Source organism: Oncorhynchus masou, chromosome 3 (genome assembly GCF_036934945.1).
Source record: "Oncorhynchus masou masou isolate Uvic2021 chromosome 3, UVic_Omas_1.1, whole genome shotgun sequence".
NCBI classification, from domain to species: domain Eukaryota; kingdom Metazoa; phylum Chordata; class Actinopteri; order Salmoniformes; family Salmonidae; genus Oncorhynchus; species Oncorhynchus masou.
This window is the reverse complement of record NC_088214.1, coordinates 25,455,523-25,526,032: the sequence shown is the minus strand read 5'-3', so window position 1 is coordinate 25,526,032 and position 70,510 is coordinate 25,455,523. Positions and strand designations below refer to the sequence as shown.

The 70,510-nt window shown below is 42.9% G+C and overlaps 5 protein-coding genes and 2 pseudogenes across 11 annotated transcripts; 4 read left to right on the top strand and 3 right to left on the bottom strand.

The window, feature by feature from the left end:
* LOC135506988 (myosin-7-like) overlaps positions 1–1,113 on the bottom strand; it is a 10,203-nt pseudogene extending 9,090 nt beyond the window's left edge.
* An 8,942-nt stretch (positions 1,114–10,055) lies between these two features.
* On the top strand, positions 10,056–10,801 carry LOC135506981 (fat storage-inducing transmembrane protein 1-like; annotated as a pseudogene).
* Positions 10,802–11,868: 1,067 nt separating this feature from the next.
* Positions 11,869–17,566, bottom strand: LOC135513349 (tRNA selenocysteine 1-associated protein 1-like). Of its 2 annotated transcripts, XM_064936280.1 has the most exons (9): positions 17,387–17,566; positions 16,266–16,363; positions 15,295–15,394; positions 14,785–14,837; positions 14,441–14,572; positions 13,859–13,978; positions 13,480–13,726; positions 13,282–13,327; positions 11,869–12,328 (listed from the first exon to the last, which is right to left on the bottom strand). In XM_064936280.1, the coding sequence occupies exons 1-9, from the start codon at positions 17,420–17,422 to the stop codon at positions 12,186–12,188; spliced, it is 975 nt and encodes a 324-aa protein (XP_064792352.1). In that variant the 5' UTR covers positions 17,423–17,566; the 3' UTR covers positions 11,869–12,185. The 2 variants fall into 2 exon arrangements, with proteins under 2 accessions (XP_064792352.1, XP_064792360.1); XM_064936288.1 differs by lacking the exons at positions 16,266–16,363; positions 17,387–17,566 and adding an exon at positions 16,029–16,166.
* Positions 17,567–27,348: 9,782 nt separating this feature from the next.
* On the top strand, positions 27,349–52,754 carry LOC135513331 (cell division cycle protein 20 homolog). 4 transcript variants are annotated; one of them, XM_064936276.1, is made up of 10 exons: positions 27,349–27,423; positions 27,756–27,924; positions 28,056–28,198; positions 28,277–28,371; positions 28,457–29,046; positions 29,174–29,268; positions 29,491–29,716; positions 29,848–29,973; positions 30,146–30,263; positions 52,477–52,754. In XM_064936276.1, exons 6-9 carry the CDS (start codon positions 29,210–29,212, stop codon positions 30,227–30,229), a joined length of 495 nt encoding a protein of 164 aa, XP_064792348.1. In that variant the 5' UTR covers positions 27,349–27,423; positions 27,756–27,924; positions 28,056–28,198; positions 28,277–28,371; positions 28,457–29,046; positions 29,174–29,209; the 3' UTR covers positions 30,230–30,263; positions 52,477–52,754. The 4 variants fall into 4 exon arrangements, with proteins under 4 accessions (XP_064792348.1, XP_064792335.1, XP_064792343.1 ...); XM_064936263.1 differs by lacking the exon at positions 52,477–52,754 and having other exon boundaries at positions 28,457–28,636; positions 28,931–29,046; positions 30,146–32,192; XM_064936271.1 differs by lacking the exon at positions 52,477–52,754 and having other exon boundaries at positions 28,457–28,659; positions 28,931–29,046; positions 30,146–32,192.
* On the bottom strand, positions 29,751–39,574 carry LOC135513313 (very long chain fatty acid elongase 1-like). Of its 3 annotated transcripts, none has more exons than XM_064936235.1 (9): positions 39,294–39,574; positions 36,566–36,673; positions 33,342–33,446; positions 33,028–33,218; positions 32,808–32,888; positions 32,616–32,672; positions 32,338–32,443; positions 31,962–32,101; positions 29,751–31,838 (listed from the first exon to the last, which is right to left on the bottom strand). In XM_064936235.1, the coding sequence occupies exons 3-9, from the start codon at positions 33,400–33,402 to the stop codon at positions 31,524–31,526; spliced, it is 951 nt and encodes a 316-aa protein (XP_064792307.1). In that variant the 5' UTR covers positions 33,403–33,446; positions 36,566–36,673; positions 39,294–39,574; the 3' UTR covers positions 29,751–31,523. The 3 variants fall into 3 exon arrangements, with proteins under 3 accessions (XP_064792307.1, XP_064792314.1, XP_064792297.1); XM_064936242.1 differs by having other exon boundaries at positions 36,566–36,665; XM_064936225.1 differs by lacking the exon at positions 36,566–36,673.
* Positions 52,755–53,889: 1,135 nt separating the features above from the next.
* kncn (kinocilin) lies at positions 53,890–58,452 on the top strand. Its single transcript, XM_064927762.1, has 5 exons — positions 53,890–54,238; positions 56,168–56,236; positions 56,330–56,401; positions 57,066–57,159; positions 58,163–58,452. Exons 1-5 carry the CDS (start codon positions 54,091–54,093, stop codon positions 58,236–58,238), a joined length of 459 nt encoding a protein of 152 aa, XP_064783834.1. The 5' UTR covers positions 53,890–54,090; the 3' UTR covers positions 58,239–58,452.
* Positions 58,453–66,689: 8,237 nt separating this feature from the next.
* Positions 66,690–69,078, top strand: LOC135507937 (transmembrane protein 275-like). The gene is made up of 2 exons (XM_064927746.1): positions 66,690–66,875; positions 68,008–69,078. Exon 2 carries the CDS (start codon positions 68,154–68,156, stop codon positions 68,763–68,765), a length of 612 nt encoding a protein of 203 aa, XP_064783818.1. The 5' UTR covers positions 66,690–66,875; positions 68,008–68,153; the 3' UTR covers positions 68,766–69,078.
* Positions 69,079–70,510: the final 1,432 nt, after the last annotated feature.

Here is a 70,510-nt window from a genome sequence, read left to right as displayed (position 1 = left end):
GGGACATGCCACTCTTGCCTAGAGATGAGCATTGTTGTCTGGCTCCATTCCCTTGACCGGGCTTCCACAGCTCCATTGTGATTTTATGGGATAATGTCCAGGAATTTCAAATGTCTTTCCTGTGAGTCATACTCATACAAGCACTCATTACTAAAAACCCAAAACTTAATCTACCACTGTCAAGTTCTGTCTGTTTCATCTTCTTTGTTATCGCTGTTCAACTGGATGTAGGGTTTGTTATAATGCATCTCATTTTGGCCATCCATTTTCCTAGATCTCCATCTGTCTCATCCACAGCACCACTCCCAATTCCCAAGGGGAACGGCAGAGATTGCCATGTTCACAGGTGAATGTGCTGGTGTAAATCAACATTATCACACTCATCCAACCATTTTTTTGATAAGGTCACATTGACTGATTGAAACACCTAGCTGATCCAACACAAACATTTGCGTTGAATAGTGTTGCTACGATCTTGTTATAACTCCATATTATTTATAGTCATAGGATTTGGCAGATTCCTGTTCGGTTAAAGTTTGCTTGGGTCCGATCCACCAGGGTCCGCCAGAGTCAATGCTTCAGAGACACTTTTCATTGTCCTGCCAACTGCCTGTCACTGCCCCGTGGGTTCAATGTCAGTGACAGTTTCACCATTTACCAGCAGATTAAAACACTATCTGCAGTCTGAAAGAGAGACTTAAGAGACTTTGAGAATAGCCAGAGGATGGTTCATGTACCCCTGTAGGTTCAATGTAGGTACATGATTTTGTATTTACAATATATGTTGTTGTTTTAAAAAACTTTTGTCTCAGTCATTATTGATATGTAAATGGCCGTCAAAGGTCTTTTCAGTGCACTTTGGCATGTGCTCTTAAAAATAGCATATGAGCTCAACTACCATGGTCTGCATGCGCCCTGACTCGTGTGGGAATGACATGCCACATATCTGCCTCATCCTCCCCTCCTGCCGCCTCCTATGTCCTCATTTGAGAGGGCTTAGGGGACTTGAACAGGAGGACTGATCGCGTCCAGCAGTGCATCTGTTTGCATTGTCAATCAGAGCCTTACCGGGGGATTCGAGGTCAGTTCCAGTTCCACAGCTGAACGTTCCATTCTCAAAGGCACACAGAGACTCAGAAATAAATGCATTTGATTGGGCCATCGCCAAGGACAGGATAGTAGTTGGATGAGCAGTTATTATTTATTTGCAAGATAATACTGATTAGATTCATGCTTATACTTTAATAGTGATGGTGTGTTCCTCAAGGCATGTTTGTGGTACAATTTATATATACAAAATTGAAATAAACATCACAAATACACCATACCTTTGATGAGATGTTTGTGTATCTGTGTTGTCTCAATTTCCTTAAAGACCTTTTAGGCATCCATTCTTCCTGTGAACATAAATAGAACAATTGAGTGAATTTCAGATGAAGACAAAGAGACAGGAATAATCAGAGGCATCATCCAGAAACAAAAGCTTGGGATGAACGGTGCGAGACACCCAGTAATGCCAAGGGAGCCATAAGGGTAATATTTAGGGATGCAGGAGCCGTTGTGAAACAAGTGACATTCCACACATTCTAGATTGCTGACACAATGACAAATATACTAGGCTACATCCAGCACCTCTCTAGCTCTGCTTTCAAAACATACATACAGTACGTACACACTATGTTGTTGGGGATTCTCAATTTCTGAACAACGTTCATGTGTAGTGCAGCTTTGAGCCACATGGTGGCAGTAACACCACATTAATATAGGCCCATTAACTGACACAGTTATTCGAGGATTGGGCATTGGTAGGAGATGGAATGCATACATGTGGAGTGACATAGAACTAGAGCGATGGACTGACTACAATACAGTTCAGCCCAGAGGGTATCATCTGCTATTACCATTCTTCACTCCCCCAGCTAAACATTTTAAATGGCATGTATATTGTTGTTTCTTGAATAAACTATTTAGTCATCAAATATTAAGATCAGCAAAGTGGGTTTCAAAAGAGGGCTTGCTGTCTGCACACTGCAAAAATTGATCTTCAGACTCAAAACTTCATCTAAATAGTATATTTATTCTTCCAAAAGTGAGACAGTTCCAAGGTGCATAGCGCCCAAAATGCAATGGAGCAAGTTAGAATAAACCTTTCAGCTACATGTTATCTTCAGTACATGTACATAAAACATGTTCTTTACTTGTTGGGAAACTACCAGCAGGTACACTCATTCATAGAATATTACAGGAGTTGCCAATAAGACTATGTGGGGAACATTCCCCTGGTAAAATGGGTATTTTGCTGTAGGCCTACTGTAGGGTTAAGGGTAATGTTACCACCCAGTGGAGGCTGGTGAGAAGGGCCACAGGAGGATTGGCTCATTGTAATGGCTGAAATGGAATAAATGGACCGGAGTAAAATGTGTGGTTTATATATGTTTGATGTGCTTGATACAGTACATTCCATTGATACCATTCCAGCCTTTACAATGAGCCCATCCTTCAATAGCTCCGCCCACCAGCCTTCTCTGTTACCACGCCAACCTTTGAAGAGACTGCTCTTTTGCCTGTGGGTGGAAGAAAACTTCACTGGTGTTGATGTTGATTTGAATAGCCAGTGGACTAAAAAAATGTTTCTACCATATATTTTATTGGCCATTTACCATGATTAGGGTCATGCTAGTGATACTAATGATTCTTCACTATAACTATATACTCTGTTATTTCGATGCAGGTTTAAATGTCAGGTTTTGTATCAATATTGGCAAGTGTTAGTTTGTTTATGATAGTTCCCTTTAAGTTTAACATTTCTTTTTGATACTGTCTCAAAGCTAACTAAAAAAGCAGCATTCCCCAGGAGAGGATTAACTTCACATCAGCTCTGATGAATTCATGAACTTCTGAGACAAAATAATTCATTATCATTAGAAAGCAAATTACAAACTCCTCTTTGAATCTGAGTATTTCACCAAAACTCAGTTGTCCTGAGTCAATACAGAACTGCCAGGACCTAGGATCAAGGGAGACACTCAAGTTTTTTAATCCTGTACCTCTCGACACATTCACTAAAATAGTCATGGCCTTCCAGCTACCTACTGGACCCTATTCCAACTAAACTACTGAAAGAGCTTGCTTGGCCCTCCTATGTTGAACACAATAAAAGGCTCCCTATCTTCTGGATGTGTATCAAACTCACTAAAAGTTGAAGTAATAAAGCCTCTCCTGAAAAAGCCAAACCTTGGACTGAAAATTAAAAAACTATAGGCTTATATGGAATCCCCCTTCCCCTCTCAAACATTTTGGAAAAAGCTGTTGTGCATTAACTTACTGCCTTCCTGAGTATAATGTATACAAAACACTCCAGTCTGGTATTTTACCCCATCATAGTGCTGAGACTGCACTCGTGAAGGTGGTAAATTGCCTTTTAATGGCGTCAGACCAAGGCTCTCCATCTGTCCTTGAACTCCTAGACCTTAGTGGCGCTTTTGACACCATCGATTACCACATTCTATTGGAGAGATTGGAAACCCTAATTGGTCTACATGGACAAGTTCTTGCCTGGATTAGATCTTATCTGTCATAAAGATATCAGTTCATCTCGGTGGATGTTTTGTCCTCTGACAAACCAATTGTATCTTTCGGTGTTCCTCAAGGTTCCGTTTTAGGATCACTATATATTCTACCTCTTGGTGATGTCATTCAGAAACACAATGTCAACTTTCACTGCTATAATGACAACACACAGCTGTACATTTCGATGAAACATGTTGAAACCCCAGAATTACCTACCCTGGAAGCCTGAGTTTCAGACATAAGGAGGTAGATGGCGGCATTTATTTTTACTTTCAAACTCAGATAAATAAGAGATGCTAGTTCTAGGTCCCAAGAAACAAAGATATCTGCTTATTGATCTGACAATTAACTTTACTTGGGTCATTGCGCTCTCCTTGTGGCGGGCTTGGTGCCTGAAGCCTGGTTGATTTATTTAGATCCCAATTAGCCAATGCCAATGGCAACAGACAGTCTTCCTGGGATCTGACACATAATGAAAAAGAGATTACAGACAAAAGACTTTACAGTACATACATTTAAAAATATGAACATGTAGTGTGTAGTGTGCATCTATCAGTTACACATACATGTCAGTACACACACACAACAAGTACGTCACATGAAGGGGTATTGCTTTATTTGTTTTTTGAAACAAAGTTTGCTGTTCACTTGTACTATATAAGATCAAGATAAGAATAAACTAGAGCCTGCAGGACTTGCTTTGTGGAGTGTTGTGTCAAAAAAACAGAGGATCTCTTTATTAGGGACAGACCTTTCCCCATCTTTACAACCATTAAATCTACAGTACCAGTCAAAAGTTTGGACACGTACTCATTCAAGGGTTTTTCTTTATTTTGTACTATTTTCTACATTGTAGAATAATAGTGAAGACATCAAAACTATGAAGTAACACATATGGAATCATGTAGTACCAAAAAAGTATTAATTCAAGGCACACTTATCCAGCATGGCTACCACAGCATTCTGCAGCGATATGCCATCCCATCTGGTTTGTGCATAGTAGAATTATCATTAATTTTTCAACAGGACAATGACCCAACACACCTCTAGGTAGGGCTAATTGACCAAGAAGCAGAAGCAGAGTGATGGTGCCGCATCAGATGAGCTAGCCACAATCACCCATCCTCAACCCGTTTGAGATGGTTTGGGATGAGTTGGACAGCAGAGTGAAGGAAAATCAGCCAACAAGTGCTCAGGATGTGTGGGAACTCCTACAAGATTGTTGGAAAAGCATTCCAGGTGAAACTGGTTGAGAGAATGCCAAGAGTGTACAAAGCTATCATCAAGGCAAAGGGTGGCTACTTTGAAGAATCTAAAATATATTTAGATTTGTTTAACACTTTTTTGTTTACTACATGATTCCATATGTGTTAATTCATCATTTTGATGTCTTCACTATTATTATACAATGTAGAAAATAGTAAAAATAAATATACCCTTGAATGAGTAGGTGTGTCCAAACTTTTGACTGGTACTTTATAAGTTTTGACCATGACAGTGTATAATCTAAGTTAACACACCAAGTAATTTAGTCTCCTCAACTTGTTCAACAGCCACACCATTCATGACCACATTCAGCTGAGGTCTAGAATTTAGGAATGATTTGTACCAAATACAATGCTCTTAGTTTTAGAGATGTTCATGACCAGTTAATTACTGGCCACCCCATTCCAAAACAGACTGCAATTCTTTAAGTGTTTCAGTGACTTCATTAGCTGTGGTAACTGATACATATATGGTTGAATCATCAGCATACAAGGACACAGATGCTTTGTCTATCGCCAGTGGCAGGTCATTGGTAAAACTAGAAAAAAGTAGAGGGCCTAGAGATATGCCCTGCAGTACACCACACTTTACTGGTTTGAGATTATAGAAGCTTCCATTAAAGAAAACATTCTGATTTGTGTTAGATAGATAGCTCTTAATCCATGATATCTCAGAGGTTCAAAAGCTATAACACATATGTTTTCTCAACAACAGGTTATGGTCAATAATATCAAAGGTTTCACTGAAATCTAACAGCACAGTTCCCACAATCGTAAATACTCTGCTTCTGGGTCTGTAGTATTGAGATTGGAATGTGTGATTGTGGGACACAGAGAGAGACTTGGCCAAACTCCTAATCCCGAAAATGTGAGAATTAAACAATATTTCTAGTTTTGAGAATGTGGGAATGGTCAATGGACACTTAAGGGACAGTCATGACAAGTGTGTTTAATTTCGTGATCTCATGAAGGACAGGAAACACACATAACTGTATCTCTTAGTGTACATTTCCCAGCTGTCAGGTTTACATCTAAATATTGTGAAACCTATGTGATTAAACAAGAAACTATTTGTGAAAAGATGCAATGTGATGTTAACCTTCTAAATGAGAGTATAGATTAGTCAGTGGCCACACCCCCGTGAGCCCAGACATCACATTGGGCATCATAGAACCGCCCCTTTTTCCACAGAGTATAAAGCCCACTTCCTACAAAATATACATTGAATCAGAGAATGCCGGGACAGAGTCCCCACGTTGGAATGAACATACAGCTGTAGTTTTGGCTACACTGCTGGAAATGGTTAAACTCTTGAGACTATCGACCACTACAGAATAAGAGCAAATCTTAGACGTATAATTACTAATCTGCAGCTAGAAATGACATAAATCTAAAACGAGAATACCGACAACCGCCGAATGGTACTCTGAAGTATCCATTCCAACCAACTACAACCACAAAAGACATTGTGACTTCTGGGAAAGTTAACCAGAGACTCTGATGAACTCTACTGGATGATCGAGTGCTTTCAACGGAGAGACAACAAAGACATACAAGCGTAAATATGTACATTGCAATTTCTTTCAGAATGAGCGGCTGTTCATGTGCAAAGTATTAGCATGTCCATGAGTACAATTATCCACTGTGTGTCGTGATCCATTTTGTCTTTCCCGCTCTTTCTCAGTCCCCACCACTTTCCTTTGTCTATCAAGCCATCATATTGGCAATGTCTGCTAACGACTTTTTATTTGTATCATGTAGTAACCTATAACTCTATAGTAACTCTATAGCCACTCCTATCTGTCATTTTTTCATCTGAGCCTAGAGGAACGTCTTTGTCCTCAGACCTGGAGGGAAGCCAAAGTTATTCCGCTACCCAAGATTGGTAAAGCGGCCTTTACTGGTTCTAACAGCAGATCTGTCAGCTTGCTGCCAGCTCTTAGCAAATTGTTGGAAAAAATAGTGTTTGACCAAATACAATGCTATTTATCTGTAAACAAATTAACAACTGAATTTCAGCATGCTTATAGAGAAGGACACTCAACATGTACTGCACTGACACAAATTACTGATGATTGGTTGAAATAAATTGACAATAAGAGTGGTAGTGTCTGGACTATCATTAAATGTGAAGACTGTATATTATTAAATCAATTCTCTAGGTTTAGTTATTACGTGATTAAACTGATCATGTAAACATGAATTAACTAGGAAGTCGGGGCACCACAGGAAAATGTTTAGAGTTACAGAGTTATAATTTCCCGAATATAACTATAACTCTATAATTGGTCTTCCATTAATGATAATTAATTGTTACCTGTCTCATTCCAAACATTGTAAAATACTTGGTTAACTGCACAAACCATAGTTTAAATCATGAATCAGCAATATACAAATTGGCTTAATTATTTACTAACTAACAAGAATTTTTCCACCTCTCCCACACTAACTTTACAAAATTCAAACTTGCAATGCTTTTCTTTCATTGTTAGTTTTTTATGCATGAGTACGATGGCTTACTGTTCTTTGTTGGAATTTCCTGCCTAAGTCTGCCCACTTTGCAAATGAAGTCTTCAAAATAAATAATAATAATAATAAAATAATTACCAACATCAAATGGCGTAATGATGAATAAGCCATCTGATTTGATGAAAGATGAAGTTGAATTTGACTTTCTGTCCATAATTTCATTTAATGTACTCAAGGTTTTTTCCATAATTATTTATATCGTTGATCTTGGCTTCAGTTTCTTCTTTTTGTTGAGTTCAGTCACATAATTTCTCAATTTGCAGTAAATCAGCCTGTCAGATTATTAGCCACTCCTTTTGCCCCATCTCTTTCAACCATAGAGTTGTTCAATTCCTCATCGATCCATGGAGCCTTAACAGTTCTAACAGTCAGTTTCTTAACAGGTGCATGTTTATCAGTAATTGGAAGAAGCAATTTCATAAATTCATCAAGTGCAGCCCCTGGATGCTCCTCATTAATCACTTCAGACCAACAAATATTTTTAACATCATCCACATAAGAGTCATAGCAAAATCTTTTGTATAATCTCTTACACTGTATACACTATTAAGGCCCAGCTTTTGGAACTTTGGCTTTCCTGGATATAGCCACTATATTGTTAAATAAAAAAAATATTTAAAATTGTGATCCCTGCATCCAGTGGTTATGGATACAGTTTTAGAACAAAGTTCTACAGTATTAGTAAAAATGTGATCAATACATGTGGATGATCTTCTTCATGTAGTGTTTGTAAACACCCTGCTAGGTTGATTAATAACCTGAACCAGATTACAGGCACTGGTTACATTGAGAAGCGTCCTCTTGAGAGGACAGCTTGATGAAAACCAGTCAAGATTCAGGTACACTATCAAGCATTTATTTAGATACTGACTGTTAGCACTTGGTGGCCTGTAGCAACACCCCAAAATAACAGGCTTTATATGTGCCAGGTGAACCTGCAACCACAACACTTCAATAACACTTGACATAAGATCTTCTCTAAGCATTACAGGGATATGGCTCTGAATATATACAGCAACACCTCCCCATAAGCATTTATGTCTCTTCTATAAATGTTATATCCTTGTATTGCTACTAATGTATCATCAAATGAATTATCCAAGTCAGTCTCAGAAATTTCTAAGACTACATATATTAATAAGGGCTATTTTCATACCTTTCCTGGGTGGCTTATCAGAGATAGACATAATATGGAAAAGAAAAAACAAAGCTAGTGAATTTTCTTTATTTTCAGCAGTCCATTAATCAGTTGGTGTGTTTGTGTGTGTTTGTGGGGGGGGGGGTAGATCAAGTTCTGTGGCAAATCATTGATGCTGAGAGAAGGATGTGCAATGATATAATGGGCAAGACAAGTCGACTACATTCATTGGCATAAATAAAATAAATCATGAGCCAGGGGGAATTTTCCCCCACAAGTTACATGTTAGATTTAGACTCTCTGTATATAGGCATAAAGAGAAAATATACAGTAAGGGAAGTCAGTCAGGAATACTTGAGCTAGAAATTTCAGAGTTGGTGAGTGAATGATTGAGAGATCCAGCTCACTGATTGACAAAGACAGGCTTCTAGGCCTACACCAACAGCTGAGTCTAAGAATGGAGAGAACATCCGTGGATGGGATGGATACAGCACAGAGATTATATATATAAATATATATAAATAGAAGACAAATGGAGACCTAGTTATTTAGAATTCTGACATTTACAGAAGAGGGTTAAAGAAAACAAAATGCACTGTCACAGAACAGTGGGCCAACCATTTCAACTAGGACAATCTTGAGCAGCTCTTGCGCTTACATGAATCAAATATTGTTGCACAACTTCACACTACTTGCTGACTCACTCAATGCATTCTGTAACCCCTGAACTTTGTAAAGGTAATGTGACACCTGCAACGTGGGGGGAACAGACCAAAGGTGTGAACATATGTCCCACTCTGTTGGTGTTGATGAAAGGGTGGTGAGATGGGAGCTGAAGGCATGGGGGGGGGGGGGGGGGGCAGGTGAACTAACTTCAGCTCTAACAGTTTGACTTCACGGTCTACTGTATTGTGGATGAGCAAGTGTTTTAATGCTGCATGAGTAAGAGGTGACCTCAACAATAACAGAACGAACCATGGCAAAATTAAGGAAGTAAATACAGAGTGGTAACTTAGTCAAAGTCAGGATTAAAAGATTTTTAAACTGCAGAAAAGAGCAATATTTGTGGATACTGAAACTGTGTTGGTTACAGGAGGTTAACAACTGGATTTTACAGTATACATTCAAATAAGTTAGTTTCTGAAATGTAGGACACCTGCCACTATATTCAAGACATCTCCACAAGAAGAGTTGAATGTCACAAACCTGCAGAGGATTGCATCTTGACTGAATTACCAAGCCTTTGGACTGATTCTATGGAAATTGATTTACATCAACTGCAGGTCTTGGTTTATAACATGCAGGAATGGTCACTCCCACTAGCATAGTAAACAATACCGAAATTACCTACAGGATCATTGGATACACAAATCAACTATAGGGGGTTATTTTGTACCCAGTGGAAGAGATAGAGGCTTATTTCCGGTCTCAGTTGAGGCCAGATTGTAAGTTGAGATGTTTCTCAATAACTTCCTGGTGGCCGTCGGACTCATGGGAAGTTAGAATTTCACCTGTTGTCGTCATGTCTGATTGTGTTTGGACCCGCCCTGAGCATGAGGGTTTCCAAACACAGCATCTTCGCCAAAGGGACTAATTTTCTTCACAGGTGAGAATTAAGATGGGCTCAAATAATACATAATTGCCTTATTGGTTTCAAGGCCTTTTCCTCAGGTACTTCCAGGCTGTTTGCATCCACATATTCTATGCCAATCAGCATCTAGAGCTGAATTAAAACCACATTCAAATAATTTTGCTATTTGTTCATAATTCAGAGCATTCTTGCGCTCAGGCTGGGGACGGACCTGCATCTTTGTTGGCCTCCTCTCCTCAGTGTACAGATCCCTCTTTCTGCGACACCTCTCTCGGCTGTGGGCGGGGTTCCGGAAGCTCCTTAATGTCCTTGAGAACTCTACAGGGAGCTGCTACGAGTCCTTCCGTGCTGTAGATGTCCAGCCCTACTACAAGAGGAAGCAAGCAGTTGTATACGGGAAAAGGCTATGAGGTCTCCGATGACATCTTCTTGCGGTGTCTCTGCTGCCTACTGTTGGCCAAGGAGGCTGTTCTCAGGCCCTACCCGATTCTGTGTGGGCCTTCGGGACCCCATTGCGGCGGCTCTTCTTGTTCTTTGTCATCCTGCTGGGCCTCTGGGTGTTCTTGCTTCTCACCGTTCCACACACAAATCCTAAGAGGGGCCCTGAGGAGTCTCAGCTAGAGGGCCCTATATCAGGACTGGTACCACCGTAGACCCAGGTGGTATTGACCTGGACTCTTAACCAAGAAAGGAGAGGGTTTGGCCTGAGTGAAAGAGGGGGAGAAATGGTTGGAGCAATACACACCTCGTAAAAAATGTGTAGGCATAATGATTTGTTTGTCCTTTTCATGAAATAGAGCTAATTAAACCATATTAACAGAATTTCAAGACCTTTTTAAACTGTCAGTTATCCACTTATTGTACTTGAAGACATTTATGAACTTGTCTACAAGCAGTTTTATTAAGGAAAGGCTTCATAAAATTGGTTGGCTGTCTTTCAGACCTGAACATAGAGCACTGATTACATAAGGCTGTCTATTTTTGAACATATGCATCTGACAGTGCAAGTAATGTAAGAAGTTCAATTGTGGTTCTGAAAACCAGACTAAATGAACGTGCGCTAAACTTTGCATAAGCACAAATGGTCGGTGTCACGTAATTGGATAATACATACCAAACAACTTCAAAGTCCTGTCCCACCCCCCAGTCAGCTTTAATAGAATTATTCCAAAAGCTCCAGGCACAAAAAAAGCTAAAATGAATTACAAGTCTAAAACAAAATGTATATCATGAGAATGAATAAGGTATCTACTGCACTGTTGGAGCTAGGAACACAAGCATTTCGCTATACCCACAATACCATCTGCTAAATGTGTATGACCAATAGCAAGTGAGTTACTTTTTTGCGTGTCACGACCAAATTCACATAGAAATGTGAGTTAGAGCCTTCACTCATTTAAAGCAAGCCTAATGTGTAGATGCTTCACATTTAGGTCTACAACTTTTACTTTAGGTACATTAGCTTCAAACACAATATTTTTGGTTATTGAAAATATATTTCACAGCAGTTGGGGGGGGGTTCAATGATTCTCTACACTATACATAGTTTGCTTAATTTCAGTTTGACAAAACAAGCAATTAGAATTTTAGCAACCAGGAAATGGCAGACCACTTGCTGTATAATACAATCTTTTTTTAAAAGTTGCATCACACCTTTTACATGTGCTTAAACTGTTGAAATACAAGCTTAAATTGAAGTTAATCTGCAAAAAATAAAAACTAGTCACAACTAAAATGTTCTTTCTTCCTGAAAATGAATACAAACAAATCATGTCTGGGAGATGACGACCATTGATTACTTCATTTAATCAAATAAAAAAAATGCAGTTTCTGAACCAAACAAACGCACTGCCAGAAAGACTTAGCTATAATTTAGAAGGAAAGTTTAGTGCACACCGAAAAACAACATTACTTCCATAAAATAAAAAATGGGAAGGATGTGAACAATATATACAAATGGAAAAGGCAGTAGTGAAGAAACATGCTGTGTGTCTACTGGTGATTTAAAAAAAAAAAAAACATTTTCTGCACGACTTCACCCTTTTATAGAAGATTAATTTCATACTAAACTCAGAGGACAAGTTGAAACAGATCAGGAAGTGGAAAAAGGCGGGATTTCTGACGTGATGGTATCCAGTGGCTGCCAGTGACAGTTCATGAGAGAATCGTAGAGCTCCTCGCTCCTCTCCATGTATTCTGTGTTCAGTGCATCCACATCCAGCTGAGGGTTGGGGTCTGGCAGAAAAAAAAAAAAAAAAGTAAATAAGCCAACAGTCACAGCAGTGCTCTTCAAGGCATTCCTTGTCAATCACCAAAAATGACTGTAAAAAAGAAAGATGATCCATACACTACCATTCAAAAGTTTGGGGTCACTTAGAAATGTCCTTGTTTTGAAAGAAAAGCAGATTTTTAGTCCATCCCCGGTGCACAACTGAGCAAGAAGACAAGTACATTAGAGGGTCTAGTTTTTGAAAGACACCTCACAAGTCCTCAACTGGCAGCTTCATTAAATAGTACCCGCAAAACACCAGTCTCAACGTCACGGAAGAGGCGACTCCGGGACAGGTCAACCTGTTATGGCTGCAATCCCGATACCGGGATCGATAGGACAACTACCAGTGAAAATAGAGGGCGCCAAATTCAAACCACAGAAATCTCATAATTACAATTCCTAAAACATACGTGTCTATCATTTTAAAACTATTCTCGTTGTTAATCCCACCAAAGTGTCCGATTTCAAATAGGCTTTTCAGGAAAAGCACTACAAACGATTATGTGCTTTTCTTTCAAAAACAAGGACATTTCTAAGTGACCCAAACTTTCGAACGGTAGTGTGTGAGATATATGGTGGTAAGTGCACTTGATTCTTCAGCCCTAGCGCCAGGAAAGCAAAGTGATCCCATTTTTAATAATTTCATGTGACTGAAAGTAGAACGCAGCCTATCCGGCAGACCAGGAAGACAAATCAAGTACACCTATAGGCCTACCACAGGCCAATCAGATCACCGTGTCTGCAGTTTCCATGAGCCATAGACTAAAAATAAACCTTGAACGCACAGAAAAGTTGATACCGTGAGATAAAATTTGTAAGTCGCTCTGGATAAGAGCGTCTGCTAAATGACTTAAATGTAAATGTAATAAAACTTAAAACCATCTTTTGTACATATAATAGGATAGTGAGGACTTACCTTCTGCTGCCTCTTCTTCAGGCTCATCTGTGGACTCCTGTGTTTGCTAATGGGAAGAACAAGGCAACTGAAATTAATCATTGTGAACCGTTGAAGATGACTGTTAGCAATCATTTTTTGACATATCATTACATTAAGGGATAAGGTACGGGGGAAATTATGAGGGGAAGATCCCAGGAGCTTGTCAGGAAGCCTTACCTCAGAGGAGGTCTGCATGTCTGTGGGCATGGGGGGCATGCCAATGGGAGGTGGGGGTCCCATCATCCCATGGGGGCCTGGAGCAGGGTACCCTCCATAGGGACCATAGCCACCATAGTTATAGCTGTTGTACTGGTCATAGCCCCAATGAGGGTAGTAGTTCTGGTTGGGTTGTTGATAGTACGGCTGTTGGTAATTGTTGTGGTAGGAGTTGTGGTTCTGGTTGTTATAGCTGTTCATTTTATGGCTAAAAAGCAAGGAAACATGGGGGGAAAATTATGTTAGGTTCAGCGGATGTCAAGTTAGGAGGACAACAAAGAGTGACCGGCATGACACTAATCAAACTAATCAAATGATTTCCACAGTAATAGAACCATACCTCTTGTTCACAGCTATGCTGATCCTGATTGGTTTCGTCCCCAGGCCTGTGGCGTTCTGACACTCATCGATGGCTTTCTTCTGTTCGTTCTCATCCCCAAACTTGATGAAACCATAACCTCTGCGAGACAAAGCACAACACTAAAACCCTGAGCACACATTCTCTCCGGGCTCACCTTATCATGCTTATCAAACAGGTAATTAATTACAAAACAAAAATGGTATGGTAGAACTGAAACTTGTTGTTTTACTTTTAATATGAAGTAGCATCACTTCAATTGTGAGTTGCTCTTGCTTACCCTATATGGGGAAAACAATAGTTTTAGCATAAATGTCAGAAACAAACCTTTTCCAGTATTTTGGGGAAAATATACCAGCGGTGAAGATACGCAAGACACAGATGTCTCCACACAATCCAATTAAACAAATATTGTTAAAAATGTCATGCGATTTTACAAGGATTTTAAATGTAATGAAATGTCAGATAAATCCATCTGAAGCAGAAATAATCAAATTGTGTTCAAATCAGGTGGTGCATTACCAGCATCACCAAATAACATGACTGTCTGTTCAGCGCTCATACCTGGAGTTACCATACTGATCAGAGACGACTTTCCCTCCTTTGCAGGAAGGGTACTTCTTCAGGAAGAACTGATGGAGCTGGTAGTCATCCACCTCTGAAGACAGATCTCCAACAAAGACTGAAAATTCCAGGCTGAGCAGAGCCATGAGAGGGACAGAGAGCAAGAGAGATAACCAAGGTGTACTAAGTTACCAACATCAATGCATCTTGCGGTTTCTTTTGTTACAATCACTTTTTCTGTAGGTGGAAAATTTCACAGAGCAGTGTACATAATAAACACACTACAGCAGGTTCCAACAACAGAAGAATGCCTCAAAATGAGGAAGAAAGTTCAACAGGCTTACCCAGCTTCTGGCCGTTTCCCATAAGTTGCATAGTTTAACTTAAACTTTCTGGGCTAAACAGGAAGAAAGAACAAGCAATCAAGAACCTTCAAAGACAAATGCGTGTAGTAAGGACATATTGCTAGAAAATAAAGAGTATATTAGAAAAGGACATTTTATTTGGTTTACATACCTCCACCACCCAGTACAGGCTTTATCCCATTCGTCAGTTAGTTCCTAACAGAGTTTATTCACCAGCTTCAAACAAAGTAAATTTACAAACAGCCTCAACCACCACCATCAGGAAGAAAACGGAGCTCAGTAACTTGGCTGTCATGTAAATTTGAGATATTATATTCCATCAACCTCAAATTAAGGTGGGGGCCAATGATAGTGAAGCTCCGCTATCCACAACACATTGTGCAAAAAGCATCAAACTAAAACGAGAGGGTGGTTGTCCACTAATACATCAGTAAGTTGTTTAAATGAACTACGAATATTAGAAATGTCAATCATATAATGAGTGCTCACCGGGTTTGATCCAGGAACAAGCTTCCCATTCAGTCTGTGAACGCATCGGTCAACGCTGGCTTCGTCTGCCATTTCCACAAAGCAATAGCCTGCCGATCCTCTGTAGAGAGATTGTATTAGTGACAACATGATACACCCACATATTAGAAACAGGACAGAAAAAACCCAATGTAGGGTAATAATATCCCACAAATACTGTATTTTGGAATTTCAGTATCAATTCACAGCGTTGTGGTAACTAAGTACTTCACTGGAATTACACCAGGTGGTTCTAGAACAAGTAATGTTTTAGGTTTGACTTTGTAGCTGATAGGGTCCAATTAGATTGTATTTTGATCAGTGACAGATGCACATTTGGGCATGTATTGGCATTGTACATAGATCAAGCCACAGTGTGTATTACAAACTGGTCAGTGGCCTACTTTCAAAGACGGAAACAAATGCTACACACTAGCCCATTCATATATGCTAACTACCATTAGCGCCTACTGATTAAGGCATCTTCCCGGGGGACTTTCATTACACTTGCTCCAAATGTTAAAGAGTAGGAAACATGATTTTTTAATAACCAAAGTAACAGTGTGGTCTGGTTATATTCATTAACCTATTTGAGGATATCTTCAGAACTACCCACATCAAACTTTTTTGACATCATATGGAGGATCTACTCTGTGCTAGTAGATGTGCTACTGAGTTCATATGCTAGCTAGTTCAAGCTGGCAAATGTTACTCACAACTCATGCTCTTCACAGGCTTGTTATCTTGTGGGAACCTGATAGCATTGCAGGCTCTGGTGCCTTCTTGTTGTGAAAAGCATGCCTGTTTGCTGTAACTGCGTAACAGTGGTACCTCGTCTATTCTCCTTTTTGTTTTGTCAACTTCCAGGCTGAAAACCCCATGGAGAGAAGGGTTTGAGAGCTAGCTAAACATGATATCACTCACTACATTAAACACGTCTGTGATTAACATACCCCGTTACTCTGTGGGTAATGATCTTAACACCATACGCCGTCTCGCCCATAGTGCTGAAGGCCTGTTTGATGAAATTCTCATCCATGTATGGGTCCAGCTATAAAGAAAATAAAAAAAGATTGAGTAGTTGTCTGTAGGATATACACTTAAGCAATAAGGCCAGGGGGGGGGGGGAATTTGGCCAATATACCACGGCTAAGGGCTGTTCTCTTGCGCAAAGCAGAATGCATGGACACAGTGCTTAGCAGTGGTATATTGGCTATATAGCACAAACCTCTGAGGTCACTTATTGCTATTATAAAACTGGTTAGCAACATAATTAGAGATGTAAAATGAGATGTTTTGTCATACCCATTGCAATTATAAACCAGGTGGTTCAAGCCCTGAATGCTGATTGGCTGAAAGCCATGGTATATTTAAGCAATACGGCCTGAGGAGGAGTGGTATATAGCCAATATGCCACAGGCACCTCATGAGTTTGTGATAGATTGCCAATATATCACGGCTAAGGGCTATGCCCAGGCACTCCAGAGCTGCGTTGTGACTATGAACAGCCCTTAGCCGTGGTAACGTTATATTGGCCAAATACCACACCTCAGGTCTAATTGCTTAAAATATCCCATTCATATCCATGAAATGTACAAACTCAAGCCAGGAAATTGAGATTAATGTAGAGAGAATACTGAAGTGATAGACCTACCTAGCTAGCCAAAGTGCTAATGTGACCAAAGAATTACATACAACAAATGTTAACCCACATTTCAGCCACCCAGAAGTAGCAGTTATTAGGTGCTAGTAGTAACTAACAACTAATAGAATATTACAAGGCGCTGCCATAGTAATAACGTTAAGCAAACGTTAACCAAACTGTCGGGAACGTTAACGTTACTTTAGAGAAGTAAACACTGCGAATACACCATTGACTGTATTTCTAATCCTGTTTTTAAAATAACACCATACACATTACCGTTGTCTCCCAAAAAGTTGTGCGGTATCTAACGTTAGCTAACTAACGTTAGTAAATTACGTTGCTAAATTAGCTAGCTAAAACAACAGTCTGTGCTAAAACGTTTGTTACCAGTAACGTTACTGCAAAATTATTCAAACAGAGCGAACATACATCACCCATCCAAAGGCTGGTCATTCTGTTGAACATCTTGGTGGTTTATTGTCGGAGGGTCTCCAATAAATGCGAATATGTAAGTTAGGTAGCTTCGTTAACGAAAGGCTGGCTAATAACTAACGTTAGCTTGCTCCTCCTCACGAAACTGGCGTTGTTTCAAATGGCTGCGTCGTGAAATTATGTGAGGTTTTCTACTTCTATCATATATCATGACATATGGCGGTCCGCAAACCAACTTTAAAAGTGCATGCCGCCACCTACTGTACTGGAGTGTGGGTTCAATCACAGTTTACAACATTTCTAAATCCTACCTAACTCAATACTTCTGAGAAAATAAAAAAGAGCCCTACTAACTTCTAATAGATGCTCTCCCATCCCCACCGGCTCTGACACTCAAGCAGGATGTGGCAGGGCTTGCAAACTATTACAGACTACATACTCATCTCATATGTATATACTGTACTCGATACCATCTACTGTATCTTGCCTATGCTGCTCTGTACCATCACTCATTCATATATCCTTATGTACATATTCTTTATCCCCTTACACTGTGTATAAGACAGTAGTTTAGGAATTGTTAGTTAGATTACTTGTTGGTTATTACTGCATTGTCGGAACTAGAAGCACAAGCATTTCGCTACACTCGCATTAACATCTGCTAACCATGTGTATGTGACAAATAAAATTTGATTTGATTTGATTTGAAGGGAAGCACAGCCAAGAGCTGCCCAGTGACACGAGCCTACCAAACGAGCTAAATAACTTCTATGCTCTCTTCGAAGCAAGTAACACTTAAACATGCATGAGAGTATCAGCTGTTCCGGATGACTGTGTGATAACGCTCTCCACAGCCAATGTGAGTAAGACCTTCAAACAGGTCAACATTCACAAGGCGGCAGAGCAAGACGGATAACCAGGTCAGCATACGCTGACCAACTGGCAAATGTCTTCACTGACATTTTCAACCTCTCCCTGTCTGAGTCTGTAATACCAACATGTTTCAAGCAGACCACCATAGTCCATGTACCCAAGAACACTAAGGTAGCCTGCCGAAATGACAACCCGACCCGTAGCACTCACGTCTGTAGCCATGAAATGCTTTGAAAGGCTGGTCATGGCTCACATCAACACCATTGTCACAGAAACCCTAGACCCACTCCAGTTTACATACCACACCAGCAGATCCATAGATGATTCAATCTCTATTGCACTCCACACTGCCCTTTCACACCTGGACAAAAGGAGAATGCTATTAATTGACTGCAAATCCCCAACAACTACCTAAAACACACAAATCTAAAGGGGTGAATGAGAATATCTACATATAAATATATGGATGAGCGATGGCCGAGCGGCATTGGCAAGGGGCAATAGATGGTGTAAAATAGAGTACATACAGTTGAAGTCAGAAATGTACATATACCTTAGTCACATACATTTAAACTCAGATTTTCACAATTCCTGACATTTAATCCTCGTAAAAAAAATGTCTTAGGTCAGTTAGGATCACCACTTTATTTTAAGAATGTGAAATGTCAGAATAATAGTAGAGAGAATGATTTATTTCAGATTTTCTTTCATCACATTCCCAGTGGGTCAGAAGTTTACATACACTCAATTAGTATTTGGTAGCATTGCTTTTAAATTGTTTAACTTGGGTCAAACGTTTTGGGTAGTCTTCCACAAGCATCCCACAATAAGTTGGGTGAATTTTGGCCCATTCCTCCTGTCAGAGCTGGTGTAACTGAGTCAGGTTTGTTGGCCTCATTGCTCGCACATGCTTTTTCAGTTCTGCCCACAAATTGTCTATGGGATTGAGGTCAGTGCTTTGTGATGGCCACTCCAATACCTTGACTATGTTGTCTTTAAGCCATTTTGCCACAACTTTGGAAGTAGGCTTGGGGTCATTGTCCATTTGGAAGACCCATTTGTGACCAAGCTTTAACTTTTGGGGTGCTTTGCTGCCTCCTGCAGGATGATGCTGCCACTCCCGTGCTTCATGGTTGGGATGGTGTTCTATGGCTTGCAAGCCTCCCACTTTTTCCTCCAAACATAACGATGGTCGTTATGGCCAAACAGTTCTATTTTTGTTTCATCAGACCAGAGGACATTTCTCCAAAACGTATGATCTTTGTCCCCATGTGCAGTTGCAAACCATAGTCTGGCTTATTTATGCCGATTTTGGAGCAGTGGCTCCTTCCTTGCTGAGCGGCCTGTCAGGTTATGTCGATATAGGACTCGTTAGACTGTGGATATAGATACTTTTGTACATGTTTCCTCCAGCATCTTCACAAGGTCCTTTGCGGTTGTTCTGGGATTGATTTGCACTTTTCACACCAAGGTACATTCATCTCTAGGAGACAGAACACATCTCCTTCCTGGGCGGTATGACGCCTACGTGGTCCCATGGTGTTTATACTTGCGTACTATTGTTTCAACAGATGAACGTGGTATCTTTAGGCGTTTGGAAATTGCTCCCAAGGATGAACCAGACTTGTGGAGGTCTACAATTTTTTCTAAGGTCATGGCTGATTTCTTTAGATTTCCCCATGCTGTCAAGCAAAGAGGCACTGAGTTTGAAGGTAGGCCTTGAAATACATCCACAGGTACACTTCCAATTGACTCAAATGATGTCAATTAGCCTATCAGAAGCTTCTAAAGCCATGACATCATTTCCAAGCTGTTTAAAGGCACAGTCAACTTAGTGTATGTAAACTTCTGACCCACTGGAATTGTGATACAGTGAATTATGAGTTAAATAATCTGTCTGTGAGCCTCCCGGGTGGCGCAGTGATTACGGGCACTGTACTGCAGCACCAGCTGTGCCACCAGAGACTCTGGGTTTGTGCCAAGGCTCTGCCTTGACCGGGAGGTCCGTGGGGCGACGCACAATTGGCCTAGCGTCGTCCGGGTTAGGGAGGGTTGGCTGGTAGGGATATCCTTGTCTCATCGCACCAGCGACTCCTGTGGCGGGCCGGGCACAGTGCACGCTAACCAAGGTTGCCAGGTGCACGGTGTTTCCTCCGACACATTGGTGCGGCTGGCTTCCGGGTTGGATGCGCGCTGTGTTAAGAAGCAGTGCGGCTTGGTTGGGTTGTGTATCGGTGGACGCATGACTTTCAACCTTTGTCTCTACCGAGCCCGTACGGGAGTTGTAGCGATGAGACAAGATAGTAGCTACTAAACAATTGGATACCACGAAATTGGGGAGAAAACGGGGTAAAAAAAAAATACAAAATTAAAATAAATAATCTCTCTGTGAACAATTGTTGGAAAAATGACTTGCGTCATGCACAAAGTAGATGTCCTAACCGACTTGCCAAAACTATAAGAAATTTATGGAGTGGTTGAAAAACGAGTTTTAATGACTCCAACCTAAGTGTATGTAAACTTACGACTTCAACTGTGCATATGATATGAGTCATGTAAGATATGTAAACATTATTAAAGTGCCATTATTTAAAGTGCCGTTGTTTAAAGTGACTAGTGATCCATTTATTAAAGTGGTCAGTGGGTCTCAATGTAGGCAGCAGCCTCTCTAAGTTAGTGATACCTGTTTAGCAGTCTGATGGCCTTGAAATAGAAGCTGTTTTTCAGTCTCTCGGTCCCAGCTTCGAGGCACCTATACTGACCTCGCCTTCTGAATGGTAGCTGTGTGAACAGGCAGTTGCTCAGGTGGTTGTTGTCCTTGATGATCTTTTTGGCTTTCCTGTGATATCGGGTGCTGTAGGTGTCATGGAGGGCAGGTAGTTTGTCCCCGGAGATGCTGTGATACAGCCCGACAGGATGCTCTCAATTTGTCAAGGTTTTGGGTGACAAGCCACATTTTTTCAGCCTCTTGAGGATGAAAAGGCACTGTTGAGCCTTCTTCACCACAAGCCCACTATTGTTGTGTCGTCTGCAAACTTGATGATTGAGTTGGAGGCGTGCATAGCTACGCAGTCGGGGGTGAACAGGGAGTACAGGAGGGGGCTGAGCATGCACACTTGTGGGGCCCCAGTGTTGAGGGTCAGCGAAGTGGAGATGTTGTTTCCTACCTTCACCACCTGGGGGCAGCCCGTCAGAAAGGCCAGGACCCAATTGCACAGGACAGGGTTGAGACCCACGGTCTCCAGCTTGATGATGATCTTGGAGGGTACTATGGTGTTGAATGCTGAGTTGTAGTCAATGAACAGCATTCTTACATAGTTATTCCTCTTGTCCAGATGGGATAGTGTAGTGTGCAGTGTGATGGCGATTGCATCGCCTGTGGACCTGTTGGAGCAGCATGCAAACTGAAGTGTGTCTAGGGTGGCCGGTAAGGTGGAGGTGACATGATCCTTGCTAGTCTCTCAAAGCACTTCATGATGACAGAAGTGAGTGCTATAGGGCGGTAGTCATTTAGTTCTGTTATCTTTGCCTTCTTGGGTACAGGAACAATGGTGGCCATCTTAAAGCAAGTGGTGACAACAGACTGGGATAGGGAGTGATTGAATGCTCTGAAGACGTGCCTAGGAATGCCGTCTGGGCCGGCAGCCTTGCGAGGGTTAACATATTTAAATGTTTTAATCACGTCGGCCTCAAAGCGGGCAAAGAAGCTAAGGACCCTGGGACTAAACACCTCCCTCTGCAACTGGATCCTGGCCACCCCCAGGTGGTAAGGGTAGGTAACAACACATCCGCCACGCTGATCCACAACACGGGGGCCCCTCAGGGGTGCGTGCTCAGCTCCCTCCTGTACTCCCTGTTCACTCATGACTGCACGGCCAGGCCCGACTCCAACACCATCATAAAGTTTGCTGATGACACAATATTTGTAGGCCTGATCACCGTCAACGATGTGACAGCCTATAGGGAGGAGGTCAGAGACCTGACCGTGTGGTGCAAGGACAACAACCTCTCCCTCAACGTGATCAAGACAAAGGAGATGATTGTGGACTACAGGAAAAGGAGGACCAATCACGCCCCCATTCTCATCGACGGGGCTGCAGTGGAGCAGGTTGAGACCTTCAAGTTCCTTGGCGTCCACATCACCATCAAACTAACATGGTCCAAGCACACCAAGACAGTCGTGAAGAGGGTATGACAAAACCTATTCCCCCTCAGGAGACTGAAAAGATTTGGCATGGGTCCTCAGATCCTCAAAACATTTTACAGCTGCACCATCGAGAGCATCCTGATGGATTGCATCACTGCCTGGTATGGCAACTGCTCGGCCTCCGACCGCAAGGCACTATAAAGAGTAGTGCGCACATCCCAGTAAATCACCGGGGCCAAGCTTCCTGCCATCCAGGACCACTATACCCGGCGGTGTCAGAGGAAGGCCCTAGAAATTGGAAAAACTTCCCCAAGTCATAAGACTCCTGTACAGCTAATCAAATGGCTACCCAGACTATTTACATTGCCCCCCCACCCACTCCACCCCTGGAACGCTGATGCTACTCTCTGTTATTAACTATGCATAGTCACTTAATAACTCTACCCACATGTACATATTACCTCAATACCGGTGCCCCCGCACATTGACATTGACTCTGTATGGGTATTCCCTGAATACAGCCCTGCTATTGTTATTTTCTGCTGCTCTTTAATTATTTGTTATTCCTATCACTTACTTTTTGGGGGGGGTATCTTCTTAAAACTGCATTGTTGGTAAAGGGCTTGTAAGGTATTCGGCGCATGTGACAAATAAAATTTGATTTGAAAATCCCTTCCAAACCCCCCCAAGCTCAATGACCCAACAATTCAATCTTTCCCTCTCTTCAACAATGTTTTAACTAGGCAAGTCAGTTAATAACACATTCTTATTTACAGTGACATCCTACCCCGGCCAAACCCTAACCCAGATGACACTGGGCCAATTGTGCACCGCCCTATGCTGCTCCCTATTATGGCTGTTTGTGATACAGCCTGGAATTGAGCCAGGGTCTGTAGTGGCACCTCTAGCACTGAGATGCAGTGCCTTATATCGCTGTGCCACTCAGGAACCCCAATATAACAACACCTGCTCCACCATTTCATCGACCACACACTCCAGACATAAACCATTCACATTCTTGACAACCAAATGTAATGAGTTCAATGTACAATGTTCTAAGTGCAATCGAGCAAACACCACCTCGTTGTTCCTAATCTGACCTTTGAATTTTTGTCCACCGACCTTTCTTTGGAGGGCCTATAAATGCCAGCCTTGTGCTCAGTCCCATCTCTTCTGTCACACATCTATCAAAATATCTCTGATCTTACATTTGGCCTCATCTCTACCCAGTGGAACATTCATATCAATTATATCTTGTTTCAAAGCTCTTTCAGCTAACTGGTCTACAATTGAATTCCCTTCCACACCCAAATGTGCTGGGATCTAGCAGAATCTCACTACTACACCCATTCTCTCAATTCTCCATAATAATATGAATACCGCCAATAGAAGGTCACTTCTATTAGATTTACCAGATTATAAACTATTCAGTACAGTCAGAGAATCTGAGTATACTATCATTCTAACAGGTTGTACATCCTCCAACCACTGGAGGGCAACTATTATCGGCAACAGTTCAACTGAGTATACTGACAGTTCATCTGTTAGCCATCTACATACAGTATATGCATATCAAATTCAGGACCGTAAACGCCTGCTCATGTGTGCCCACTATCTGTGTCCTTGGGTCCATCTGTGAAAAGCAGTAAAAAAGCATAAAAACTTCTACTAATGTAATTGTAAACTAGTTTTCCTTTATCACTGACTTCTGACCAATCTTTCCTTTTCTCTACCAAGGTTAGATCAACAACAGGATATGGTAGTAACCATGGAGGATCACCCCCTATTACCACAGAAGGGCCAACCTCCAACTCCCTCAAAACACTCTCATCGTCCGCTTTCCAACTGTCCAACCAAAACCACTGCCTTGTCTACTAGTATATTCCCAACAGTCATCTAGAACAGTAGCAGTGGGATGCTCAACCTCACAGCCTTTAAACCCAATAAGTGAATGACATTTTTTTGACGCCGTATATCCATAGGCATCTCATCTGACTCCACAAGTAAGGCACATACATATGTTGATTTAAATGCACCAATACATATCCTTAAAGCTATATACTGGATTCTGTCCTGCTTCTGAAGCCGTCTTTGTCGCTGTTCCATAAACTATACACCCATAATCAATTGTAGTCCTGATAAGAGCGCTATAAATATCCATCAACGATTGTCTGTCAGCACCCAATTCATAACCAGAGACTGAGGGCATAAGATTGACCACCTTCTTAGACTCTGTTTCAACATTTATGATATGATCTTTCTATGTATATCACTCATTGAACCCTAGACCCAAATATTTGTTCTTAGAAACCCTCCCCATAGGCTAGCCATACAGAAACAACTGTATATTATCAGCAACTTTTTTATTCGAGAATAACATACAAAACTTCACCACCGACAATTTAAAACCCCAGTCAATCATGTTTCTACATCCACTATAGCTTGTTGAATAGATTTGATCACATGAGAGACATTCCTTCCCCTCTTTCAAATAGCTCAATCATCAGCATATAGTGTAGTCCCAATAACCCTACCTACATTCGAAAACACATCTTTAATCATAATGTTGAACAAAATAGGACTGATAGCACTGCCTTGAGGTATACCATTGTCAACTCCATAGTCATCAGAAAAAATGGATACAATTTTAACTTGAAAAGAGCGATTAAATAAGAAGGCCAAAACCCAGTTATATAATCTCCCACCAATACCAAGTCTTTCCATCTTAATCAATAGGCCTTCTCTCCACATCGTGTCATAGGCCTTTTCAATGTCAAAAAAGACAGTAGCCATTACTTACTTCATGACCAGAGTTTTTTCAACTTCATTGCTCACCTTTACTAATGCACCCAAAGTAGATCTATCTTTACATAATCCACTTTGACATTGACTCAATAAACCTCTATGTTCCAGGAAATATGACAATCTATTGACTGTCATATTTTCTATCAGTTTACACAAGTGCTATTGGTCTATAACTATCAGCACATGAAGGGTCCTTTCCAGGCATTACAAAAGGTATTACTGCACGTTTCCAACCAGAAGGTATAACCCCCAATTCAAGTGGACTTGCTTCTTCCAGTCATCTTCTTCAACATAGGCCATACATCCCCCCAGCTCAGTACCCCTGCCTATTGTAGAGCAGAACTGTCTCCATGTATTTATCTTCACAGACTTAATGACCTTTTGATCCTTTGGAAATCAACTAGACTCACAGGAGTCATATTCCTATGCAACACTCTGTAAGCCCTATTTCTTTCTTGAATAGCTGCAGTGCACTCTTCAGTACACCAAGGAACCACCTTCCTTTTCTCACCCACTTCACTCACTGGTACATATACAGTACAAGTCAAAAGTTTGGACACACCTACTCATTCAAGGGTGACTTGTGATTTTCTTCCCATTGAGAGTTTTCATGTTTAGAATCTTCCCTTGTTGAACATGGTCAGAACAAAATATTAACAGCCTACCATTACCAATGAACCGGGATAATGTGACTTCCCCTATCTCTTTCTTAATGGCATTGCTTAATCGAATAAGGTGTATATGAGACCCTGTGGTCACATCAAACATGATTACAACTTTCCACTCTGACACATCATTACTTTTGTTTTTCACTACCTTCACCCTCTTCACATTCTCAACACTATAACTGCCAATGCTGTCAGCAGCGCTTATAGCAGAGACATTCTTTTTCCTTTTCCTTTTCACCACAGGCCATCCAGGTCCATGACTTTCGTCATCCCCACCCATACCATCGGAACTATCATCCATGTCGACCACAGTCCAGCACAGCTGTTGCTAAAACCGCCTACCACAGTATAGAACAATGGATTATATATTTTTTGCTTCCTTGTTTGAAGTCGAACCTCGCTCATCCAAGTTTCTGCATCTCGAAAGGTCATGAAGTGATGTCGAAGACCACGCCTCCGGAAATTCCAATAAATTAACTTGCAAGAATTGACAAATCTTGCATTTATTTCCTCATCACTAGGTTTCCATCCAATTAGCGACATATTTTCACATGAATTCTCAAACATTCGCCTAAAGACAATATGCACATTTACCCCACCAGTATAGTTTCCACAAACTGACTTGTTTTGGATAAAAAATTGTGATGACGTAGTGCACACAAATTGTAGTTTTCTAATTACAATGCTGGGCAAATTGTGCACCACCCTATGGGACTCCCAATCACAGCTGTGTTGTGATACAGACCAGGATTGAACCAGGGTCTGTTGTGACACCTCTGGCACTGAGATGTAGTGTCTTAGACCACTGCACCACTCAAGAGTCAGAATACTTGTATTTTTCAAATGGTAGTCAAGCAAGGATTATCATGTCACCAGAATAAGACACTCAATTTTTATTGCGTCAAACTCATCAAGGTGCACCACCCTGTTAAATTCATGATAATTGATTTAATCTGTAGCTTCATAGCATGGTTTCCGAGTAATAGTGGGAGGCCAGACCACACAGCATATCATCACGTGACTCCAAGTTTACTTCGATATGAAGGTTATTGTATGCGCAACAATTAGTTTCCACCTGCTTTTGTTGCATAATTATTTATACTGACATAAAAGATTCCACCACGTGAACGAACAAATTACCTGCATTGATAAACTTTGAACTGAAATTTCCTGTTTCCATCATAGCTGTCTTGTTTGTTTTGTTTTTTTACAAGGTTTGACTTTACTCGCATAAAAACGTAAATCAACTCTTGAGATACTCAGTGGTCTCCACCTTACTTTCGCTAGAGCGGCGATGTTTTTGATTCTATCCTGTCCTTCGAAAAAGTGTGACGAGATTTTCTTTTGTCGTTGATTATTCAGGAAGTCGACGTCTACCTTTTCCACCAATCAGACTAACGGATACTATTCCGCCACCATGATTACCTTCTAAATATTTTGAATAAACCAACCACTACAGTGTATTTAGTAATTTAATGAAGTGTCGTCATGGTTATTTTGAAATGTCGAATTTGACCTGCTGCAGAAAGAAACATGTATCGGTAAAGTTTTGGATGCTAAAGTACATTTTCTCAATAAAAACGTGTGGAATTAAGTCGGATTAAGTAGTGTAGCACACGTTTGTTAACACCAACATTGAATGTTTTGTTGAATGAAATGTAAATACTAAATGACGGGGAAAGGCAGTAAATTTGCCAGGTCGCTAACGTTAGCCAGTTAACGTTATCCGTTTAATTTGATGTAACATTAGAACTAACGTCAGTGGATTGAGTTGGCAAAGATTAGCTACATGTGCGTTTTATTTAGCAAAGTAACTATATACGTTTTTGTTAGTATAGTTTAAAAAAAATGGATTTATTATTGTACCCTGCAGGGAGACCGAAAGGCAGATTCGAACATGGCCCAATATGGAATCGAGTATGGCATTCAAAAGCATTCTGAAGCTTGATATGCCAATCACAAACGCGCCCATGGCGAGGAGGCAAAGGAAAGCCATTTCGTCCATGTCTACCAACAGTGCCAACACCAGCGCTCTTTAGCAGGTAGCTAACTATTAGGCTTTTCACCTTTGCTCTACTGCATTTGCTTCTGTTTACTGTCTTTCAGCTGTCTATGGATGTGGCACTGTTGGCTGTCAGTGGTTCCACTAATTTGCCCCTTCTCTCTTTCTTAGGTAAAAATGGTAAGTGCACAACTTTCAAGGCCAGTGGGGACCGTTTCATTCCCACTAGGAATAACAAACAGATGGACTTGGGAAGCTTCCTGCTTTCAAAGGAAAATGAGCCTATGGCCACAAACCCCTCCACAGCAACATCAGTGAGGCTCTTTAACATTGCACATCAGCACATTTTGTTAATGCATTGTAAGTCAACAGCTGCACATCTGTCTTTGTAGGAGAACCAGAAGGCTTGGTCTGTCACTCAATGGATATGACATTGGTGAGGCAAAGATCCTGCATCTGGGAGGAAAACCCTTGAATGCTCCAGAAGGTAGGCCTACCACTGGTAATGATGGTGTGACTTGTCAGTTGATTATTGATATCAAAATCTAATGTTCCACTCTTTTTATTTGCAGGTTACCAGAACACCCTGAAAGTCCTCTACAGTCAAGTTCCTATCCCAGACTGTCCCAAAAAGACCAGATGCATATCATCTGTGTCCGACAGTTTCTTAGAAGCTTCTGAACTCCGAAATGATTTCTGTGTCTCCTGCCAACACACCACCACAAATGTCTAAAAACCTGTCTGTTGAGAAGGTACAGAAGGACTTATCCTAGAGGTATATCTTAGAGCTCCTGCCAGCACAGTAAATGGCCAGTAACCTACTTACCTGGAGAGTAGTCCTAGCTGTGAGTGAAACATGGGCCTGCTGTTTATGTAAATAACGCATAGATTTCAGTGGGAAATTTGCAGAAAGTGATTTAAAGCAACTATCTCAAATTGGGATCTGGCCCTTTCATCTCTACTCTATCGACTTAATTAAATTAGTTGTGGTGGCAGGAGTGTTCTTTAACTGACTTAACAATTTATTTCCCTTTCTCTTCCCACAGATTTGAACCTACTGGACTGGAGCAGTCGGAATCTTTTAGCAGTTGCCCTTCACAACAGCCTACCTGTGGGACGCAGCCCAGAGTGACAGTCCTCGCGCTCCATCTGCAAAGTTCATGTAAATGTCTGAAGTGAACACCCAGTACTCATCTAAATATTTGGCTTCATTGCAATGTTATGGTGTTGGGGAGAATAATTTGATGCTTTCTGTTTTTAATATTTCACCTGAATTTGACTTACCGTAGTTGTGGGATGTGGAGAACCAGAAGAGTCTACGCAGCATGGCCAGCCACACTGCCAGAGTTACCAGCCTGAGTTGGAACGATTATATTCTCTCCAGGTAAAGAATCATGTCTTGAATGTCAAATTTGGAATAGTCAAGTCTGTCCTGCCAGGATCTTTTGTGATACTTATGCTCAAGATGTTCTATTCTGTCTAAACAGGCAGCTCAATTCTAATCTTTTTCCCAATTATTCATCTTTTGACTAATCTGATCACTTCATTTGTCAACTGAGCAAAAATAGCATTAGTGTTTAAACATTTTATGCTTTGTTTTTTCAAGAGGCTCCAGATCGGGTCACATCCACCACCATGTGAGGGTAGTCGACCACCTCGCCCTGTCTGGGCACTCTCAGGATGTGTGTGGGCTGAAGTGGTCCCCTGACAGAAGATACCTGGCCTCTGGAGGCAACGACAACCTGGTGTATGTGTGGTCAGGTGTGCAGGATGGTAGTGGCCAAGGCAACAGTTCTGTCCACTGCTTCAGTGAGCACCAAGGAGCAGTCAAGGTGAACACATTTTGAACTTAAAAATATCTTGCTGTGAAATTCAAAACTACAATGTTTTTATTGAAGGAAGGAGTTGTTTGTATTACATGACACTTTGCTGCACACTAATTTCTCTTACAAAAATGTTTTAGGCTTTGGCCTGGTGCCCATGGGAACACAACATTCTTGCTTCTGGAGGTGGCACCAGAGACTGCCACATCCGCATCTGGAACGTCAACTGTGGCTCCTGCATCAATGGTCTGGACACTCAGTCTCTGGTAACTGCACCCACCTTGAACTCTAAGAAAATGTACCTTGTTATTACCTCCAGGGCCTTGCTCAGTCATAGCAGCATGTGTATTTGCATACCAGCCATTTTTGAAGTTTTACTTTCCATAACTTCTATGCCGTATGATCTGAAGTTAACTAGTGGTCTAATCTGCCTTACAGATCTCCTCTTTGATGTTTGCGCCAAACTACAAGGAATTGGTCTCCAGCCTCGGATATTCCCACAACAACGTAGTCATCTGGTAGTACCCCTCCTTGACTGAAGTGGCAGAGCTCAATGGTTAGTGTCAAATCAAATTTTATTGGTCACATGCAGATGTTCTGGCAAGGCTTGTCTGAAACTGCTATTCATTCACTATGTGTAAACTTAACAGCTCTGTGCAGTTGTCATTAATGTCAGTTGACAAAGAGCATTGTCTGACGCTGTAAGTCTATCGTAGTCCATCATACTTCTCAAATTCTCAGTGCAGCTCAAGCAATTGCTCCAACTATCAACCCATTCAAATTGAGGACTCGTACCAGAGCTGCATTGGTTGGGAATTGTGGGGAAGTCCGTATTTGGGCTGTGTCTCTTGCAGATGGTCTCGGAGCACACATTTCAAACTAACCTTAGATTTATTCAGGTATCGAAAGTTTAAAACAAACTTTAAACTGTTTTTATTCACCCCAGGTCATGAGGACAGACTGTTCGACTAGTGCCACTGTAGCTGGTGATGAAAATGTCTGGTCAAAAAGAAGGCAAATGAAGTCCACTAGCAGCATTATACACACAGCTATCCGATAATGGACTTCTGTATTGTTTTAAGTTATGGATCGCCTCTGAATTGTGTACTTTTTTTATTAATTGAAAAATATTTTCTTGCCTTTGAATATTTTTTTGCTGCCACTTGATAATGATTAATATCTAGTGTTATTGCAAATACTGTTAGGGCACTCAATGTTATTTGTAACCTTTAACTAGGCAAGTCAGTTGAGTTCAAAACCCTTTTCATTATTTTCTAGAGTGCATAATATTGGGCATGTTGCTGACTCAGCACAGCTCCTAGAACTTCTCCAATAGCTATTGCAGGCAAATTCAGGTATGAGAAATGTTCAGTGTCAAACAATGAATGCAATTTACCAGACATCCACTCTGATTACCCTATGCTGGAAAGCAACAGGTGAGGCCTGACCTGGAGGACCCTTATCAAGAATGCTGCTGTCTTGTGCCTCAAATTAATGACTGAGTTGGTCAGTGACAAACACCACCTCTTTGAAAGTAACTGTATTTACAAGTGTGTTCCAGTCAAACCAGAAGAGTCCATTTCAAGCCTGGGTTTGAGGTATTAGTGACGTACAGTTAAAACACCATGTTCCCTCAACTACCCACAATTTAAAAGTGTGGCAAGTAGGGAATAACTGCCAAGTCCATAACGCCATTCATATTCCACAAACTGCAGATAAATATAAAGTGATCAGTAGCTAAGAGTATACTTTTTTTGGAATCTTTGGCATTTCAGGCTCCTTCAGACAGTTGTTTCCCCCTTCCAAAAGGACGAAACTAGACTTCCTTCACTTTGCCTAGTTGTTTATGGCCGTTGACACGATGTGCTGTCCCGTTGCTATTCTCCAGCGGCTTGCTGTTGATGACCACTGTAACGTCGCCGTTAATAACGGCATTCTGCTTTAGCTTCTCCATAGTTGCTGTCGGCAGCCGTTTCCCCTTCACGTAGGCCTGAATCCAGAAGTTGGAGAATAGTAGGAAGAAGAAGGTGCCGTACATCCAGATAAGGTGAATGAACATGGGCACCTGAAAGTCACACTTCTCCATGAAGTAGTACTGAGAGATGTGAAGTGAGATCAGCACAAACTGGATCTATAGAAGGAAGAACATTTTGATGTGAAGTTTGCACGGGAGTCACCAATTCACAGCTATCCACAAATGCTCCCCTTTAACATACTTTCTTCCAATAGTACATCATTAAGAAATAACACCCACCAGCTGGATTGCGGTCATGTACTTTTTCCACCAGAGGTATTTTTGGAAGCGAGGTCCGGCAGCGGACAGGCCGTAGTAGGTGTACATGATGACGTGGACACAGCAGTTGACCATGGCGTGGAACGAGCTCATTCCCCCTGCTGGAGGTTCAAAGACAGTATTAAAACAAACAATCCGAGAGTAATTATTCAATCACAGGGGAATAACAAAATAAATATGTTACTAAATGGATTTTGTTTAGTGTTCTTATTCCCTTGTAAAATTGCAGAAGATTCATTGTGATAAAGATTATTTAAACAACCCCCCCAAAAGTTAATGTTAAACAGGTTACATGACCAGCTGTAAGCACACTGCATTGGGATGAGGTCAAGCTTACCAGGAGCAATGGTAATTCCCCACCACCACGTGAAGGGCATGAAGGAGTGATGGAAGACGTGTAGAAATGTGATCTGGCTTTGTTTCTTACGCAGCACAAAGAAAAACTGAAAATCAGATGAGCTCAAGTTACTTAAAGCAAACATTGTTCAGAAATTTGTATTTTACTAAGGGTGTCGGAGAAAGATGCAGTCAGAATATGTACAAAATCTAAAAGATTTAAGCTAGCATCAAACATTTTATTCACAAACAATGTTCTGATAGAGAAATCGCTCTTACGGTGTCCAGAAGCTCAGTGAATTTAGAGAACAAAAACCACCAGGCCACTTGAACCATCTGACAAGGAGCAAAAAAAGTACAGACAATAAATAGCACAGAATAAAAATCACATATGCATATTTGAATGTAAAGTAAAACACACATTTCATGGAGATGAAATACAGATTCTCTCAAAAAAAACAAGATATATACCCTTAGAGCCCGTGGGTTGCTTGAGTAGTCACACAAATCACATCTCCAGGTAAAAGTGGTTCCCCATCCTGACATCAGGAACTGCACAGGCAAAGCACAGAACTCGCTGTCACATCAATTCATAAACGCTGGGAAAAGTCTTACTACAGTATAGTACGTCTTCACAACAAGGCTCTTTGAAGAACTTTCATTCTCCTGAATAACTAAATGCTTTGCTCACCTCATAGACTAGGAAGGCGTTTAGGGACACCATGCTGAAGTTATAGATGATCATGGCTGTTTTGAGGTTATATGGCTTGCGGTTGGCCATCAACAGAGGCCCTGCGTACAGCGAGAAGAACACATAGCCCATCAGGATGCTGGTCATCTGGAAGGGGGTCCGCATCAACGGGTAGGGCAACAACCGGTGGTCTGAGGACAAGAAATCAAGCAATTTTTGAGACCACAATACAGGTTACACCAACAGTATGGTACAAACTGCAAATCACCAAATTGATGAAAATAAAAAATATAAACTCATGCGAAAGCACTCACCCGTTCTCTGCAATACATACTCATAAAACACCATAATATTGGATCCCACTTCTCGCAGCATCTTGATGGCCTCTTTTCTCCTTTATTCAGTCAATCAAAAAAAAACTGAAATATACAGACAAAAATACAATTAGCTTGAAAAAAAACATTTGGTGGTGATAATGGCAGGTTATGCCTACAGGGGATGCAATAATGTGTACTGAGACCTATAGAGACGTAAGATGATGACAAAGCACTGCCACACGGCCTCCCACACTAAACAGGCAGCTGCACAGGCCCATCATATACCTGAACACGAGGCTCTGCTTTGATGACAGACTGATAATAAAACAATACAACACTTGCTTTATTGGTCCATTTGCACAGATATACTTTCTTAATGTTGTCACCGTAGTACCCAACATGACACATCACAGGCTAGAAGCAGCACAGGGGCTGCGGCAGAGCAGTTTCCCTGGTGCACTTAGGGGTAAAGTGCCTTGCTCCAGGGCACAATGCGGTAGGTAGTATAAGGGGACATTGATAGACAAACAAAAGCTTCACGACAATAAAAACAGTTGCAGAGGGCACTTTAGTCCATTTGGCCATGTACTGTATGTCAAATAGATCCTACTGGGAATATTCATAGGTAGCCTTTGTAATATTACTGTCACTTTTCTATAATAGCCAAGTGTTATATTCAACTATTAGCCATGGATATAAAATCAGACTTGGGTTCAAATATACTACCATTCAAAAGTTTGGGGTCACTTAGAAAGGTCCTTATTTTTGAAAGAAAAATCACATTTTTTGTCCATTAAAATAACATCAAATTGATCAGAAATACAGTGTGGACATTGTGAATGTTGTAAAAGACTATTGTAGCTGGAAACGGCAGATTTTGAATGGAATATCTACATAGGCGTACAGAGGCCTATTCAGCATCAGCAACCATCACTCCTGTGTTCCACTGGCACGATGTGATTGCTAATCCAAGTTTATCATTTTAAAAAGGCTAATGATCATTAGAAAACCCTGTTGCAATTATGTTAGCACAGCTAAAAACGGTTGTCCTGCTTGAAGCAATAAAACTGGCCTTCTTTAGACGAGTTGAGTATCAGCATGTGTGGGTTCGATTACAGGCTCAAAATGGGAAGAAACAAAGAACTTCCTTCTGAAATTCGTCAGTCTATTCGTGTTCTGAGAAATTAAGTATTTTCCATGCTAGAAATTGCCAAGAAACTGAAGATCTGGTACAACGCTGTGTATTACGCCCTTCACAGAACAGCGCAAACTGGCTCTAACCAGAACAGAAAGAGTGGGAGGCCCCGGTGCACAACTGAGCAAGAGGACAAGTACATTAGTGTCTAGTTTTAGAAAGACACCTCACAAGTCCTCAACTGGCAGCTTCATTAAATAGTACCCACAAAACACCAGTCTCAACGTCAACAGTGAAGAGGCGACTCCTGGTAGCGCCTCCATGCTCTGGACACTACGCTGACAGACACAGCAAACCTTGCCACAGCTCGCATTGATGTGCCATCCTGGATGAGCTGCACTACCTGAGCCACTTGTGTGGGTTGTAGACTCTGTCTCATGCTACCACAAGAGTGAAAGCACTACCAGCATTCAAAAGTGACCAAAACATCAGCCAGGAAGCATAGGAACTGAGAAGTGGTCTGTGGTCACCACCTGCAGAACCATTCCTTTATTGGGGGTGTCATGCTAATTGCCTATAATTTCCTATAATTTAATGGAGGAGGCCGTAGGAGGGCAACAACCCAGCAACAGGACCGCTACCTCCGCATTTGTGCAAGGAGGAGCAGGAGGAGCACTGCCAGAGCCCTGCAAAAGGACCTCCAGCAGGCCACAAATGTGCATGTGTCTGCTCAAACGATCAGAAACAGACTCCATGAGGGTGGTATGAGGGCCCGACGTCCACAGGTGGGGGTTGTGCTTACAGCCCAACACTGTGCAGGACGTTTGGCATTTGCCAGAGAACACCAAGATTGGCAAATTTGCCACTGGTGCCCTGTGCTCTTCACAGATGAAAGCAGGTTCACACTGAGCACATGACAGACGTGACAGAGTCTGGAGACGCCTTGGAGAATGTTCTGCTGCCTGCAACATCCTCCAGCATGGCCGGTTTGGCGGTGGGTCAGTCATGTTGTGGGGTGGCATTTCTTTGGAGGGGCCGCACAGCCCTCCATGTGCTCGCCAGAGGTAGCCTGACTGCCATTAGGTACCGAGATGAGATCCTCAGACCCCTTGTGAGACCATATGCTGGTTCGGTTGGCCCTGGGTTCCTCCTAATGCAAGACAATGCTAGACCTCATGTGGCTGGAGTGTGTCAGCAGTTCCTGCAAGAGGAAGGCGTTGATGCTATGGACTGGCCCGCCCGTTCCCCAGACCTGAATCCAATTGAGCACATCTGGGACATCATGTCTCGCTCCATCCACCAACGCCACGTTGCACCATAGACTGTCCAGGAGTTGGCGGATGCTTTAGTCCAGGTCTGGGAGGAGATCCCTCAGGAGACCATCCGCCACCTCATCAGAAGCATGCCCAGGCGTTGTAGGGAGGTCATACAGGCACGTGGAGGTCACACACACTACTGAGCCTCATTTTGACTTGTTTTAAGGACATTACATCAAAGTTGGATCAGCCTGTAGTGTGCTTTTCCACTTTAATTTTGAGTGAGACTCCAAATCCAGACCTCCATGGGTTGATGAATTTGATTTCCATTGATAATTATTGTGTGATTTTGTTGTAAGCACATTCAACTATGTAAATACAAAAGTATTTAAGAAGATTATTTAATTCATTAAGATCTAGGATGTGTTATTTTAGTGTTCCCTTAATTATTTTGAGCAGTGTATATAAAATAGTTTAATCAATTTCAGAATAAGGCTGTAACGTAACAAAATGTGGAAAAATGAAAGGGGTCTGAATACTTTCTGAATGCACTGTATAATACATCTACTATATAGGCTTTAGCATAGAGTCAAACTAAAATCAATCTGTCCACTTAACTAATAAAATCATATTCTCACAAACAGACAATGATTTATCAGTGACCCAAGCCTTGCTCAAATCATCCCCACCATGTTGTCGTTGAGCTGTCAAGAATCCCAGAAAAGTGAGAGAAAAAAATGGCCCATATTAACATATGTAGCCTAAGTAACAATGTTCATGAAATCAATAACTCATATACTGACCATCTCTGAACTCAAATAATATAATACCTTTGATGATACAGTGGTAGCAATACATGGTTTCAACATCTTCAGAAGAGGCAGGAATGCCAATGGTAGGAGGTGTTGCCGTTTATGTTCAGTCATATTCCTGTAAAGCTTAGAGAAGATCTCATGTCAAATGCTGTTGAAGTAATATGCCTACAGGTTCACCTGCCTCACCTAAAGCCCATTATTGTAGGTAGTTGCTATAGACCACCAAGTGCTAATTGTCAGTATCTGGATAATGTGTGAAATGCTTGATAATGTATGTAATATCAACCTAAATATTGACTAGCTGTCAAGCTGCCCACCCCAAAAAGCTTCAAACTGTAACCAGTGCCTGCAACCTGGTTCAGGTTATCAGTGAACCTACCAGTGTATTTACAAACAGCATAGGAATGTATTGATCATATCTTAACTAATGCTGCAGAAATATGCTCTAAAGCAGTATCCAAATCCATAGGATGTATAGATAATAATATAGTAGCCATATCTAGAAAAACCAAAGTCTGGTCCTAATATAGTGTATATAGTATAAGAGGTCATACAAGAAGTTATATGCTGAAGATGTAAAGCATATTTACTGGTCTGGGGTGTGTAATGAGGAGCAACCAAACACTACACTGGACACGTTTATGAAATGAATAATTTCAGTTACTAATAAGCATGCACCCACTAAAAGAAATGACTAAACTTATACATCCCAGTGGATTGAGGAATTTAAACATTTTATGGTTGAGAGGGATGAGGCAAAATGAATGGCAAACAAGTCTGGCACATCCATGCATAACTGACCAAATAACAAAAGACAAGCATTATAATTTTGCATTCTAAAATGTGTGTGTGGAAGAGGTGAAAATGTTTTGGTCTATCAATAATGACAAGCCACCGGGGTCTGACAACTTGGATGGAAAATTACTGAGGATGATATTGCCAGTCCTATTTGACATCTCTTCAATCTAAGAAAGTGTGTGCCCTCAGGCCTGGAGGGAAGCTAAAGTCATTCCACTACCCAAGAATAGTAAGTCCCCCTTTAGTAGCTCAAACAGCGAACTAATCAGCTTGTTACCAACCCTTAGTAAACCTTTGGGGATGAAAAAAATGGTGTTTGTCCAGATACGCCATTTCACAGAAAAAAAGAAAATACAACACATTTTCTGAACGATTATACGAAGGGCATTCAACATGTACGGCACTTACACAAATTACGGATGATTGGCTACAATAAATTGATAATAAAAAAGGTGGGAGCTGTTTTGTTAGATTTCAGTGGCTGACATTATTGATCATAATGTGCTGCTGGGAAAACTTCTGCTATATTGTGGATCGAGAGTTACCCATCTAACAGAACACCAAGGGTGTTCTTTAATGGAAGCCTCTCCAACATAATCTAGAGAGTCAGGCATTCCCCAGGGCAGCGGTCGAGGCCCCTTACCTTTTTCAATCTTTACTAATGACCTACCACTGAGAAAGCCTGATCGCTATGTATGCTGATGACTTAACATTATACACGTCAGATACCACAGTAAGTGAAATCACTGCAACACTTAAATAGCTGCAGTCAGTTTCAGAATAGGTGTCAAGAAACAAGTTAGTACTAAATATTTTTAAAACTAAAAGGATTGTATTTGGGACAAAAAATTCACTAAAACCCAAACAAAACCTTATGAATAATGTGGATATTGAGCAAGTTGAGGAGACTAATCTGCTTGGGGAAAGCCTGGATTGTAAACTGTCATGGTCAAAACATATTGATGCTACAGTAGCTAAAATGGGGAGAGGTCTGTCCATAATAAAGCTCTGCTCTGCCTGCTTAAGAACGCGATCAACAAGGCAGGTCCTACAGGCCCTAGTTTTGTGGCACCTGGACTACTGTTCAGGCATGTGGTCATGTGCCACAAAGAGGGACTTACAATTGGCCAAGAACAGGACTGCATGGCTGGCCCTTAGATGTACATTGAGAGCGAACATTAATAAAGATGCATGTCAATCTCTCCTGGCTCAAAGTAGAGGAGAGATTGACTCCATCACTACAGAAGTATCAACATATTGATTGCACCGAGCGGTCTGTTTAAACTACTACTAGCACACAGCAGGGTCTGAAGAGACAGACACGCATACACACGATAACATACGCACTATACACACTCATGTACAAAAGGGCACACCCTTAATGTCTTGTGAAATGTAATGTTTTTTTAAATTGTATATAGCTGCTAATACAAGATGGCAGTAGTTTTACAAAGTGCTTGTTCAGCAGTATTTAACATTTCTTTAGCTACTCCTTAGAAAATGAAGTGTTCTCTCAATGACTAACATAGACAGTCAAACAGGTGAGGCAGAGGCAGAGGTGAACTGGTTTGAACAGCCAGTATGTGGTATGAGGTCACTAGATAGGAATGGATGAGGAGTTGATTGAGAAAATTGACAGGAAGATGGAATGGGATGGAACGGCAAACTAAGGACAGAGAGAGCGAGAGAGAGAGAGAATGAATGTGGGACACTACTATTTATGTCCTTTCCATACAATGCAATAAAACCAATTGCACACATGACAAAGATGGGACAGTGCCATCATATCCACCAAGGGTCTCAATACAAGACCTACAGGTAAAAGGAAAACCTGCCCTGACAGTTTGGGTATGTGTTATAAGAGTAAAAAACTTGAAGTAAAGTAAATAGACAGCAGTGTTAGATGGAGTATATCACTGAGCATCACTGGGAACACAAGACTCACCTGCCGAGTTGTCCTCAGTACTCTCCCCAAATCGTCAGTCCTTCAGGCACATGTACAAGAGAGTCACAACCACTGAGCTCACAATGATCCAGGCCCAGCAAAACAGCAGAGTCAAAGAGAGATTAACTGAAAAAAAAGAGTGCTTGTTTCTTCCTTGAAGTCCTCAAATGTTTGACGGTCTAGAAATAGGCCACATAAAGCCAGGGCAGATTAAGTCAGAAAGAGAGAGATGAGGACAGCTATATGACTCATTCAACTCAGATTTAAACCCTCAAGGCCAAGCACACTACTTAGTGACACCTAGTTTCAGGACCACACCCTGTTTCAACATCTAGACTCACGCTCCCCTAACCACTACCTCTCTCTGATTGGTTCAGCAGAAAAAGAGGGATTGGCCATTGGTCGTCTGAGAAGGTCGTGTATCTGAATGTAGTAAATGAGGGAGAATCCAGTAGCGACCTCTTGAGAGTTTGAATGGTCTCTTTGTTAAACAATGGCCTCCCATCACATAGCACACATGTATGTAACAAAAACTAACATCCCATATGTGACAAGAATGACTAATGAAAATGTAAAAGGATTGGAAAATATCTGTCTTCCCATTGCTTGGGAGCTCAACATAAAATTGCAAAGCATTGATATTCAGGAATAATTTGCTAGCAACAATATAATTTGAGGAACTTTGCTCTTAGAATTTTTAGTACATGTTAGTGATATTGCATCCATTTCTGATGCTCCTATAATTTCCCTGTTTCAATTATTATCATCATCAATCTTTTTATCATTGTAATTCTGATCATCATAATCATAAAACCCAATCGTCAACCCAGAGTCAGAGCTACAGGTGAATAATTATGAGGCATGGGGATTTGACAGGGAATAATGGGGATTTAATGTGTCCCTACCCTGCCTGAGGGATCGTCACCCAGCGACAGGCACGGAGTTTGCGCTGGTGGGTCCTACTTACTGTACACCGCCACAGTATGACAGGTTCCACTATCTCCCAGTAGCACTGGTTCTACCTGTTCCTCAGGCACTGAGAACTGGTGATGGGCGTGGTAGTGGAAGAACGGCCTTGAAATGTACTCACTCATCCTTACACTGGAATTAAAGGGCGACTGGAATGAGAAGAATCTGGAAACGAGCAGTGTACAGGCAAAAAAAGAACATAAAAAAGACATTGAGAACTGTGTGGGTTTACACAGTGCTTTAGGACTTTCACTGGGGGAAAGCACATGGGGGATACTCTGTAAAAGGCCATATACCATCATCATTACATGATGATTACCTGGCTGCTTACAGTTCATTTCCACATAACACAATTTGGATAGCTACATTAGCGTTGCTTTCATGTGGGTGTTAGCAAGCAATCAGGCTAGGTAGTGCTAGAAACAGTTGAAGTCGGAAGTTTACATACACCTTAACCAAATACATTTAGACTCAGTTTCACAATTCCTGACATTTTATCCTAGTAAAAATTCCCTGTCTTAGGTCAGTTAGGAACACCACTTTACTTTAAGAATGTGAAATGTCAGAATAATAGTAGAGAGAATGCTTTATTTCAACTTTTATTTCTTTCACCACATTCCCAGTGGGTCAGAAGTTTACATACATTCAATTAGTATTTGGTAGGACTGCCTTTAATTGTTTAACGTGGGTCAAACGTTTCAGGTAGCCTTCCACAAGCTTCCCACAATAAGTTGGGTGAATTTTGGCCCATTCCTCCTGACAGAGCTGGTGTAACTGAGTCAGGTTTGTAGGCCTCCTTGCTCACACACACTTTTTCAGTTCTGCCCACAGGATTGAGGTCAGGGCTTTGTGATGGCAACTCCAATACCTTGACTATGTGGTCATTAAGCCATTTTGCCACAACTTTGGAAGTATGCTTGGGGTAATTGTCCATTTGGAAGACCCATTTGCAACCAAGTTTTAAGTTCCTGACTGATGTCTTGAGATGTTGCTTCAATATATCCACATACTTTTCTTTCCTCTTGATGCCATCTATTTTGTGAAGTGCACCAGCCCCTCCTTCAGCAAAGCACCCCCACAACATGATGCTGCCACCCCCATGCTTCATGGTTGGGATGGTGTTCTTCGGCTTGCAAGCATCCCACTTTTTCCCTCCAAACATAACGATGGTCATTATGGCCATACGGTTAAATTTATGTTTCATCAGACCAGAGGACCTTTCTCCAAAAATTACGATCTTTGTCCCCATGTGCAGTTGCAAACCGTATTCTGTATTTTTTATGGTAGTTTTGGAGCAGTGGCTTCTTCCTTGCTGAGTGGCCTTTCAGGTTATGTCGATATAGGACTCGTTTAACTGTAGATATAGATACTTTTGTACCTGTTTCCTCCAGCATCTTCACAAGGTCCTTTGCTCCTTCCTGAGCGGTATGATGGCTGCGTGGTCCCATGGTGTTTATACTTGCGTACTATTGTTTGTACAGAAATACATCCACAGGTACACCTCCAATTGACTAGGATGATGTCAATTAGCCTATCAGAAGCTTCTAAAGCCATGACATCATTTTCTGGAATTTTCCAGGCTGTTTAAAGGCACAGTCAACTTAGTGTATGTAAACTTCTGACCCAATGGAATTGTGATACAGTGAATTATAAGTGATATAATCTGTCTGTAATCTGTCTGTAAACAATTGTTGGAAAAATTACTTGTGTCATGCACAAAGTAGATGTCCTAACTGACTTGTCAAAACTATAGTTTGTTAACAAGAAATTTGCATTGTGGTTGAAAAACAAGTTTTAATGACTCCAACCTAAGTGTATGTAAACTTCCGGCTTCAACTGTATATCAACTTCCAATCCAGTAGGGGCTGGAAGCTATAGTGAGCTTCGATTATTCAATAATGTTGTGATATTGCAGAGTATTTGCATAAAGTTCAGCTTTCCCCAACTTCGGTCCACCTTGTTCACGCACCCTCGCCCAAGCACGCGTCGCCCCATGGTCCCTCCGCCCACTTTGCTTCCCTCTACTGAAAATAAATGGGGCGTGGTTGTCTCCCATCGTGTTATGTCGAAATGCACTGTAAGACATGACAACATCATCATAGGAATGAGGGCTTTGAGTGCATATTTCTCCTACCGAGTTTCTGTGTTCAAATTTAGGCATAGAGCCAGTGTTTGAGACTGAGACGAGAGGATGAGGAGAAGGATGATGAAGTGAGATGGGGTGAGGGGAGGAGGAAGACGCCATCACATCTCTAAAGTGAAAATGTGATAGGAGCTGAAACAGACCAAAGAACATTTCCACCTTAACAAACACAGACAAGGTTAATCACACACACAACACATAACAGTTTCCATTAATTCATTCCCTCATTCTTTCTCAGTCAGATACACCACTTCCCTATGGACTGAAGTTTCAGCCAAATCTCCAGTATTTACAGAGGGCAATCACTTTCTTGTCCCTCTTTTCAGCATTGATATAGATGGGGGATTGACTGGACCTGTAGTCTCACACTGGGTGTAGTTGTCAACCACTATAGGCCATCGAGAACAGGGGTACTTTCTGCTCATGAACAATTGCAACACAAGTTTCACTGCCATCTCAGCATTAGGTGGCATTTAATGTTTTCATCTTAAAAATCACCTACATCCTACCATACAAACAAGAATATACTAGGCCTATGATGTTACCCATGAGTAAAACAAAAGCATTTTCTATTTTTAAAAGCTGCATAACTTGTTCCAAACCAAATGCAGAGGCCAGAAACCCTTCCACCTGAATGTCTGAATTACATTTTGATCAATATCCTAACCACAAGACTGAAACCAAGTGTACATTTCCAAAACAATGGACAGCTACACTCTATTCTACAGAAACCATATACTGTAAGTGTCTGCGGGTCATTGCCCAACTTCAATGCTAAAGACAATGTCAACAATGTCCACTAGACTAGCAATTCACTCTCGATAATGTCAGTGGTTAGAGCAGGGTACTGACAAAAATAGAGCTGTGGATTTGATTCCCCCATGGGCCACATACAGAATATGTCACTCACGGTTAATGTAGACAGTTCTGTAAGTTGCTTTGGATGTAAGCGTCTGCTAAATTATCCGATAGACAGGACAGACAATCTAAATACTCTGGGTGTCACGCCCTGGTCTTAGTATTTTGTGTTTTTCTTTATTATTTTGGTCAGGCCAGGGTGTGACAAGGTTTATTTATGTGGTGTGTTTTGTCTTGGGGTTTTTGTAGGTTATGGGATTGTGGTATAGTAGAGTTGTCTAGATAAGTCTATGGTTGCCTACAGTGGTTCTCAATCAGAGGCAGGTGTTTATCGTTGTCTCTGATTGGGAACCATATTTAGGCAGCCATATTCTTTGAGTGTTTCGTGGGTGATTGTTCCTGTCTCTGTGTTTGTTTGCACCAGATAGGGCTGTTTTGTTTTTTTCACGGTACGTTTAGTGTTTTGTATTGTTCGTTATTATCTTTATTAAAGATGAATCGAAATAACCACGCTGCATTTTGGTCCTCCTCTCCTTCGATGGAAGAATCCCGTAACAGAATCACCCATCACAACAGGACCAAGCGGCGTGGTGACAGGCAGCGGCAGCAGGAGCAGCGGAATCCAGATTTCTGGACATGGGAGGAAATCTTGGACGGAAAAGGACCCTGGGCACAGCCTGGAGAATATCACCGCCCCAAAGAAGAGCTGGAGGTGGTGAAAGCAGAGAGGCGCTGGTATGAGGAGGCAGCATGGCGACGTGGATGGAAGCCCGAGGGTCAGCCCCAAAAATTTCTTGGGGGAGGCACACAGGGAGTATGGCGAAGCCAGGTAGGAGACCTGCGCCAAGTTCCTGTGCTTACCGGGGGGCTAGAGAGACCGGGCAGGCACCGTGCTATGCTGTAGAGTGCACTGTGTTTCCAGTGCGGGTGCATAGCCCGGTGAGGTACATACCAGCTCCTCGTATTGGCCGGGCTAGAGTAAGGATAGAGCCAAGTGTCATGAAGCCGGCTCTACGCATCTGGTCTCCAGTGCGTCTCCTTGGGCCGGCTTACATGGCACCAGCCTTGCGCACGGTGTCCCCGGTTCGCCTGCATAGCCCAGTGCGGGCTATTCCACCTCGCCGCACCGGCAGGGCGACCGGGAGCATTCAACCAGGTAAGGTTGGGCAGGCTCGGTGCTCAAGAGCTCCAGTGCGCCTGCACGGTCCGGTCTATCCAGTACCACCTCCACGCACCAGCCCTCCGGTGGCAGCTCCCCGCACCAGGCTTCCTGTGCGTGTCCTCGGCCCAGTACCACCAGTGCCAGTACCACGTATCAGGCCTACAGTGCGCCTCGCCTGTCCAGCGCTGCCAGAGTCTCCCGCCTGTCCAGCGCTGTCGGAGCCTTCCTCCTCTCCAGTGCTGCTGGAGCCTTCCTCCTCTCCAGCGCTGCCAGAGCCTTCCTCCTCTCCAGCGCTGCCGGAGTCTCCCGCCTATCCAGCGCTGTCAGAGCCTTCCTCCTCTACAGCACTGCCGGAGTCTCCCGCCTGTTCAGCGCTGCCAGAGTCTCCCGCCTGTCCAGCGCTGCCAGTCTGCAAGGAGCAGCCAGAGCTGCCAGTCTGCAAGGAGCAGCCAGAGCTGCCAGTCTGCAAGGAGCCGACCAGAGCTGCCAGTCTGCAAGGAGCAGCCAGAGCCGCCAGTCAGAATGGAGCAGCCAGAGCCTCCAGCCAGCATGGAGCAGCCAGAGCCGCCAGTCTGCCAGGATCCGCCAGTCTGCCAGGATCTGCCAGGAGCCGCCAGTCTGCCAGGATCCGCCAGGAGCCGCCAGTCTGCCAGGATCCGCCAGGAGCCGCCAGTCTGCCAGGATCCGCCAGGAGCCGCCAGTCTGCCAGGAGCCGCCAGTCTGCCAGGAGCCGCCAGTCTGCCAGGAGCCGCCAGTCTGCCAGGAGCCGCCAGTCTTCCAGGATCCGCCAGTCAGCCAGGATCCGCCAGTCAGCCAGGATCTGCCAGAGCCGCCAGTCATCCAGGAGCCACCATTCAGCCAGGAGCCGCCATTCAGCCAGGATCCGCCAGTCATCCAGGATCTGCCAGAGCCGCCAGTCATCCAGGATCTGCCAGAGCCGCCAGTCAGCCAGGATCTGCCAGAGCCGCCAGTCAGCCAGGATCCTCCAGGAGCCGCCAGTCTGCCAGGAGCCGCCAGTCTTCCAGGAGCCGCCAGTCTTCCAGGAGCCGCCATTCAGCCAGGAGCCGCCATTCAGCCAGGATCCGCCATTCAGCCAGGATCCGCCAGTCAGCCAGGATCTGCCAGAGCCGCCAGTCATCCAGGATCTGCCAGAGCCGCCAGTCAGCCAGGATCTGCCAGAGCCGCCAGTCAGCCAGGATCTGCCAGAGCCGCCAGTCAGCCAGGATCTGCCAGAGCCGCCAGTCTGCCAGGATCCGCTAGGAGCCGCCAGTCTGCCAGGAGCCGCCAGTCTGCCAGGAGCCGCCAGTCTGCCAGGAGCCGCCAGTCTGCCAGGAGCCGCCAGTCTGCCAGGAGCCGCCAGTCTGCCAGGAGCCGCCATTCAGCCAGGAGCCGCCAGTCAGCCAGGATCCGCCAGTCAGCCAGGATCTGCCAGAGCCGCCAGTCATCCAGGAGCCACCATTCAGCCAGGAGCCGCCATTCAGCCAGGATCCGCCAGTCATCCAGGATCTGCCAGAGCCGCCAGTCATCCAGGACCTGCCAGAGCCGCCAGTCAGCCAGGATCTGCCAGAGCCGCCAGTCAGCCAGGATCCTCCAGGAGCCGCCAGTCTGCCAGGAGCCGCCAGTCTGCCAGGAGCCGCCAGTCTGCCAGGAGCCGCCAGTCTTCCAGGAGCCGCCAGTCTTCCAGGAGCCGCCATTCAGCCAGGAGCCGCCATTCAGCCAGGATCCGCCAGTCATCCAGGATCTGCCAGAGCCGCCAGTCATCCAGGATCTGCCAGAGCCGCCAGTCAGCTAGGATCTGCCAGAGCCGCCAGTCAGCCAGGATCTGCCAGAGCCACCAGTCTGCCAGGATCCGCTAGGAGCCGCCAGACTGCCAGGAGCCGCCAGTCTGCCAGGAGCCGCCAGTCTGCCAGGAGCTGCCAGTCTTCCAGGAGCCGCCATTCAGCCAGGAGCCGGACATTCAGCCAGGATCCGCCAGTCAGCCAGGATCCGCCAGTCAGCCAGGATCTGCCAGAGCCACCAGTCATCCAAGAGCCACCATTCAGCCAGGAGCCGCCATTCAGCCAGGATCCGCCAGTCATCCAGGATCTGCCAGAGCCGCCAGTCATCCAGGATCTGCCAGAGCCGCCAGTCAGCCAGGATCTGCCAGAGCCGCCAGTCAGCCAGGATCCGCCAGGAGCCGCCAGTCTGCCAGGAGCCGCCAGTCTTCCAGGAGCCTCCAGTCTTCCAGGAGCCGCCATTCAGCCAGGATCCGCCAGTCAGCCAGGATCTGCCAGAGCCGCCAGTCATCCAGGATCTGCCAGAGCCGCCAGTCAGCCAGGATCTGCCAGAGCCGCCAGTCAGCCAGGATCTGCCAGAGCCGGCAGTCAGCTAGGATCTGCCAGAGCCGCCAGTCTTCCAGGAGCCACCAGTCTTCCAGGAGCCGCCATTCAGCCAGGAGCCGCCATTCAGCCAGGATCCGCCATTCAGCCAGGATCCGCCAGTCAGCCAGGATCTGCCAGAGCCGCCAGTCATCCAGGATCTGCCAGAGCCGCCAGTCAGCCAGGATCTGCCAGAGCCGCCAGTCAGCCAGGATCTGCCAGAGCCGCCAGTCAGCCAGGATCTGCCAGAGCCGCCAGTCTGCCAGGATCCGCTAGGAGCCGCCAGACTGCCAGGAGCCGCCAGTCTGCCAGGAGCCGCCAGTCTGCCAGGAGCCGCCAGTCTGCCAGGAGCCGCCAGTCTGCCAGGAGCCGCCAGTCTGCCAGGAGCCGCCAGTCTGCCAGGAGCCGCCAGTCTGCCAGGAGCCGCCAGTCTGCCAGGAGCCGCCAGTCAGCCAGGATCTGCCAGAGCCGCCAGTCATCCAGGAGCCACCATTCAGCCAGGAGCCGCCATTCAGCCAGGATCCGCCAGTCATCCAGGATCTGCCAGAGCCGCCAGTCATCCAGGACCTGCCAGAGCCGCCAGTCAGCCAGGATCTGCCAGAGCCGCCAGTCAGCCAGGATCCTCCAGGAGCCGCCAGTCTGCCAGGAGCCGCCAGTCTGCCAGGAGCCGCCAGTCTGCCAGGAGCCGCCAGTCTTCCAGGAGCCGCCAGTCTTCCAGGAGCCGCCATTCAGCCAGGATCTGCCATTCAGCCAGGATCCGCCAGTCATCCAGGATCTGCCAGAGCCGCCAGTCATCCAGGATCTGCCAGAGCCGCCAGTCAGCTAGGATCTGCCAGAGCCGCCAGTCAGCCAGGATCTGCCAGAGCCACCAGTCTGCCAGGATCCGCTAGGAGCCGCCAGACTGCCAGGAGCCGCCAGTCTGCCAGGAGCCGCCAGTCTGCCAGGAGCTGCCAGTCTTCCAGGAGCCGCCATTCAGCCAGGAGCCGGACATTCAGCCAGGATCCGCCAGTCAGCCAGGATCCGCCAGTCAGCCAGGATCTGCCAGAGCCACCAGTCATCCAAGAGCCACCATTCAGCCAGGAGCCGCCATTCAGCCAGGATCCGCCAGTCATCCAGGATCTGCCAGAGCCGCCAGTCATCCAGGATCTGCCAGAGCCGCCAGTCAGCCAGGATCTGCCAGAGCCGCCAGTCAGCCAGGATCCGCCAGGAGCCGCCAGTCTGCCAGGAGCCGCCAGTCTTCCAGGAGCCTCCAGTCTTCCAGGAGCCGCCATTCAGCCAGGATCCGCCAGTCAGCCAGGATCTGCCAGAGCCGCCAGTCATCCAGGATCTGCCAGAGCCGCCAGTCAGCCAGGATCTGCCAGAGCCGCCAGTCAGCCAGGATCTGCCAGAGCCGGCAGTCAGCTAGGATCTGCCAGAGCCACCAGTCAGCCAGGATCTGCCAGAGTCATCAACCTGCCTGAGCTTCCTCTCAGTCCCGAGCTTCCTTTCAGTCCCGAGCTACCCCTCAGTTCCGAGCTGTCCCTCAGTCCGGAGCTGCACCTCAGTCCAGTGGGGCCCTTGGTTAGGGTTACTAGGCCAAGGTCGGCGGCGAGGGTCGCCAATCTAAGGACGCAATGTAAGCGGACCAAGACTTTGTTGGATTGGGGTCCACGTCCTGTGCCAGAGCCGCCACCGTGGACAGACGCCCACCCGGACCCTACCCTATGGGTTTAGGTGTGCGGCCAGGAGACCGCACCTTGGGGGGGTTCTGTCACGCCCTGGTCTTAGTATTTTGTGTTTTTCTTTATTATTTTGGTCAGGCCAGGGTGTGACATGGGTTATTTATGTGGTGTGTTTTGTCTTGGGGTTTTTGTAGGTTATGGAATTGTGGTATAGTAGAGTTGTCTCGGTAAGTCTATGGTTGCCTAGAGTGGTTCTCAATCAGAGGCAGGTGTTTATCGTTGTCTCTGATTGGGAACCATATTTAGGCAGCCATAGTCTTTGAGTGTTTCGTGGGTGATTGTTCCTGTCTCTGTGTTTGCACAAGAGAGGGCTGTTTTTTTTCACGTTACGTTTAGTATTGTTCGTTATTATCTTTAATAAAGATGACTCGAAATAACCACGCTGCATTTTGGTCCTCCTTCGACGGAAGAATCACGTAACACTGGGCTTCTGGACTGGAGGAAAAGGGGAGGTCTGTTAATGGTGAGAGCAGAAGTGAGTTACCCAACAACGCAAAGCCACCTCATCCCCAAACTTCTCTTTCTAGTACAGTGACATAGTTGGAATCCTTGGATTGTGTTGCATGTGTTGTAGCCTACATGTCAGGTTGGATTTGATTTATGAGGAAATCACAGACTCCATTACGTATAGAACATGGCTAAACAGCTTTTCAAACCAAACTCTCTGAATTGCTGTTGGTTGTAATTTAATTTCTACGTGAGCCACAGTAAAACAATCTAGCATTGAACTTGGCCAAGGTTTTACTTGGTAATATGTTCATGTCATGATGTCATTAGTCACATACTGCTCTGTATTGTGTACCAGTGCCGCAACATATTCAAGGACCTAAAAGGAAATTACAAGACTTAAATGTATAGGTCTCTCTACTATTCAAGTCAATAGAATAGCCTTTCTGCTTAGATGAACTTGATCTTGTAGCCATGTTTTACTCTTGGAGAAAGAGAAGGGTGGGTGTTTTTTGAAGAGTGTGACAGATGATGCCAGTTGGGATGCTGATGCTTGAATACCTGAAGAAGGCAAGGGCACACTAACTGAGACAAATGGCATGGGCATGCCCTATCTTTGCTGACAGTCATGCATGAAAGAAGGAAAACAGACGAGGGTGACAAGGAAGATCATAACCTATATTAGGTCTAACCTAATAGACCTAGATGTACTAAAACTATTACTGTACAGGTTTTTCTAGACTGGGATTGACTTTATTCAGTCACTCATAATTTTGTGTTGGGACAAACCACTTTTATTATAATGATGTACATAGGATAATGACACTGGCAAACCATTACAATAGCCAAAGTTACTCGTGAAAGCATAGCTTTAGTGTCAGCACACCCATCCCTAATCAACTTTCTTTATACAGCTAAAGTTAACACCTTAGACCAAATCAGTTTCAAGATTTGAAGTAGTTGAAGTTCGTTCCAAAGATACATGCGTGTTGCAGGTGGATAAAACCTTTTTTTCCTGCATGCAAGCACTCACCAGAGGATTGGTGGGCTGTATTAAATTGCTCCAAGGTTGCAGTGCTGAAGCCCTTGCCAATACCCACTAATTAGCCAGCGCTGAACTTTTCAAATGATTTCTAGGTAACTGTATAACCTTTTTCGCTACTAAAATGCTCACCCTCCAGCGAAGTCACCACGCGTGCTTGTATAATTGAACGGAGTGTAGCCTACACAATGCAAACCCTCTTCTGACCAGAAGCTGATGCTGTTTACTACTTCTACTTCTTCACCACGCGTGCTTGTATAATTGAACGGAGTGTAGCCTACACAATGCAAACCCTCTTCTGACCAGAAGCTGATGCTGTTTACTACTTCTACTTCTTCTTTTTCTTCTTCGATGAGTTTTAACGGCGGTTGGCATCCAATAATAGTTGCATTACCACCACCTACTAGACATGAGTATAACTCATGAACTTTACTTGAAAAAGTCAAATAAATCAACAAATACCATATCATCTACCCCTACACTCGTTAAAAACTCACCACCCTACTCCACTATTTAAACATATCTAGTCCTACCTCAGGCCAACAGCCTGAAAGGACGGGACACTACCACTTAATAACACCCCTTCAAATAACACCCCAAATACTTCTCCACAGCTGCCACCACAACTTCTATTTTCTGCGACGTACGTTCCATCCCTGCAGTACAGTGGATAACCATCACTATGAACGCTAAAAAGCTAATCTTACTGAAGGATATATCACTCTTTGGCCTATCCCTCTACTAATGTAGATCTACTACCATACTCACACAAATCCTTTCAGGATCCATCCCCCTTGACCCATTTGTCTCAACTTTCTTCACTGCCTCAGCATAGGGCACCTTCTGCTCCACTCTTGTAACCTCAACCTGCCTCTCTCGCACCAGACATTTCTGATTCCCAGCCCCATGGGCACCCCTTACAATTAACACATACCACTTTCCCCAATGCTACACATTACTTTGTCTCATGCCCTTCTGCACACATCTCACACCGAGAATCCTCCCTCCTATACACTGCTGACACATGCCCATAAGCCAGACATCTGTAACAACGTAATGTATTCGGCACGTGAGTTCATATAGGATAAATGAAATATCCTTACATCACATTGTCGGGCAGAGACTCAACATCAAAACTCAAAAGAACAGACAATGACAATCACTCATGCCACCCTGTCTGCATCGCACCAAACGACAAGCATCACAAACACCGAAATCTTTCCCTTCACTTGGTCCACTTTCACATTTACCGCTACCCCAATAATCACTGCATTCAATGGCACCCTTTTATTGAGAGCAAAACAAGTCACATCTCTTGTCCCCATTCATTTGGTGTGAAGCGCCTGCTCGCTCTGAACAGCAGAAACAATTTTCACAAGGCCACTTTGGGTTACCCTCACCGATTCCATAGCCCCCAACTCCTTTTCACCAACCCTGAAACAACAAATGGATCAACCAAAAGGCAAGGGTCCACCTTCTCCAAAAATGGTCACTCCTACTGTCACAGACTCATCTTTATTTTGACCACCAGTGCAAGCCTCAGGCTCAGAGGACTTCACCACACCTGCCACATCCAATAATTTGCCCTCATTCGCTTCCATTTCTCCTCCAGACCTCGATTCGACATACGGCTCACTCTGCTTACACTTTCTACCATTCTTCTTCGACAAACCATCTCCTTTTTTCTCCACAATTTTTACATGACTCAAGCTCACCCTTCACTCTCTCTTCGGCCTCCTCTGCCTCTCCCTTTCCCTCTATTCCTCCTCCATATTCCAAGTATACGTCTCCTTATGATAATATTGTACTTCTAACATTCATCTCATTCTTGCCATCTCAAGCGATGCCATTTTCTCCTGATGCTGTTTGCCACGTGTTGCCCACTTCATAAGATTTCAATCATTAGCATGGTCATTCCTTTATCCATTGCCTTTCCGAAAAACATATTGGGGCATTTTCTAACCTGTTAGGTGCATAATTCTAACAGGGTGGAAATTTGGAGCCTAGATCAGCTATAGCTCTGAGTGAGAAAGATTGGGCTAGCATAATGGTGAACACTTGAACAGGCCTATAAATATCATGTTTAATATATTTGTCAAATACTATACGTTTGATGCTTGTACACAATGTCCCCCCAAAAATGTTGTTCCCATCCTCCAATTACTTAATAAAGGAGAGCCTAATACAGTAAGTTATTAAGTTGTTGGTTTACCTATGTCCAAGGTTTTTGCATGTCATCAGTGTTGGAGATGGGCTGATCTGCTTTCAGCTTAAGCAAACTGACAGTGACTTGGCCTAATCATTCTAAACCCACGCCACTCGTCATTGTTGTCCATCCCCTGCTATATTGAGACCGTCCTAGATGACCATTCACTGAGACAATGTTTCCAAAAAATGTATTTGATGGAGCTCATGATCCTTCTTCTGCACATTTTTAATGAACCTTTACATTTGTTCTCTGACGTATATTTTTCCCCACCCTAGATGTGCCTCAGGCTGGAAGGGTGGAGATGGACAGACAGACAGACAGACAGGGCAGACAGATCCCATCACCTGCCCATTGCCACACAGAAGTTATCATGAAGGATTCAGTCAGCCTTGTTTCACCAAGAGGCCTCTCTCAGCCTAGGCTAATTGGCACTAGACTACTTGCTGTTGACATCTGAGGAACAGAGGGCATCAACTGCTGCAGAAGTTGGAGATAACAATGTAGTGTAATACATTTTTCACGTCTGCCATACTTTATTTTACACGATCCTAATGCATTTTTTATTATACAAGGGAAAACAGAGTTTTGATCAGTCACTTCAGGGACAAGTTAGCTCTTTGCATGGTGTCTCTCTCTCTCTCTCTCTCATTTTCTTTTTCTCTTGTCTCTTTCTGTCACACACACACACACACACACAGACATAGTTGCTCCATATTTTTTTTTATTACCCTGTCACGTTCTTACAGTAATAGTAATATACTGGCTGAAAGCAATCATATGTCTTTCAAGCATCAGGATACTACCACAATGCATTAATATGAGATGTTACGATTAAAGGGAAAAAAGGAAAAATTATGCAGCTTGAACAGGATATGTGTCACTGTTTCTTCCCCCCCGATAACTTCATTTGTTACCCAACTCTCTGGTGTTAATTCCGCTCACCCTCAGCTCCCTCTGTTGCCATGGATATGCTATTCCTATGGCAACTACGGGCCTTTGTGGACGGCCTCAGGTCCCGACCACAGAGGACTCTCAGAACCTTTCATTACATTCCTAGCTCACAGACGCTATCAATGACAGTGTTCTCTCTTCCTCTATCTCTCTTTCTTCCCCTCTCCCTCTCTCCTTTTATTTTCCCTCTATAGTCTCTCTCCTTCTCTCATCCTCTCTCCACCCTCTATCTCTCTCTCCTTTCACTCTCTCTCACTTTCTTCCTCTCTCGCGCGCGCTCTTGCTTGCCCCCCTCTCTCTCGCCACCCTCTCTCAACCTCTCTCTCCTGCTTTTCTTTTGCATAATCACAAGCATGCTGTTACCTTAATTTCAGAGCACATTCCACATGTGAGCCAGGGTCTCAAGAGCAGTAGGCAATGTGACTGTGCATGTATGCTTTATGACACCCAGCCTTTTACCACTGTATTATAGAGAGGGGAACTACAGACGCTCTGTGACCACTCTCAGTTTAGTCCTAATTACCATCACTGACTGCGCTATCAGTGGTCTCAGTATTCTTGTGGGGGAGAGGGAAGGAGGAGCAGCTGTGATCAGATTTATAGAGTAGTTTGTATATCCCTGTCTGGAGGGTGAATGAATGAACGGTGGCAAAGAGAAACCAGAGCCATGTCTTTAATGATGCATGAGGAGTCTTGAAGCAGGCCAGACCAGAGACAATGCCTGGCTGGCAGAGAAAGGAGTCCTGTGACAGTGAGAGTGAGAGTGGCGGTGGGTACTTGCAACTAGAGTTGGTGCTGACACAAGTGCTACAGTTGGGTCTGACTCTGAAGGCCCAAGTTAGATCCAGTCTGTTCCAGTCCTAGTCCCTCTGCATGTCTAGGGCCTTAAGCGGGCAGAGTCTGGTGACCAGGTGGGGGGTCTCCTCTCCACCTGCCGAATGAGCGCTGTCAGCATTGGGGGGTACCACGGTCTGCGGGTGGGCTCGGCCCTTCTCAGCATCGTGGCGGGGTGCATCATTATTGGGGTGTCGAGGGAGTGTGATGCGGATGCCGTAGGGGGAATCTTCCTCGGTGCGGGGGGGCTGGGTGAGTACATTCAGAACTCCAACTAGTCTTTGATTTTGTTGAGTACTATGCAATGTGCTATGTAAAACATGCTATGCAACATTCCATTGGTACTTGCAGGGCATAGCATTGTAAGAGGCATGCAGACATTATTTATAGCTACAGTATACAACTTACCTACAGAAATGTACTGGTAGCTTATTCAGTACAGAAACTACTGCCTATTTGATGGTGGCACCACAAATGGGTCATTTCCCCAATAGATAAAACTTCATGCAAATTGAATGTCCTCTTTTTTTAATCTCTGTGGTCTATCTTGAAAATATTTATACTCCAGGCTGTCCTTTCTTTCTTCAACAAAAACACATCTATCTTTATTCCTAACTGTAACTGAGGGATTTTAGACTGCAATGTTGAAACAGTAGACAATTTGATCTCTATCCTAAGGTGTCATATGGGTCTAATAGGCTTTCCTTTCTCAGGTGTACAAGACCTGCTGCAATGTCTAATATTTGCGAAGTCCTGTAGCAGACTGTGTGAATGATCAGTGGCCCTTGACATTTTCCATCCACTTCCATCAAAAACACACCTGGGGATCAGTTGATCCGCTGGTGTAATCTAAGACAGTTGATAGCATCATGGGGAGCAGGGTATTCCACTCAACCCAGGAGATTAAGTGCAGTGTCAGAGAGTAGAAAACAAGTGGCCGGCTTTTGATCTACACTGACTGCAGAGTATAAGTCATTCAAAGTCAACTTGGACGGCTGACTTTGAACATCCCAAAACTAAAACTAAACTTTTGTGGCTTTTCCTTGTAATTAAACAACAACGTATTGCTTCTTAACAAGACAATATGGTAGCATCTTTGACATTTTGTATGGAGAACTACGTCACACAGACAGCCCCTTCTTGCACTGCAGAATCAAATGTTGTTTCCTGAAGTGCAGGTGTCCTCTTCTTATTTGCTCCAAAGAGGACAATCACTGATCCAAGTAGGCTACATCTGTGGCTATGAACTGACTGAACAAAACTCAGTGTTCTTGGGAGGATATTTTCTCTCCTTGACCGCCTGGTGAGATGTTCTGACAGCATAGACATGCATCACACACAGGCACACTCCGGATCAGCCACTGTTCAATAGCAAATCTTTCTGTGGTTAAGAAGGGAAATCAATAAGTGTTTTCAGCCTGCCTGCCCAAGGGTAGCTAGAGCTATTTGGATGCATTCACAAGTCCTAGTGGGCTCCTGAGACTGCAGGAGGGGCAGGGTAAGAGAAAATCCACTTAGCCTACCAGTAGGCTAACCATCGTATGGGAGCTAATTTATAGTTGAGTAGCACCAAACGGTCTCCTTTTTTCACACTGACCAGGATGCAGAGAAACACCCATTTCAGTCAAACACTTGTCTTCCTGTATCTTCTTTTACTACAAAACATAGAAACACGCCATTGGGGGTGGTGCTGGAGATGATGAATATGTCCCTTTAAAATTAAGTTAGCAGCTTGTCATTAAATACAATCTGCATGAGCAGGGAGATAGTAATTTAGGATTGTGTTTGTTGAGACACTTGAAGGCAATGTAACATCATTTTAATGAGATATGCCCCCGATTTCTCCCCAGTGTATGTTTGTGCTGTCTCTATGTCATTGTAACGTTCTTTGTTTATCTGCCAATTGTTTTTTGAGAACCCACAATGAAATATATTAATCAGCGATTTTATTACATCACTAACTCTGGTCCGTGCCTAAGACCAAACACTAGCTTCCATATGTTTGTTAATTGACATTTACAGTATCCAAAAGGATACTTGAAACCACCCTAATATGCTACAATCAATACAAACCAGTCAAAGAAGGTGAACTCCTACACTTGCAGTACAACACTCTTATTAGTAGTTCAACACCATGGTCAACTGATATCAATTAGTGTCAACATTGTCTTTCTTTTCCAGGCCTCCTCATCGCCGTCTTCCCCTTCATAAGAGCCTGGCTCAACATTAACAACATTCTCCCCACCTTGGGCAAGTTATTCATGTCTCCCATTATATTTGATTTCAAGCAAATCCATTTGTAAGAAAATTGTTTCTTAAAAAAAAGTCCTCTGCTCTTCACAGGAAACTTCAGAGTGCACCCTATGCCTGCTAACCCTCCTGGCCCTGAGCAACCAGAGACACTGAAACGAGAAGGTAAATGTCAGATGGCTATGTTTGTAGTTTTTAGTTGCTGTGGTTCAATTGCTGTTGTCCCCAGTGTTGGAGTCAGTTCTACGTAGTTCAAACTCATATAATTCATTGTAGAGAAAACATTTTTTTGTGAACAACAGTGACAGTTAATCCATGATACCTTGGCAGAGATCTGACTAAATCTGCAGGCTGGGCCAGATAGGACATGATAATGAACTATGCCAGGAGAGTGTGTGATGACATTAGAGAATACTCATCACACTCACTCCTGTATACTCTTTGATGAGATGGAGATTGCTTTGAACAACAGCAATTGGGCTGGAGAGAGTTATGTCTGAAGGATGCTGCACAGACACCGCAGTCACTTACCATAGCAGTTTGTCTATTCTATAATAACAATTATGTGGAGAGATGGCTAGACTAAGTTGTATAAGCCACAGATGGCTAAGGACAGCCAAACCATTGCATAGCCAGTAGTGTTTATTTGGTTATACTTTTCTCATTTCTCAGACAGCCATGGGCTAATAATGCATATTTCATTCACATTGCATATGAACATATATTTCGCTTTAGGTAGATGTTGTATAATGAATATGTATACTTCATAGATACTCCGATTGTTCAATGTGACCCAGAGGTTGTTGTTGTGTTCCCTTTCATCTGACAGCGACTCAGAGCCAGCTGAATCTGGAGCGCTCTAAGAGCCGGATGGGGACATTTGTTGATGCCGGACCGATGGCTGAGGCCCCTGCAGATGAGGGGTGAGACATGACAGACAGATGGACATGCAGACACACACAAACATACACACACACACACACACACTTGGACAGATGCATGTCTGGATATTTCTTCACATTTGAAATATACATGTATATTTTAGTTTCACAGTGTACCCTGGGGAATCCCTTTGCTTGTGAATGTAATCAGCTGATGATGCCGAGCTAACAGACAGACACTCAGTGGCACTCCAGAGCAATGGAATGATTTGGTTTGCAGCCTGCTTGTATGTATGTTGCTATGCTCCTGCCTGCTTCTTTCTCACCCAGTTCAATAAAGGTGTTTGATAGTCTCTGATGAGACCAGGTGAATGCTAATGGCATCATTTGGAGTCAGTGGCACTGGCAGACTATCCTGCTTTGTGTTGATACTACTGTGACCTTCTCATGATAACATTTAGCTATTATGAACATAGAGGATAATAGCAGAGGATGCACACCGCGTTAAATTAAATCATAAGGCAACAGTGAGAATACAGAGGCTAACTGTTGATGTCGAAAATGAAACAAGTTAAGCACTGAAGCATATAAATCATTAACATTGCTATCTAACAAATGTATGTTTTCATAGATCAAGTGTGTTTCGTGTGTATTCTTTCTCCCCCCAATAATAAGGAAAAATGATCCGAACCAATTCAGTACAAAGGACCGATATGGCTGTCCTGTCTCCTAAGTCGATTAGAACAGTACTATAAGTACCAAAATGTACTGAAGAGAAGGAGACCTCTATCCCTTGTCATAACCAAGAAATCAAGTTGCTCCGGATATTGTTGCCTTGGTAACCAAGAGACCGCTGATTTCATTCATTGGCTGAGTCTGGGTGATATTCACCAACCTTGCAGGTCATGCATGTCTGATCCAGTTAGACTCACTCGTGCACGCATCCACACACGTGGGCATGCATATACATGCACACATACAGTACCTCACAAACAAAAATATATTCATCATGAGCTCTACTAACACTCCCACTATTCTGTTGCAGGACATCCTCAGACATGCCAGACATCTTGTCCAGACGAAAGTTCAAGCAGACCCTCCCTGATCCAGACCTCCCGTAAATTGGTTTTATAGCAGCCACACAGCACACATCTCTCATACACGCCTACTCAGATTTGAGTTCACCCTCAAATGGACTTCACAAGTTGGTGAATCAGATGTTTACTTACTTCAACAATACAATTCAAAAGCTACATACTGTGCCTTCTCCTAACTATCGAGAGGAATACATATTTTCTTCCACAATGTCTCATTTTATTAGCAATATTATTCTTATTAGAGGGAGAGGGAGGGAGGGGGAGCGAGGGAGGGAGGGAGAGGGAGAGGGAGAGGGAGGGAGGGGGAGCGAGAGAGGGAGGGAGGGGGAGAGTGAGGGAGAGGGAGGGAGGGGGAGAGGGAGGGGGAGAGTGAGGGAGAGTGAGGGAGAGGGAGGGAGGGGGAGAGGGAGGGAGGGAGGGGGAGAGGGAGAGAGAGGGGGAGAGAGGCACAAGGCAAAGAGGTATCAACCAAGGATAATCAAGTAGTGGATAGTAACATCTCAGCTCATCGCACAGGATATACAAGAATCCCAGTACACCGACTGAGAAGGCTGTTTTCTAATGTTGAATTGTAACTGACATAGTGAAAAATACATCCTGATTTCATTGTATATCCCACCAGGGGCAAGTCTGGTGTTTTTAGAAGGAAGTCGAGCTATATTAGAGGAAATCCAGACAGAAACAATTATTTTATCAGGCAACCTAAATTATATATTCAATAAGATTGACAGACGTAGCAATAAAAAAAGGCAAATTCAAGGAGCCTCCAAAGAGGTTGAACATTTTCATCTCTTCAAATAATTTACAGGACACCTGAAATAGTGAGTTTGGATCATTCTCCGGTATCATGCTTAATTATACCAACATAAAATACACTGAGCAACAGTCTATGGAGAATGAACAGAGTGCATCTTCAAGACCCTAAATGTAAATCCGCAAATGACAAATGTTCAAGCTTTACCATTACAAATGTAAACATAGAGGACAGAGATAATGTGTGATGCTTTTAAGGCAAACATTATGGGAATGATAATCTCATACTCGGCAAAAGTTCAATCTGAGTTAGAAGTTAAACACAAATTTCAAAAAATCACTATCTTAGAAAAAGTCCATAAAAAGTCTTTACAAGGTAAAGAAGAAAATATAATTTCTGAACTTAAACAGGAATATGATATTTTACTTTTGAAAAGAGCCAACAACTACAGACTAAACTCAAATAAAGCCTACGACTTCATGGAAAATAAACCTGGTAAAAATCTCACAGCCTTCACAAACCAATACACGCTGAAAAGATAAAGATACAAATGCATTTGTTAGAAACAACAATGCGACTTAATTTTAAAAGCTTCTATAAAAATCGATATAAATCAGAACTTAACAACAGCTGGACTGATCCTACAGCCTTGGTAGGCACAATAACCCTGAAGCAAATATCAGCAGATTAAAAAATAATCACAAAAAAATGGAAATCATCCAAAAATAAATATTAGACACTCTTGAAAAATATATATATTAAAAACTTTGGAAGCGTTCAACTTTCCAGCTGAAATAATACATTTAATAAAAATATTATATCAATATCATAAAGCAAAAATGTACACAAATAATACATTATCTGATGAAATTGCTTTAGAAAGGGACATGAGACAGGGATGTCCTCCCTCTACCCTCCTGTTTGCACTGGCAAATTAAACTGCTTGCAGAAAGAATTAAGCAGGACCCAAACGTAACAGTTATCAGTATTGGTAAACATGAATATAAACTCAACTTATTTGCTGAAGATCTCCTGATATACCTGAATCATACAAATGTTAATAATGGAAATAGGAAAAATAATACCTCGTGCTCTACAGCAATCCTTTCAGTGGACCACAAAAAATATGAAATACTTAGGATGCTTAATAACAAATATGTAAAGGTAACTCTATCCTATTATTCAAGAACATGAAAGCAAAACTAATTAAATGGAACAATCTCACCACAAATCTTGCAGGTAGAATAAACCTCTTTAGAATGGCATGGCTCCCAAAGTTTTTATATTTATTCTCGGTAATACCAATTACCCCACCAAAGACATTCTTTAAAAGAGTATTCTTGGCCATAACAGACATCATATGGGCAAATAAAACTCATAGAATAAATAAGAAAGTTTCACATGTCCCTAAATCTGAGGCTGGTTTTAACTTTTCAGATTTGGAATTGTATTAACTTGTCACACAAGGCTTGCGACATATTGTTAAATACGCTAAAGAGGAACTATGGGAACATATTGAAGATGCACATGCTCATCCCCAGAATCTTTTCATGAGTCTATTTTCAAAGAATGGGGCTAAGAACATTAACAACTTCATAGAACATAGAAGAAAGTGAAACAGATTCTACAAGAACCAATATCAATCACTCCCTAAAAAGAGACCTCTATGGAACAATCCTTGGATAGCTTTTCAGAATTTACCGATAAATTGGCCCACTAATTTTATAACACGTCATTTCAAGCTGATAGTTTTTGGACATTAAAGCACTGTTGAGGAAATCCTATTTGAGTCAGAAAATGATATTCCTATGATAGGTAAGATATACAAAACCTTACAGATAGCATATCCAACCAACAATCTCTTAGAAACAAATATACATTTTGGAACCAAGATGTACAAAAAGCTGATATTAGCACAAGATGCAGGGAATGTTGGAACACAACTAAGAAAATTACATTTAATCGTTTACGTTTAATCCACTATAAACTAATGTATAGAATTTATAATACAAGAAACAAAATTCACAAATTCTACAGCACAAAAGCAGTCACGTCTTGTAAAACTAACAATGACTCAATAATCCATGCCTTCTGGGAATGCTATAAAGTTAAAAAGTCATGAGCAGAGTTGGCTGTCAGAAGTATTACAATGTAAATGTACTTTTAATCCATCTGTCTGCATATTTCAAGACCTGGCATATGAGGGTGAAGTGGACTATACTTTTCTCTTCAATCATTTTGAGAAAAAACGTCTACTTAAAAAATGGAAATGAACGCATCCTCCATTGTTAACACAATGGAAAAGTCAAATGCTTTACTATCTAAATGTTCAAAGTGCGTGGATGACGGAGGGAAACATTTGGTGCAGTTTGAAGCCATGTGGCGGAGAGTGATTTGGGTTATGGACATGGGGGTGTGAGCTGGTAGGTCTGGGCAGGTGTGATGTTCTTGATATTTGTGTGCATGTGTTTTGTATTGTTAAATAAATAAGATTCAAGTGGTGATTATGGCTTTTAGCAATTAGCAACGGTCATTGAAATTGTTACGCTTTTAAAAACAATTGTAATAAATGCAACAGTTGGATAATGGATGAAGATACTCCCAACGTTTAGAATTTGTATAATCCATCAGATATTGACAACATTTTAGTACATAAAACATTTTCCTGGCATGGAAAACTAATGAATGGAGTTCAGTGATTTTGATGGGAATTCGGGTATTCAATTTATTGTAAAATTTCACTTTTTTCTTAGGATGCACTCATATGTACCGTTTCTTACTGTATCAGGTCTTTTATTATATTTTGTGTTCAATAAAGAAAACTATTCGTACCTCCTTTGCATACATACACACACTGAGTGTATTTGCATATATTAATAAATTAACATACAGGAGAGGTACAATTGAAGTCGTAAGTTAACATACACTTAGTTTGGAGTCATTAAAACTCATTTTTCAACCACTCCACAAATTTCTTGTTAACAAACTAGTTTTAGCAAGTCGGTTAGAACATCTACTTTGTGCATGACACAAGTCATTTTTCCAACAATTGTTTGCAGATTTCACTTATAATTCACTATATCACAATTCCAGTGGGTCAAAAGTTTACATACACTAAATTGACTGCATTTAAACAGCCTGGAAAATTCCAGACAATGATTTCATGGCGTTAGAAGCTTCTGATAAGCTAATTGACATAATTTGAGTCAATTGGAGGTGTACCTGTGGATGTATTTCATCGCTGACCTATAAACTCAGTGCCTCTTTGCTTGACATCATGGAAAATCAAAATAAATCAGCGAAGACCTAAGAAAAAAAATTGCAGACCTCCACAAGTCTGGTTCATCTTTGGGAGCAATTACAAACAATAGCACGCAAGTATAAACAACATGGGATCACGCATCCGTCATACCGCTCAGGAAGGAGACGCGTTCTGTCTCCTAGAGATGAACGTACTTTGGTGTGAAAAGTGCAAATCAATCCCAGAACAACAGCAAAGGACCTTGTGAAGATGCTGAAAGAAACAGGTACAGAATTATCTCTATCCACAGTAAAACGAGTCATATATCGATATAACCTGAAAGGCCACTCAGCAAGGAAGAAGCCACTGCTCCAAAACCGCCATAAAAAAGACAGACTACGGTTTGCAACTGCACATGGGGACAAAGATCATACTTTTGGAGAGACGTCCTCTGGTCTGATGAAACAAAATAGAACTGTTTGGCCATAATGACCATTGTTATGTTTAGAGGAAAAAGGGGAGGCTTGCAAGCTGAGGAACACCATCCCAACCGTGGCAACATGTTGTGGGGTGCTTTGCTGCAGGAGGGACTGGTACACTTCGCAAAATAGATGGCATCATGAGGAAGGAAAATTATGTGGATATACTGAAGCAACATCTCAAGACATCAGTCCAAAAGTTAAAGCTTGGTCGCAAATGTGTCTTCCGAATGGACAATGACCTCAAGCATACTTCCAAAGTTGTGGCAAAATGTCAGACAACAAAGTCAAGCTATTGGAGTGGCCATCACAAAGACCTCAATCCTATAGAAAATGTGTGGGAAGAACTGAAAAAGTGTGTGTGAGCAAGAAGGCCTACAAACTTGATTCAGTTACACCAGCTCTGTCAGGAGGAATGGGCCAAAATTCACCCAACTTATTGTCGGAAGCTTGTGTAAGGCTACACAAAACGTTTGACCCAAGTTAAACAATTTAAAGGCAATGCTACCAAATACTAATTGAGTGTATATAAACTTCTGACCCACTGGGAATGTGATGAAATAAATAAAAGCTGAAATAAATCATTCTCTCTACTATTATTCTGACATTTCACATTCTTAAAATGAAGTGGTGATCCTAACTGATCTAAGACAGGGAATTTTTACTGGGATTAAATTTCAGGAATTGTGAAAAACTGAGCTTCAATGTATTTGGCTAAGGTGTATGTAAACTTCAGACTTCAACTGTATAACATGATTTGACGTAATTTTATCTCTGGCCATTTATCAACGGAAAGCCAATAGAGGTCATTACTGTTTGACAGGGCATTACATTTCTGTGGTTGTAATGTGAACTGGGAGAAAATGACAGGCACAAGCAAGAAAGTGTAGCAGGAGTAAAATAAAAGCAATCAATACAGTGCAATTTAAGTGACAAGTTGGTCTTGCAATATATAGAAGGCTGAAAAAGACAGATCCTCAGGTGGGTGGGGCATCTGCATTGCTACTATTTGAAACTGATGGGTGAACCCTTACATGCTGTCTAGACCGGGGGTGCACATGTTGATTTTGTACATCCACACCAGATGCGATTCAGACAGCAGGTTGAAATATCAAAACAAATTCTGAACCAACTATATTAATTTGGTGACAGGTCGAAACACATTACATTCATGGAAATTTAGCTAGCTTGCTTGCTTTTTCTAGATAATTTGTCCTGTGATATTTTACCTGAAATGCATACTGTCCTTTTTTCTGGATCTTTGTAGATTATACAGACCCTGATTTGAATCCAGGCTGTATCACATCTGGCCGTGATTGGGAGTTCCATAGGGCAGTGCACAATTGGTCTAGCGTCTTCCAGGTTTGGCCGGGGTAGGCTGTCATTGTAAATACTAATTTGTTCTTAACTGACTTGCCTAGTAAAATAATGGTTAAATTTAAAAAATCAAATAAAAACAATTTTAGTACCCCCTTTTCGTTATATACAATTGGCATTTACAGTCTTGTCCCATCCCTGCAACTCATGAATGGACTCGTGAGAGGCGAAGGTTGAGAGCCATGTGTCCTCTGAAACACGACCCTGCCAAGCAGCACTGCTTCTTGACACACTGCTCGCTTAACCCAGAAGCCTGCCTCACCAATGTGTCAGAGGAAACACTGTCCAACTGGCGACCGTGTCAGCATGCCCACACCCGGCCTGCCACAGGAGTCACTAGAGCGTAATGGGACAAGGACAACCCCAGCCAGCCAAAACCTCCCCTAACCCAAACAATTGTGTGACGCCTCATGGATCTCCCAGTCACAGCTGGCTGCGACACCGCCTGGGATCAAACCTGGATCTGTAATGACATCTCTAGCACTGCAATGCAGTGCCTTAGACCCCTGCGCCACTCGGGAGTCTTTGTAGAATTCTGACCCATTTTGAAGCACACAAAATCATGTGTACTCTGACATTTAATCCACAGATAAAAGGGGAAACTAATACATTCTAGTAATCTCTCCTCCTTCAGTGGTAGTCTTCTTCTTCTTATACTGTGGACTTTATATGTTGTTTAGCAAACAACTTTAAGGTGCATTACCACCACCAACTGGACTGGAGTGTGGACCTCAGTTCATCTTTCAATCACCCACATCTGTATAAGCTCCTAAAAACCAATGAGGAGATGGGGACTTGCAGCATGTTATGCGTCTAAAATATAACCAATTTCTATTTTAGCGCCTGGCTACACAGACGCTAGTTGAAGCGGGCGAGCAGTTTAGGCGAAATTATTGAATAACATGTATGTGCGCACACAGGTGTAGTCGGCATAATAATATAATAACATAATGAAGCGACGTTAAACAAACACCTAGCAAACTCGTCAAGGGCTTTGGACCTCTTGGCATAATGGTGAAGGCATTGGCTTGACGGTCTCTGGAGCTGGGTTTGAGTACCGGTCGGAGCTTCCCCTTGAATTCGCTGCAATATGAATATTTTAGACTCTGTAGGGAGATGCACAATTACAACTTATTTTATCGTCGCTCACATTTTATGACTGAACACCATTTGCTGACATGCTCACACCCAAGCACATGCACGCACACACCACAATGCACCCTCATAGTGAAACACAATGCATTTATATTCAGGAGAGGCAGAGTACATTAGGCAGAGTGACTGCTTCATGCATAGCGGTGTGGGGAAAACGATGTGCTCTGATGTAGACTAAAGCATGACGTGCGCTCTGAGCCTGGGATTGAACAATACAGTATTTTCCTGGCTTCTTGTCTCAGTGTGAGGATCTTTAAATCCACAACTTTATTTGAAATCAGGAGTTTACATCTAAGTTATTGTCAACCACAATGCCTATTTTCATAGCAGGAGACTGTGGCTGAGGTTTCTGTCTGATTTGGAAGAAGTCTCTAATGAATATACGTTTCAGTAAGGCTACATTTTACATAATTACAACTAATTTCAAATGCAGGACTTTTCCTTTGCATTGACCTTTTCACTGAATAACAATGCAAATACTTGGAAATGACTGTGTTTCCATTCTATTGTAGGCATTGAAAGATGGTCGGGTACCCTGCCGCTCCGGGGAGCAAATGTTTTTCAGATGTAGCTAGTTTCGAATTTCAAATGCTTGAAAGAAGAATGGTTTATTCCCATGTGTTTATAGCCCGAATGCCAGTCTGTTTGTACTATCTTGCCAACTCCTTGTCGCTCATTGTCATGCCAAACAATAATAAACTATGGAGTTGGCTCGAACACAAACAGATCATGCAGTATCAAGGTGCTCAAAAAAGTATGGCTAGCCTACTTGCAATATGTTCAATGCGGTATTAGCTTTGAATAGCTTGTTTTAGGACCGGGATCTGTCAACCGTCATCGTCGCCCCCCTCCCCTTCTCCACAACACCAAGGGGAGCGGTGAATATCATGGTGTTGTATGGAGGCAAGATACTCGTTATCAATCATAGTCAAATCAAAAATGTATTTATATATCCCTTCGTACATCAGCTGATATCTCAAAGTGCTGTACAGAAACCCAGCCTAAAACCCCAAACAGCAAGCAGTGCAAGTGTAGAAGCACATATTATATTGTGCTACCAAGTGAGGGGAGGGAGGACGTCTCAAGCACTGAGAAAACTAGATCTAAGTGCTTTTTAAAGATTGGATCCATCGCAGAAACCTTACATAACCTACCCGTCAAAAACATGAGCGTTGTCATTCACAAAACTGGCGGGATTATGGAAACGCACCGATGCTTTTCTCTAAAGAGCACCACCTTCTTGAGCAAAGAATATTACGATAATTAGACAGGTCTTATGTAGGCTACATTGTGAACAATGCTGCTATTGAAATGGACATAATCGTGTGTACTAAGAGTTTTATGTATCCGATAATTGTATAGGCGTCATGTATCCGACTGCACAGTCACGTGGACACCATATGTCAAGACCAATACCTTCACCTGAATAAGCCTCACCCACAGATGCACTGCACTACGTTGACTGGCCATTGTTGTGACATTTCATATTGATTGAATGGCTCACTATGATATGATCAATCTGAAAATCAATCCTTCGTCGTCTACAAGTAGTTCCAACCTGACCATCCATGTGCGAATGTTATTCGGATTGAAAATGCGTGTTGGCGATGTAATTCTTCGGGAATCTTCGGGTATTCTGAATATCAGCGCAGAAGGTAGGATGAAGCGCTGAAATCAGTTAATTTAAACGTTATATGCAACAGATCAGTACAACTATGAATACAATTACATTTTATTTGATTGCTGGGCGCGTTCTACAACAATGCCCAATGCTCCAATAGGCTATACAGCTACACCAAACATGCCATTTCATTTTTCGGGGCAATAGATAAGAGCAAACATAATCTGTATGAAATCATAGGTTTAAAAAAATACATTCTAAAACCGTCTATGCACTTAACTGATTTTCATTTCATTTTGGTGGGGTGTATGTATGATGATGAATGAAAAGGGTCTGTCTGGTTGCTACTCAGCAATTAAAACCATATTCACTTACAAGCCTGACATGAATGAATGTATATCTATGTAAAATAATTCACCAGACAAATCATAATGTATTTACTCAGTCATTGGTTATGATCAAAATTGTATAGGTAAATGGCTCAAATGTAAATACAAATGTAGATAGGTCAGGGTTTCCCAATAGGTGCCCTGTTGGTGATTCTATTTGGCCCCCCAAGTTTTCTGAGCAAAAACCATTTTATTTATTTAAAAGTTTGTTGTTGGACATAAGACTGTAAAATCACCAGAATATTATCTCAAAGTGATTTTAATTTAGGATGAATCAGTTCAAAGTTATTTCATTTTTGTTTTGAGCTGTTTCCAAGTATTTCCACGCATTCATAGAGAAACATATGTGATAGTGTCCCAATGGAGCCTAATCAAGGTTTGAAATGATTTTGTTTACTATACTGCTATACTGTAATGTGCAGTGGACTGGAGGAGTTGCAGGGGAGTATTCAGTGTTGTATGAGCCAGAGACCGAGTTAAGTTAAGCACGACGTGAGCTTCCTGACCAAGGGCCCTTGATGGGTCTCTTGATAACATTTTAATTGTGTTTTAGTGTTCAAACCAAGGCTAGAATTATCATCATAATGTCATTCTATAAACTACAATTATTGAAACACTGTGGTGTATGAATTACACCATCATTGAACATGAGTTCCGAATGCTCCTTTTCAGTGTCCTTGTCCTTTATTTTTTTCCCTACTCTAAATGAAAATCTGATATAGCTGAAAACACATGTAACTTAGTCAGTTTTACCTTTTATTTCCTGCTCTGATTCAGGTGCTTTTACACTGTGAACAATCAGTCAGCACAGCCATGGCCTCCGTCGGTGGTCTGTTGCCAAGGGGAATAGTCCTGGCTGAAGGATAGAGAGAGAAGGGCAGAGAGAGGGAGAGACAAGGCTGTCTTGTGGTGCAGAAGAAGAGATGGTCATCACTGACAGGAGCTCCAGCACTCCTGGGCCCAAGAAGAAGGAACCGAAGAAGAGGGCATCCCGCCCCCATGGCCTGCCCTCCCCGGCGCTGTGCTGCGCGTGTGGCTTGTGCATCATGCTGGCAGGCATCAACATCACCCTGGTGGGGGCGTTTGCCTTCAGCACCATGGTGCCCTCTACCAACCCTCCCATCATCATAGGGCCCATCCTGCTTCTGGTGGCCTTCTCTTTCTTCGGGGCGTGCTGTGTCTGCAGCCGCCTGCCCCCTGCCCAGGGCTCCCGGAGGTCTAAGGTGGGCGGAAGGAGCATGGGGATGATGGGGCGTGGAGGTTTAGCCGGGGGAGTGACGTTTGAGATTGAGACGAGTGAGCACACATTGCAGGACACGACAGCAGTACAGCTCAGCCCCTCAGCCTCACCTGGGTCATCCCGGGCATCCAGCCCCGAGCGGGATGCTTCTCCTGACCCCGCACCCCCAGGGACCTTCAAGCTCTTCACCATGGAGACCAATGGCCCCACCTCCGCCACGGCATGCTATTCCGCCTCCTCGGCAGGGGGAGGGGCTGTGAGGCTCAACCTGCCATGTGATGATGTGGCCACCTAGCACTCCCCTGATTAACACATTGTAGCATGAGCCTCCTGCCTCAGGGGACTGACCCAAAACTATGTAAATGTGGGCTGTGACGGTCATGAAATTTTGGATGACGGTAATTGGCCAGCCAAGTGAGTACGGTCTCAGTAATAACCATTCGAAAAGCAAAAAAAAATATGAATTATACATTTCATGTTGCTAAAAGGTCAGTCAAGTTCTTCCACACTGATCTTGACAAACCATTTCTGCATGGACCTCGCTTTGTGCATGGGGGCATTGTCATGCTGAAACAGGAAAGGGCCTTCCCCAAACTGTTGCCACAAAGTTGGAAGCACAGAATCGTCTAGAATGTCATTGTGTGCTGTACCGTTAAGATTTCCCATCACTGGAACTAAGGGGCCTAACCATGAAAAACAGCCCCAGACCTCCTCCTCCACCAAACTTTACAGTTGGCATTATGCATTAAGGCAGGTAGCGAATGCCAAGAGTGTGCAAAGCTGTCAAGGCAAAGGGTGGCTACTTTGAATAAACTCAAATTTAAATTATATTGAACACTGTTTTTTTTTAGTTACTACATGATTCCATATGTGTTATTTAATAGTTGTGATGTCTTCACTATTATTCTACAATGTAGAATAATTGTGTCGGTGTAAGTTTGGACACACATACTCATTCCAGGGTTTTCCCTTCTTTAAGAACAATTTTCTACATTGTAGAATAATAGTGAAGACATCAAAAGTATGAAATAACACATAAGGAATCCTAGCAATCAAAAAAAGTCCTAGCAACCAAAAAAGTGTTAAACAAATCAAAATCAAAATATATTTAATCTTCAAAGTACAGACCCTAGTTTGATTCCACGCTGTATCACAACCGGCTGGGATTGGGAGTCTCATAGGGCGGTGCACCCTTTGCCTTTTTTTTATTTTAATTGAACCTTTATTTAAGTAGGCGTGTCAATTTTTAGTTACAATGACGGGATATCCCGGCCAAACCCCAACCCCGACGATGCTGGGACAATTGTGCACCGCCCTATGGGACTCCCAATCCCAGACGGTTGTGATACAGCCTGGAATCAAACCAGGGTCTGTAGTGACACATCTAGCACTGAGATGCAGTGCCATAGACTGCTGCACCACTCGGGAGCCTTGATGACAGCTTTTTACCCTCTTGACATTATCTCAACCAGCTTTGAGGAAGTCACCTGGAATGCATTTCAATTAACAGGCTTGGTTGTTAAATAGTGGAATTTCTTTCCTCCTTAATGTGTTTGAGCCAATCAGTTGTCTTCTGACAATGTAGGGTTGGTAGCCCTATTTGGGAAACGACAGTCCATCATTACTTTAAGACATGATGGTCAGTCAATCCGGAAAACTCCGGATTGAATGTTTTTTCAAGTGCAGTCGCAAAAACCATCAAGCACTATGATGAAACTGGCTCTCATGAGGACCGCTACAGGAAAGGAAGACCTAGAGTTACCTCTGCAGAGGATAAGTTCAATAGAGTTACCAGCCTCAGAAATTGCAGCCCAAATAAATGCTTCACATAGTTCAAGTAACAGACACATCTCAACATCAACTGTTCAGAGGAGAATCAGGCCTTCATGGTCAAATTGCTGCAAAGAAACCACCACTAAAGGACACCAATAAGAATAAGAGACTTGCTTGGGCCAAGAAACATGATCAATGGACATTAGACCAGTGAAATCTGTCCGTTGGTCTGATGAGTCCAAATTTGAGATCTTTGGTTCCAACTGC

Excerpts from the sequence above, each read along its gene's own strand:
- LOC135513331 (XM_064936276.1), top strand. The coding sequence starts at position 29,210 with ATGGCCAGCCACACTGCCAGAGTTACCAGCCTGAGTTGGAACGATTAT. Across the intron at positions 29,269-29,490 it reads AACGATTATATTCTCTCCAG|AGGCTCCAGATCGGGTCACA; the intron begins GTAAAGAATCAT and ends TGTTTTTTCAAG. Across the intron at positions 29,717-29,847 it reads AGCACCAAGGAGCAGTCAAG|GCTTTGGCCTGGTGCCCATG; the intron begins GTGAACACATTT and ends AAAATGTTTTAG.
- kncn (XM_064927762.1), top strand. The coding sequence starts at position 54,091 with ATGAGCGCTGTCAGCATTGGGGGGTACCACGGTCTGCGGGTGGGCTCG. Across the intron at positions 54,239-56,167 it reads CCTCGGTGCGGGGGGGCTGG|GCCTCCTCATCGCCGTCTTC; the intron begins GTGAGTACATTC and ends TTTCTTTTCCAG. Across the intron at positions 56,237-56,329 it reads CAACATTCTCCCCACCTTGG|GAAACTTCAGAGTGCACCCT; the intron begins GCAAGTTATTCA and ends TGCTCTTCACAG.
- LOC135513349 (XM_064936280.1), bottom strand. The coding sequence starts at position 17,422 with ATGTTCAACAGAATGACCAGCCTTTGGATGGGTGAT. Across the intron at positions 14,573-14,784 it reads GGGAAACGGCCAGAAGCTGG|CCTGGAATTTTCAGTCTTTG; the intron begins GTAAGCCTGTTG and ends GGCTCTGCTCAG. Across the intron at positions 12,329-13,281 it reads TGAAGAAGAGGCAGCAGAAG|ACCCCAACCCTCAGCTGGAT; the intron begins GTAAGTCCTCAC and ends TTTTTCTGCCAG.
- LOC135513313 (XM_064936235.1), bottom strand. The coding sequence starts at position 33,402 with ATGCTGCGAGAAGTGGGATCCAATATTATGGTGTTTTATGAGTATGTA. Across the intron at positions 32,444-32,615 it reads TCACTGAGCTTCTGGACACC|TTTTTCTTTGTGCTGCGTAA; the intron begins GTAAGAGCGATT and ends TCTGATTTTCAG. Across the intron at positions 31,839-31,961 it reads ACATGACCGCAATCCAGCTG|ATCCAGTTTGTGCTGATCTC; the intron begins GTGGGTGTTATT and ends TTCCTTCTATAG.
- LOC135507937 (XM_064927746.1), top strand. The coding sequence starts at position 68,154 with ATGGTCATCACTGACAGGAGCTCCAGCACTCCTGGGCCCAAGAAGAAG.